Raw genomic sequence first — 70432 nt, 5'->3', positions numbered from 1 at the left:
AATGTTAGGGAGAAAAATTAAACCTACAACCTTGATAACGGTTGATTTTAAGTGTTTTTGTGTATATATTTTGGTCAATAAATCAACTCTTTCATAGTTTTTATCTTTTATCACCAAGTTTAGTGTGTTTTCATATTTTCTTGTGTTTTAATTAGTATGTGCTTGTTTTACCTCTAATATTTCTTTGAGTGTGAAATAAAAAAACAGAAAACAATTCTAGTGGAGGAAAATAAGTTGGAACTTAAGGAAGCATGATTGGACAACAAAAGATGGATTTTAAGCTAATACCCACACTAGATGCCACAAGAGACACATCTAGTACTACAAATGCATTTGCTTTTTGGTAGCCTAACCCATAAGAACTCCATGGTTAAGCGTGTTTAGCCTGGAGTAATTTGGGATGGGTGACCTTCTGGGAAGTTTTCTCGAAAAATGTGTGAGTGAGGACAAAGCACACTGGAAAGCCTTGTGTTGATGTGTGGAGGCAGTCAATAGTCCTTATAAGTTGTCGGGACGTTACAAAGGCTGTTTGTAGCTTGTAGGAACATCTTTTTCTCCTCCTTTGGGTCTCCTTCTTCTTCCATCCACATGTTTGTAAGCTTTTAGGTTCTTCATGAAAATGGAGAACCCCATCTTATTAGGATTAGTTGTAGTCTTTGAATTCTTGTGTAATTATTGAATGGTTTGATCATTGTGTAATTATTATTATTTATTTAATCTTTTATTCATTTTTTTCTTATCTTTATCTTGTTTTATTTTACTTTATTTATTTTGATTGACCGTTTTGTATAAATTGTATAAGAACTAATTTGTTAGAAATCAATTTCATATTTCTTTAAAGAAAACTTAGAATTAACTTTACTTTTTCTATTTTGTCAGCTAACTTATCAATGTTGAAGTTGTTATAGTTTAGTGATATTAATTTGATCGTATCAATGAAAACATTATTAATAAGACCAACACATTCCAAATGACTAATGATACTCAAACATCAATACTTATGTGAAGGTACAATAAATTATTAAACCATATCAAAACTATATATTATGCTAAAGGTTAATGCCACAAAATACTTAAACATCCAAATAAAACATTCCTAATGGTTATTAAAACTAAGTTTTACGCTTAAAAAATATCTTGTTCATTCTATGCGAATTTCTTCAAGTTGTCTGTTCCCAATTATTCGACACCTTAATAACTTGTAATACATAATATACATATTAATTATGTTATAATATAGCATAGGAAGCAAAGTTAAACATCAATAGCTAAAAAAACTCTTACATCGGACCATGAATCAACAATGTTAACATGAGCTATGGACAGAAAAACTTTGATCCATTAGTACACAACATAAGAACTTCCTTTATTATGTATGTATTCAAACTTCTCAAACTGTGTAAATGGACCATTTCAAGTTTAGCATAATGATTTTCTTTATGCTTTTTTTAATTTTAAAATAATTAAAAATAAATGTACAATTCAATCTTTATGTTAGATCTTAAACATGAAATTAAGGCACAATACAACTATAACATTGATACTTAAAATAATAACTTGTAAAACATTGTCGAGGGTCAAAGAATCTCAGACTCGACCAACACGTTCAACATATAACATGTAATGCACAAGAACAAATATAATTTTAAATAGATATGTAAAGAAAATTAAATTTAATTCCAAATAATCCAAAATATTAAAATAAAATTTAAAAAACTAACGGTTAGAAATTTGAGAACTTTCGTGGTTACTCCTTGGAGATCAGCAATGAAGGTAAACCAACCCTTAATGGTGCTCCAAACAACCCAAGGGAGATGGGGGCAAGCGACAACAGTAGAATGGATGGCTTTTGCGAAACCACCGTGGAGACCACCAAATGGAGGTAGAGTAACCCTAAATTGAGCCCTCAACAACTTAGGGGAGGGCAGCGAGAACAAATGAGATGGAGTTGCAACCGACGGCAGAAAGATGCCAGTGAAGGCAGAACTTTCAACAATTTAACTTAATTGACACAGAAAATAGGCCTTGGAAGTGTACGTAGGTAGTAGTTATTTGGAGCATATGGAATTTCAGGAACAAAGTGGTCTTTAAGAATGTTGGAAAGACATTCTGTCGAACACATAATAGTTTGGGCTTGGCTGTAAAACAGATTCGCAAAATCATCTTTTATATACTCTGCTTGCTCTATGTCTCCTATGGTTTGCATAACATCCTTAGCTAACTAGTCTGACAATACAAACTAAGACACAAATGGGGCATAGAAAGTTCAAAAGTCAGGAATTTTGGACCAGGAATAAATTGGTTGCAGCTCTTCAAAAGGTAGCAACTAGGTTTTTCATCTCCTCTCGTTTATGCAAAATCTTAAAAATTTAAAGGCTTAATACCGCTTTTGGTCCCTAGTTTGGGAGGTTTTATTCAATATGGTCCTACTTTTTTTCTTTTTAAATTGATCCCACTTTTTAAAAAAACTGTTCAATTGACTCCTTTTTGGTTAACACGTCAATTTTCTAACGGTGCTGGTTACAACGTCAATAAGTTCTTTCATGCATTCACCTATCCAGATATTATTTTAACAGTCCTGACATAATGTTATGTTAAGAATCATGTTATCATCGTATACAATAACGACTATAATAAACAATTTAAACTTAAATATGGGACCACTATGAACAAAAAAGACTCAATTGAACAGTTTTTTCAAAAGGTGGGATTAATTGTTATGAAAAAAAAGTAGGACCATATTGAACAAATCCTCCAAAACTAGGAACCAAAAACGGTATTAAGCCAAATTTAAATAAAAATGTATTTTAAAACTATAACATAAAAACTTATATTTATATCAGCCTTTCAGAAAAATTAAATCCTTTTATACTGTCAAATTTTATATTCAAATTTACTTAATAGTGACTGATAAAGAATGAAGAAGAGTTCGTATCACTATTTACTAAATCGAGAAAAATAACTAGAAAAACACAAATATAAGTGTTATTATTATATTCAATGATCTCGTATGTTTTAAGAGTTGAGATTTAAAATAATTTAAATATATTTTTTTTAATTTTTTGAGACATATTTTAAAGATAAAATGATAAGATTTTAAAACAAAATAATACTTCAAATATAAGAAGATTAATTCTAATGATGTCTTTTAACAAACTTATTATCATAACATTAATTTCTATTGTCATAATGAAACATTTTGTCACTGAACCTTCTATTAAAAAGTAACCAATATAATTTAAATACTTTTTTTTCCTTTTACTTTTCGAAACATCAATAAACTTATAATCGGAACAATAATATAATAACGAGGAAAAAATATATTAATTAATCATGAAAAAAAAATACTATTGTGTTTGCGTATATTAGTTTATCACATATACATATATTAAAGAAACAACTTTTTATTTTTTAAAAATGTAAAAAGTACGTAAAATTAACGTAATTTGGACGATAAAATATGGGGTTGTTGTAAAGTTACTTTGTATATGATATGCCTTTACGGGGGAGAAGGTGTGTGAAATAAATGCGTCTAGACAAAGGATGAAAAAAAATAAAATACTCACATTATAGTATAGTGAGTCCATTTCTTATTGTGCACTATAAGTCACCTGAGAAACTCACATACCAAAGTTTGAAATTTTCGTAATTATTTTTTTTCATTCTAATAACTTAACACTATTTTTTTTCCTTTTTACTAATTTTGTTGCTTTAGCTTTTTCTTTTCTCTATTTTAATTTGTTTGATCTGTGTCAAAATAAAATTACTTTAATATTAAGTGGACTTGATTTAAACACGTGATAGAAAGAATTGATTGAGGGCCAGTGTACGATGAGGAGAGTTATTAAAGTTGGTAAGGGTTATAGTGTATTTTTACGAGTGGGGTAAATTATAAAAGTGATGGAAAGAAAAATATTTTATATTTATTTAATACTATTTTATTTTTTTAATTTTTTAAAATACAAAATTTTATATTTTTATAATTATTTTATTTTTGTATTATGTGTCAATGTAAAAATATTTCGTGATAACATAACTCGTAACGAAGTAGTTTTAGTTGATGTTACCTGGTTATTAATAATATAATGATATTTAGACAATATTTTTTGACAATATTTAAACATTATTTATGTGTTATTTTGTGATTAGTTTAAAATTATTTTATAATTAATAATAATAATTACAAATACTATCATGGACCAATCATAAAATAATACGTAACTGATGTTTAAATGTTATAGAAAAATATTGTGTAACTATCTTTGTAATAATAAAAGGAAAAACTTATTTTAACAACACTTTTTTAACAACTTTTTTACAACACATACGTGGCAGTTTGTGATTGGTCTGTTTTAAATATTTTTTAAACATAAATTCAAATAGACCAATAAAATAATAACACGTGTCTCATTGTCAAAAAGTTGTCAAGAAAATATCATTGTCCATGATAAAAAAAAAAATGGTGTGCAGAGTGAGATGATGGTAGATAGAAATTGCAGAAAAGCGTTTTTATGAGAAAATGTGGGTGGTTTCATAATCTGCCACGATTCATCATCCTTAACCACTTTGGCATCTTATGTTGGGTTCCGGATAGGACCTACTTCACAGACACATGCCTGCATTCATGTCTCACTTTTACCATCGACTACTCAATAGGCTAATCATCTACTCATACATTTTTTTCTTACGTACACCCACCTACATGCAACTCATTCAATATATTACTACTTTTCCATCCTTTTTTTAATTATTTACTAAATCCTCTTCGTAGTACATACGTCCTATTCTATATACTTTCTCAGTTTTTTTTCTTATACTATTTTTAAATAATTAAGTTTCATCATATCATTCGAAACTGACTTTCAGGTTGATGAAATAATTTGGTGTCTAACTTTAGTTAGTGATACATTTTAATACAGGAGGCAACAGGTTTTATCCGCCTGCTCAATCACGTTATCTCATTTCCACTGTATTTAAACAAATATAATTTTAATCTTATAATTTAATTTTATAAAGTTTAATTAAATTTAAAATTTACTTTTGAAGAATTAATTCAGATTTTACAGAAAGATTTTAACTTTATAATTTAATCTTATTATAGTTTAAATTTGATTTTATAAAGTTGAATTAGATTATTCATTCTTAAATAATTAAATCTAGATTTTGTAAAGAGATTTAAATGATATATGTACATACCAACCAAAATTTCTTAAATAGATGGTTTGAGTTCAAAAAAAATCCATCAACATTTATCAAAATTAGTTAATTATTTATCTAAACTAAACAAGTTAATAATTAGATTTAACAAAATTAGATTTTAATTATTAATCAAAAGCTTATAAAAAAATTTATAAATACAAGTCAAATAAAATATTTTTAACCAATATATCTAATCAGTTAGAATTATTAGTGTAAAAACGCTGATTAACGTCATCCCTTTAACGTCACTTAGAGGTAAGCTCGACGTATGTTGATGACCGATGACATTTTCGTAAATAAGTTGGTCATATAGATGTCAGTTAGGAGGTGTCCCGACGTCTATAGGATTTTATTCGTCGGGGATGTCCTAACAGGTGGGTGAAAAAGTCATTTCTTTTAGACATATAGACGTCAGTTGGACAAGGCACCGATGTCTATATGGCGGAAATTAATGGCTATTCACCTACCTGTCAGACATATAGACGTCAGTTAGGACAAAGTCGACGTCTATATGTTTGCCAGGTTGGTGAATAGTCACTTTTTTCTGCCTTGTAAACGTTAGATCCCGCCAAACTGACGTCTATATGGCGGACATTAATGACTATTCACCTACCTGTCAAACCTATAGACGTCGGATGCCTCCACACTGATGTATATAATCGTATATAAACGTCAGTGGCCTTAGTAGTCGACGTCTATAAGCCCCGCAAATATTAATTTTTAAATCAGAAAGACGTCGGATTAGTGAGGTCACCAACGTCTTTTCCATTATAGACGTCAAGCTCGTGTGAAACCGACGTCTGATTTCTTGTTAAAACAGTGATTGCGAACCAGCAATTTCACACACTTCATCATCTTCCTTGACTTTTCTCTCCGTTCCATTGAGTTTATAAGTGTGTTTAATCTCTTTTGATATGATTAAACTTGCTTTTAATCCAATTAAAGTAATCTTTGATGTATTATCTTTTATTTGAATCAATTAAAATGTGTTTTTGTTGTATTTTGGTGCAGTTTTTTCTTGTGTCTTTGGGTAGCATAGTGCACCTTCTCTCTTTGCTAGTTTCCTCCTAAGAAAAACTTACGTGTTTTGGATCTCTCATGGCATTCCAACCCGAATACGAACCTGGGTCATTGCATAGAGCCATTCCCATCGCCAATGAAAAAGAAAACGATGAGAATACGGTGTCACCGTATTCTTTTTCATTGGCGGTCGGAGTGGACCTAGGCAACGACCCAGGTTTGTCTTTGAGTTGAAATGCCATGAGAAATCCAAAAGACGTAATTTTTTCTTATGAGGAAACTAGCAAGGGAAGGAGGTGCTACTACCTTACCCAAAGACACGAGAAAAACTGCATATAATCACAACACTTCATAGACGTCGGTTAATGTAATGACCGACGTTTATAATGTCCATAGACGTCGGGTAATGTAATGTTTGACGACTTTATAGACGTCAAACGTGTCACTGAACTGACGTCTAGGGTGCCCTTAGACATCAATGTTTGATGTCTTTTTAGAGGTCGAGCTTTGGCCTAAACCGACGTCTATAGCGACATCGCACCTGCAAAAATCCGACGTCTCATTAACATCACTTGTAAAGACATCAGTTCGTGAGGTGACGTTAAAAGTTCAAAATGACTGACGTCTAAAGTCCATTTTGCATTAGATAATATCTAAATAAGAAAAAAAAAACTAAAATCTGAAAAAGATTGTTTTATGTATACTCAACCCATACACCTAAAACACAAACATAAATCCTATTGTTAATCCCATGATAATGTGTTTGGTTTTTGAATATTAAGTCTCCTAAAAATAAGTTAAAGCTTTCTTAACTTTTCAGGTGTTATAATATAATTTCTTAGAACACGATAAAACATAAAGAAAAATTAACGTAAACTTATAAGTTGACGTGATTTTGATATTGGGGAAGTGTTTCATAGATATAGAAAGAAATATGTTAGATGTCTCTGAATAGATTTAAATGTTAGAGATAAGAATCATTATTGTATATATTATTTTTTATATCTAAAAATATATAGGATAAAAGATAATTATGTACAAGATTAATATAAATTTCTTATTGTAGTTAGTATGATTATATATAATATTCTAGGTTGTTGTAATTAAATATGGTATTATATTTAATATAATTGTGAAAATGGGTTACAACCCACGGGTCAATCTGGTCCATCACGGGTTCAAGACGGGTTTGGTTAAAAAAATGCATTTCTTTTATGCGGGTCAATTTTTAACTTGACTCATTTAAACACTGCTCATCCAGATTGAATTCTGGTGAGCCAGGTTGGTCCACTAATCCACCTATTTTTATATTTTTATTAATTTATTATTTTATAAAATTCTAAAAAATACCATCTGACTCATTATATGGTGGATTATATTGTACTTTTTTTTTATTATTTTGAATTGTCTTGAGTTTAATATCATTTTTGAAGTAGAATTTATTTGTATTTGAATTACAAAAAGTTTGTAATTTTTTTATTTTAAAAAATATTATAATTAAGTGAGTTAACTCGTTTAACCCATCAACCTGTGGTGGATCGAGTCGGGTTGGAATTGTTCTGGTTCGATAATAAATGAACCGGGTTGAGTTGACTTATTAATTGACTAACCTGTAATGAATCAGATTAACCGTATTTTGGCAACACTAATATTTAATGCTGTGATGTGATAGAGTATCATCATCACTCAATCATTAATTCAATGATCTATCAAGCAACCTAATTTATCATTCAAGCTACATTTGGTTGTTTGTGTGAGAAGGATGTGAAGACAAATTTTGTCTCTTTTTTGAGTGTTTAGTCCATTAAATGCTTAAAAGGGACGTTGAAACACTAATTAAATAGTACATTTAAGTAAAAAGGAGAGTGAAACATTTCTATTGTGCCTAAGGATTGCACTGCTTGCTCAAGTAACATCTTGTATTTGAAATTATCATGTTTTCTGTGATTTAATTCTTTGAAAATGTATATTAAGGAAATTGGTTAATTATATTGATTTAAGATGTGAAAATAAAATTGAATTATTTTATTGATGATTTTATCATTTGTTTTGATTTGGAAATATAATTACGTTGATTAGTGGTAATTAAAAGAAGGAATGTAGCATATGGATTATGATTGAGAAATGGATCATTAATTTTTTATTTTGTTAAAGTAATAATAACTATTTCAATTATAAAAGTTGCATCATAATAAATAAATATTTTAACTACAAAATTTCATTTAAACTTATATAATTTATTTTAATTATTAATATTTTAAATAAAAGTTAATTTAATTTAGAGACGGAGATAAAGAAAATATAAATTAGAAGTGATAAAAGACGGTGAATTAAAAGATATAAAAAAAGTAAGCCAAATGTAATACAAAACAAAAAGTTTTTTTCTTTTTTTGTATTTTCCATTGATTTCTTTTTAAGTAGTTATAAGAAGGATAAAATTATTATGACAAGTATTTAATGAAATGACATATTTATATTTAAGTTAATTTGGAATAGTTTTACGTTAATTGATAAGAATTGAATATATATATATATATATATATATATATATATATATATATATAAAATTGTTATCAATTAACATAAAATTATTCTTAATTAACTTATATATATTTATATTTATAATAACCCACCCATTTTTAAATCGACAAAACATAAATCCTTTATTTTGATTTAAGTTGAGTGATAAAAACCAGGTATTTATATTATATATCATGTATTTAGTTTTATAATTTTAAAATATGTGTGATATACATGCATTAAAAATAATATAATTTTTAAAGTTGTTAAAGTTTAACAAAAAATTATTCATTATAATTATATTTTATGTTTGAACTGTACGGATTCATTATTTAATAATTGATTATATTTTAAATTATGTTCTTAACTCACTTAGATGTTGTACGGATTCATTTTTCTGCCGTACTCTCATCGGCTCATTTGTTATCCCTTTCGCTCAATCCTTACCAATTTCCCTAACCTAAAAAAAGAAAAGAAAAGAAAGAAGTTTCAACATTTTTATTTAATTTACTTTATACTATTTTTTATTGAATTTAGTTTTAAGGAATGAAGAGAAAATAAAAAGATATAGAATATCTTTATGAACTTATTTATTTGAATATTTTTACGTTTAATTTTCCTTTTCATTTTTTTTTCTTATTGATTAGGACTTGTTGACGTGATGGTTGTGAGGGTACACGTGAGAATGATGACACAGATTATAATTGCTAACTTACTATCAACAAAATCACTGGTTAAGAGACAGATAATTCACTTTTGAAAGACACAAGCTAAACAGTAGGATATTCATAAGAATTGAAACCCAAATCTAACAAATGAAAAGTTTCTAAGTACAGAAATCAAATTTAAAATATACATTTTGTGGGATATGGAATGGAACTGTTTGATATTATTTTATAGTGAGGTGCTTTGGCGTTACTTAAACAACCCATTAACGCTGACTTGCATTGTACAGTACTTCCAAAACAATGTAAGAGAACATTGAATGATATGAATTTTTTCAATGACATTTAACCATACAAAACGTTAGACTACTATTTTGATATTTTTCTTTACTTTCTTGTGCTAGAGAAAATAGGTGAGAAAGGGAAAGACTCTCCACGGCGAGGAAAACGCAGGAGATCCTCTATGAAAACGCTAGTGTAGCTGGGAAGATGGTAAGAACTGCGAGGTCAGGGTTAATTATTATTATTATTATTGTTGTTGTTGGTAGTAGTTTGAATCTGAAAGTAATGGGTATGTATGTAAATGTTGATTCTGAAATTAATATGTAAATGTAAAGGTATGTGTGTTTGAATTTGAGGAAGGGATGGGTAGAAAGATGTGTTTGTTTTATTGTAAAATTTGGGTGGATGGATACATCCCTTTCGTATGTAGAACCAGCTAGCATAGCGAGTATGTGACAGGGACAGAAAAAGTTGCACAAAACGACAGTTACACTTGTTAGGGCCGGGAATGGTTAAAACTTGAAACGTTGGATTTGGATGTGGAGGCAGTGAGGGAAATTGAATTGTTGAGTTGAGAAGGGAAGGGAAGAAAAAGGAGAAAAACAAAAGAGGGTACAATCTGTCTCTCGTAGCTGGCGCTTTACCTCCATTATTTTTGGTTTTGGACAGACAAGGGTGTGTTTGGTTCTCTGACTACACTCACTCCTTCTCTCTTCTCAGTGTACCACACGCTGCCACTGCCCACTGCCACTATGGCCCAGCGTCAACTCTCTCCTTTTCCCCCCTACCCTTCCACCTCCTCTTTTGTCTTCCACTTTACTCTCCCACTACCACTCCTTTGAATCAAACACAATACTTTCTCATTCACAACTTCACAACAACCAACCCCTATCACTCTCTCTCTCTCTCTCTCTCTCTCTCTCTCTCTCCTTCTCTCTCTCTTCTCTCTTATTCTTGTCAAACAGACCACAATGAATAATAACATCAATAACAATACACTTTAGCCTGCCACCACACCTCTCATCACCAACAATGGGTTCAGACGCTGCTGCCACCAAACTCTCCTCTTCTGAGTCCCTCAACGGTTTGAAATTCGGCCAAAAAATCTATTTTGAGGATGTGGGTCTGGCTACTCCAGCCACTTCTCTTACTTCTGCTGCTGCTGCTGCTGGTGGTGGTGGTGGTGGTGTTACTTCTTCTTCCTCTTCCTCTTCCTCTTCTTCAAGGAAAGGAAGAGGTGGGTCTGTTCAACCAGCTCAGCCTCCAAGGTGTCAAGTTGAAGGGTGTATGGTAGATCTGAGTGATGCTAAAGCTTACTATTCTAGGCACAAGGTCTGTGGCATGCACTCTAAATCCCCTACAGTCATTGTTGCCGGCCTTCAACAAAGGTTTTGTCAACAGTGTAGCAGGTCAACCCATCTTTCATTGTTGTTATTACCTGAAACCAAAAATTCTTTCCTTTTCTTCTTCTTGTGCTCTTTTAATATTTTACTATAATAGGTGAGGTAAGATAAAGTAGGGTAGGGTGTTGTTTATTTGATTAAAAAATTTGTCCGTTATTCTAAGGTTTCGGGTGCTGTGGTGTAGGTTTGTAGGTGAGATATGTTATCCTGTTTTGTCGTTGCAATTATAGGCTTGTTATTTATTTGGTGTTGTTGGTTTAGTTCCTTAATCGTGGTTTTGCTTTTGATCAAGTTTTGGTGTGATTCTTTGTGTCCGTTCTGGAGATGTTTGTTCACTTATGATTTGGTTGATTGTGCACGGTGTACTTTGCTTTTTTCCTCTAGCCTAGCTTTAAAGTGCTTATCTGAACGGCTGTCTGATAACGCGTGTGAAATATTGTTTTCCTTTTCAGCGAATTGATTCTTGCACCCCAGGTGTGTTTGGTATTAAAAATAATAACTCGGTTTGTACGGAAAAGGTTTGAAGTGGGTGTGCAACTTGTAGTCTGAAAATCACAATGCACTACACTACTCTGCTGTTCTACCTCTAGCCTTGTGGGGTTGGGGTATGGGCCCTCTATTTTATATTCATGCGCTGTTATAATTTGTGATTACTGTTTAGTGATTGGATTTCATGTTTTGGGGGAATAATGATTTTTTTCTATTTATAGATTACTGAGAGAACCATTGAAAAAACCTATTGTTTCTCAAATATAATATATTACCAAACATGAGCAAACTGTATAGGTCCGTATCCGTGAAAAGATTAATCCAGGTATTTCAGTTTAGCGTTATGAATCAAGTGTTTTATAATTTGTTATTTGTGCTACAAGAGCAATCCCTTTTGATCTTAGTGAAGTTGGGTTGTTGGTTAAGGCTTGCATTATTATCATAATGATAGTTTTCTGCTAATTGGACTATGAGAGTGACCACAACCTTCCATTGTCTGGCCATCCATAAAGTGGGTCTTGGTAGTAGATAATGAGATTTTATATGACTTAAGCTTGATAAATTGTCTAATTGTTCATGTATTGCCTCCGATAGTCATGTATAGCTTGATAGGTTGTCTAATTCTCTGTAGTTTGACTTATCATCTCTTTATTGAGAATGAGTGTGAAATCCGAACCACACGCCTCGCTTATGTGCCTGTCTATTTTCTTTCTATCATATTTTATGATTCTAGCTATGCAAACTGTTTTTGTTATTTCTGCCATCCATTGGCTGCATCGCATTAGTCAATGAAATTGGTTTTCCTTTGCAGTATATTTTTTGGAGCAGGGATAGCTTTGGGTATATGCTCCAAGTGTAATTTTTATCTTTTTTGGTCTCACGGTTCTTCAGTGTTTCAAGAGGCTTTTCTAGGTCATAAGTCATACTTTTGATCTGTAGAATTTCGAGTGGAGAAGCAAGCTATTTTTCATAGTGAGAATAATCAGAGAATGTGAAAACAATACTCTTATAAATATGCTTAGATAAAATACGTGTTAATATCAGCGATAAAGCAAATATATTTTTGAATATGGATTTTTCTAGCATCTAAACTGACTTAAGCATTTCAAATGGGGCTATTGCTATATTGTGGTTTATTCCCTATATTTAAGATTGTTAACTTCTCTTACTGTTTCCTCTTTGGTAATAAAGAAGAGAAAGAGCGTTATTGGTCTTTTCCATAGTTTTATTTTACGAATATGTTAAAGCTGAATTCTCTGTATCATGGAACCACATGATGTTATCTGAGCAATGTTTCAAGGATTATTTTTGTAAAGCAGGTGTCAAGTAACATCTTATACTCTGCTAATATGCTATCTCATTCAGTGCAAGAAATGCTCACATGATGTGCGTCATTTCAAAATGTGAACGTGATTGCTACATCTAATGGAGAAACACCGTTCTTCTATTGTTTATACATATTATATTGCTTGTGCTCTTTACTATTTTCAATGATGACTGTATAGTCTATTAGAAATTGCGTCTTGTGGCAACAATACGTGTGGCGACAACACGATAGCATGCCATGCTAGGAAACAATAGTCTTGTCATGTTAGCATGGATGCACTTATTCATCTATCTTTGACTTAAATTGGAATAATTTATAAGTTATAGCTATAAAAACTAATATCATGTTTCATAGCCTTGCCCAGATTTCACCAGCTTCCTGAGTTTGATCAAGGAAAAAGAAGTTGCCGCAGGCGACTGGCTGGCCATAATGAACGTCGGAGAAAGCCCCCACCCAGCTCTCTCTTAACCTCTCGCTATGCCAGGCTTTCTTCATCTGCTTTTGGTTAGAAACTATCAGTAAAACATCAGTTTCACGCCTCTCAAATTTTCTATAGGGAAGGATGTGTAGTTTCAGCTTGTGCCATTCTTGGCATTACATATAAAACACATTCTAATGTTTGGCACCTTTTTTGACAGATAATAGTGGCAGAGGGGGCAACTTTCTGATGGAATTGGCTTCATATCCTAAGCTTAGTCTGAGAAATTCACTTCCAACTCCTAGATCATCCGAGCTAGGTCCTGGAAGTCAAACCTCCACACTTAGCTGGCACGGCAACTCAGAGACACCAGCTGACATTTTCTTGCAGGGTTCGGTTGGTGGGACAAGCTTTGCCGGTCCCGGTCATCCTCCAGGGGAAAGTTACACAGGTGTCACTGACTCGAGCTGTGCTCTCTCTCTTCTGTCAAGTCAAACATGGGGTTCTAGAAACACAGCACCAAGTCTTGGGTTGAATAATATGATAAATTTCAACGGGACACCCATGACACAACTTACTGCTTCATCTCATGGTGCATCACTCCATGAACTTCCAAATACCTCGTGGTGTTTCAAGGGCATTGATTCTGGTAACTGTTCGCCTGAGGTTGTCCCTGATCTAGGTCTGGGTCATATTTCACAGCCTCTGAATGGCCAGCTCCATGGTGAATTAGATCTGTCTCAACAGGGCAGGAGGCATTATATGGATTTAGAACAGTCCAGGGAATATGAATCTGCTCATTGGTCACTTTAAATGCGCCTTTTTTTGTTGTGGTTTGTAATAACAAATAGCACAAACCTGTGCCTACCTGGTTACTTACCAGACTGATATCCCTTGCTTGTTTTGGTTTGTTTAAACTGATAATCAAGGCGTGGGTGGCCTTGCTTCTTTTGTGGTACTTTCAGGCTCCAAATGAATCACCTGAGAGTGTGTTTTGTTACTGTTTTGGCAGCATAGGTATGGTATCATCTGCCATTGCTGTCTCCTCTGGAAATATTTGTGATTGGGAGGACAATCTCTTTGTTATTTGCTACTTACTCAAAGCTATTTGATATTATCTTTTGACTATTTTGAACAGTGTTGCATACATTGGTCACCTGAGAATGTTTTGCAGTGTGTTGAGTTGAATGACTTAGATAACAAGGCATGTGATTTTCAACTGGAAGGTCCCAGCGTTCATTTCAAAAGTAAAACTAAGTTTCATGTTTGATTTTCCGTTGAAGTCAATTTGTAAACTGCGTTCTGTGTCATCTTACTTTATTTTCCTTGTGTTCTGCTGCTAATCGGCTAGAATAGACACCCGCTGAAACACAATAATGCTCCGTTCACCAAAGATAAAATTGAAAATTCGAATTCAACCTAAGGTGTATTGTGATCCTTGGAATTGATGCAATACAATGGTTCTATCATGAGTCGATTATTAAATCTACTATCCGGATCGAAACCTCTTCTAATATGTGGCAAGATCTTTATCACCGCCGCTTCTATCAGAGAGATATTTTTCGAGTCACTGATTTACAAGAACTCTACAAATTGCACTCAGGTCCACTTTCCTTTACTGAACTTTACACCAAGTTGCACACCATTTGGGAAGAAATTGATAGTTTTCGTCCTGTTCCTCACTGTAAGTGTGTCATTACATCTTCTTGTGTTTCACACATTTTATTTCCTTGATTGAAAATCAATTCAATGCATACTTTAAATGTTTTTGCAGTGATAATGGAATAATAAAGTTTCTATTAAATAATTTTTCTCTTCTAAAGGAATAATTCATCGATGAACATGTATTGAGGCATAACAAAATGGTATTGTTGAACATAAGATTTGAATAATTGAGAGAAAATAAAAAGTTTTATTGCACTTAGTAAATCTGATACAACTTACTACTGCATTTATAGATGACAGTAGTTCTGAAAAGTAAAAGGGTTGGAAGCTCCTAACAAAATCTTAAAAATAAAAATCCTTACATAAATATTAATAATAATTAAGATATTACATTTCAACAACAAGCATAAACACATTTTAAATGTTGCACGAGCCTTGTTTTACCAAGCTCATTTGCCTCAATCATTTTGGCATTTTGGTGTCCTTATGCATTGTTGTATATGTTCAACCTTCTGACATGACTCATTTAAAGGTTTTTGATTATTTAGCTTTTGCTAGTACTCTTCAATCTCATAAAATCAAATTTCAACTTAGAACACGCAAAACCATTTTTTAGGATATAGGGAAGGTATAAAAGGATATGTCTATATGATCTTGAATCTCATTAAATTTTCCTTTTCTAGAAATGTAATTCTTTATGAGAATGTGTTTCCATTTATCTCTCTATTTCTCCTACCAATGTTCCTTCTCACCTCCTTTTAATATCCGATATTTCATCTACTAAGCCTTCACCTAATATCCTTGTCCTCCTTTTGTAGACATTACTTCTGCTATAGCCCTTGATCAGATTCTTCGCACATCCCTCTATCCATCTCAACCTCTTTCGCAACTCTACTTGCATTAGGCGCAAACCCTCTTATTTGGCCGATTTTCATTGCAAATTTGTGGTTGCTTCTAGTTGTTTCAAGAATTCTTCTACATGTTCTTGTGCTTATCCTTTACCTTTTGTTCTTGATCATAACCATTGCAATATCTCTTATAAAAAAAATTGTTTTTCTGTTACTTCTATTTTTGAACCTACATCTTTTACCCAAGCCTCGAAATTGGATTGTTGGCAAAAGGCTATGAATGTTGAGTTACATGCTTGGCGGCAAAAGGAAACCTATTGGTCTCTTGTTGATATTCCCAGAGGTAAGACACCTATTAGATATAAATGGGTCTTCAAGGTTAAATATCATGATGATGACACTGGTGAACAGTATAAGACCCCTTTGGTAGCTAAGGGCTACACATAATTAGAAGGTGTAGATTCTTTTAACACCTTCTCACCCGTTGCTAAGATCACTATAGTTAAAATTGTTCTCACCATTGCAACCATTAAAGGGCTCGAAAAACTTGATATGAATAATGCTTTCATGGAAAGCTTCATGAGGAGGTTTACACGGTTCCCCCTCTTAGTTTACTTCTTGTTGATTCCTCTAAAGTTTGCAAGTTGCGCAAATCTCTTTATGGCCTTAACAAGTCAGTAGACAATGACATAACATTTTATTTGTTATTCTGGAAACTATCTAGGATAACACATTAAATGCTATACATGTGTAAACATTCTAAATGCATAATGTTACTCTAAATTGACTTTGCACAAACGCTATAGTACACTTATCAAGCTAAACGTTTAGCTAATGAATGTTTAACGTTTAAATACATGTACGAATAATAATTTCTTTTCTATTGTGTCATTTTTTCTTTATCTATGTAGATCGTAAAAGATAGGTTTATTCAAAAGTTATGCATTGGTTGAGAAGAATGTTAGGAGATAGGAAGACATTATGTAAATAGTTCCTCGATGCCTTTTGTCTAACTTATCGGTACAACAACACAATATCTCCTTTTAAAGTAACATAGCACCTGATCTCATACCAAAAGGTTATACACTTATATGAAAGTCAATATTCTGAGTAACATTTTTTTAAAAAACCTATACAAAGAATATCACATGAAGAGAAGACAACAACAATAAAAAATCATTATTATTCTTACTGATTTTGATAGGGCTTGTTGCTTGAATATCTGACGCTCTATAGCTAAGTTCATAGCTTTTCTTGTCTATTCCTTGATCTCTTGAAAATCAAAAAAGCAAACTACCATTTCTTGTTCTTCCTTTAAAGTTGAATTAAAACTTTGGTCAGCCTTGTGAAATCTAATGGCTACATTATCTTTTACATGACCTTCATGTTTCCTTATATTCTACCATTGTTTAGTGTGACAACCAATTGACTATGTATCTAACTCATAATCCTATGTTTCATGAATGCTGAAATACATTGAAATCATGTTAACCTGAGAGAAAATTCAACAAAGTTTAATATGCATTCTACCTGTTTCTTTTGCTATTCAACTTGATGACATTTTCACCAAACCTCTTCATCACATATATCTTGACAATCATATTACCAAGTTAGGTCTTTAATCATCACCCAAATTAAAGAGATATTAATAGATATATTTTTTCCTTGAATATAGTTGTAATAGTTTTGTCTTTCTTTTCTTTATGCGTTCTGTTCGTTACTCTGTGTAGAGTATTATATAAATTGTTTGTAAATACCCAAATAGGAGCGCTTATGATTTTTTAAAGTGAATATTTTACATTTATGAGAATTAAGAATAGTGATGATTGAAGACATGATAAATGGCCTTTTCGTATTTTGAGAATTTCATATTCTCTATATAGTTTACGTTGAACCGGGTGAAGTGGAGGTAGCACGTGGTGACGTTGGTTGTTGGTTGTTGGGTGTCGGATGCTTTGGTGGTAGCGGTACATCCTAATCCTATGTTAATGTTCTGTTGTCAACTTTATTCCATTTTTTTCTTTCATTACTAAATTATGACTTTTACTTCCTGCACCCCATCAGATTCTCCGTTCACCCCAACAAACTATTGAAACGATTATTTTTACTCTGAAAAAGTGATTTCTGATTATATGTTCTGGAAACTTCCCAGAATCAGCTTCCCGAAAATTTTAAAACAATATTTCCGAAATAAAATTTTCAGAACATATGAAAGGTGTGTTGGAATAAATGTTTAAAAATAAGATTTTCCAAGATAACTTTCCAGAACTCATAAAATACATTTTGGAAAAAAAAAATTCAGAATACCCGTACATAAGCGTGTTTCAGACAAAATTTTCTGGAATATGTGAAATATGTTAAAAAAATATTTTTAAAATGAGTTTTTTTTTTTTTGTATTTTTTATCTTTTTCTTTCTCTTCAGCTGTGGTAGAGTGGTGGTGGTGGAAGTGGTGACAATGGTGGTGTAGTCATGAAAGATGTTAGAGTCTTTTTCTAATATTGTTATAGTGCAGTTGAAAAATATAGGGGTGCAGGATGCAATAACAGTAAATTATTTAGACATAGGTCCAGTTTACCGTTAAAGCCCAGTGGACTTTGAGTAGTATCTTTCTTCTCATTCTCCAAACTATATATTTATATATTTGTTCTCATAAATTTGAAGTAAAGAAAACTTTAGAAGCACCAATCCATGTTGCATTTCTGATTATTGTATTCCGTTAATTTTTGTGAAGAAAATTAGACAAAATTACCTAATTAAAAAAAAAAACAAGTTCAAGAGCTAACTAAAAAAAAATAGTTCTAAACTTATATTTTTTTTTCCACGGATTATTAAATTTAAAGTAATTTTATTAATGACCATTAAACTTTATTTTTTATAATAATTTAATTTTCATTTGCAAGATTTTGCTTGGATGACCAAGCATTTTTATAGAGATCGACAATGTAACTTGATTATATTTTAAAATAATAAAGTGCTGCACAAAAATTAAAGCAAATAAAAAGAAATTGAAAATATGATGAAGAAAATCCTGATGTAATATTGCAGTGGAGGGTGTTCCCAGTTTACAGTGACGAGTACCCATCTTCTCACTTCTCAATTTCTCGGAGGTAACTTCTCACTGCTAACCCCTTCTTTTTCTCTTCATCAATATCGCATCTGTGCCCCAATTTCTCTTCTCTTACTCCATTCATACCTTCTTCACACATCTGTTTAGGGTTTCAATCGGATTTCCTTTCTAAGTAGCGCACGTCCTCGATCTGAATGTATGTGTGATTCTTCGTACTCATTTTTTATGATTGTTAATAATTATTTGCATCTTTCTCTGTTGCCGATGTTTCCAATGTTATTTTCGGGTTTGGAATCCTTTTTCTTGGATCGGTTATCACCTGTCTTCCCGTAGAATTGGTTCGGCGTATTTCTGCTGGTGGTTGATTACACCACTCTTTCTTGTAATTCTGTTTTCTTATCAATGGAAAAATGGTCAGTGACATATATTCTGTGTGTGTGTATTCTGAAAGCATATGATACTTGGAAACTTAATCTCGTTTATTTGGATTAGGTTTCCTTCAAAATGTTCTTGTTAGGAGAGATTAAAACTGTCTTTCCTCTTCTGTTTAGTGGTAATTGGTCGTAGTATGAAATGCTGTGTTTATCTTTTGACATGATTAATGAGTAGTGTAAATTTTTTTGATAGTGTGTAGAGAAAATCATGGTGGACGCAGCAGAACGTAGGTACTTGGAGGATGAAGATACGCCATTCATGAAAACTATCAAGGGTGCAACAACTGGTTTGGTTGCTGGCACTATCTGGGGTACTGTGGTTGCCACCTGGTATGATGTCCCTCGTGTTGAGAGAAGTGTTGCCCTTCCGGGGCTGATTAGGACTTTCAAGATGATGGGCAACTATGGTTTGACCTTTGCTGCCATAGGAGGAGTCTACATAGGTGTAGAGCAGTTGTTGCAGAACTATAGGATGAAGAGGGATCTAGTCAATGGAGCTGTTGGCGGATTTGTTGCGGGTGCAACTATTCTGGGTTACAAAGGTAGCCCATTTTCCTTAATAAATATTTATCTTTGAGAATTTATATATTTAATATCTGGATTCTAAAATGTTTGTTATTGACCTATGGATTTGTTATTGATTTTGGAATCACGCAGAATGACTTGATCCATTTCACTCTGAAATTAGTATATTTGAACAATGTGTTTTTTTGGCTTTTTGACATGGTTATGTCATTGTGCTAGATGGCTTTTTGCACTTCTGATGTCTGGCTTAGGAAGCCAATCTATGATGTGGTCTTCTTTGGCTTCTTTGGCTTTCGAGAATTAATCTATCTGAGTGGTTTTATGTGTGTTTCTATGTGTATGGAAAGGTTATCTATGGCCAACCCTTTCTTCTTTAACCCTTTTGTTGTTCTTGTGTCATTTTAGTTTGTCACTGAAAGCTTGGTCTTTTGTTGCTCTGTGCTTTTCACTGTCACTGAAGAATCCTTATATTGGGCACTTTTTTTGTTCCAAAAAAGAAGCTACAAGTTTTTGGCTTTCATTCAATGTGCATTGTTCGTTGACTGGTTGTAGCATGATGTGTTTAGAGAGCCTAAAATGGATTTCTGTTGGATCTAGGAGAGTTTCTATGCCATGACCCATGTTATATTTTGTTGATGCTAACTTTTTGTTCTACCCGCATGTTATATTAGGAACTGAATGCTAGGCAGGAAAAAACTGACAAATGAATACGCTCAGTGTTATGAAGTTGAACATTTTGCAATAGATTAGTGGACAAGATAGAATTAAGAATGAATGCACCAGACAAAAGCTTGAGCTAGCAGCACCTACTGTAGAAAAGATGATAGAATGTTTCCTTAGGTGGTGTTAAGGAGAGTAGATCTGATGGAGGGTAATCTAGTGGCTAGAGGCCGAGGTAAACCAAGAAAAGCTGCAGGTGAAGAAATTAAGGACTGGAGGTAAATAATGTGTCTATAGATATAACGTATGATCGAACATTTTTGCATCATGTGGTATATATTGTGTAGCCAATCCCATATGTAGCATGGATTGGGGCACAAGACACTGCAAAATATAAAAAAATGTAGACACGGGGTCACAGCATAATAACTCCTTTATAATAGTAAAAGAAAAGTCGTAAAACTAAGGAGAAGCAGTGAAAAGTCAGTTATATATGGCAAGCAAAGAAGTAGAATAAAATAATTGAACTTGAGTAGCAGTAGAACGAGAAAAAAATAGATAGTTGCATGAGTCGGGAGAAAAGGGGACAAAATCATTATTTGTCTGAGGGGAATTACTGACTACTCGCCGGCGAGGAATGGTGCGTTGCACATAAGGCAGTTGTAGTATTCTTTGGTTGCAACTGATAGTAGCCGCCAGAGTCTTGGCCACTGCTACACATTTCTTCTCTTATGTGCCATACTGTTTGACACTTCTTGGTTCATTCTTAGAATTATTCTGGTTGCTTGTGAAGGTAAGGGAAAAGAAAAGAGAACATTTATCTTTATTTTTTTTTTATTTTAAAATCAAAACCCAAATGAGGGTTTCTTCCTGACGGAGATTGGGTCTGTTATTGTTGGTGTGTCTGGTAATTGGGCCTGTCTTTATTAGCATGTCCAGTGACTGGATTTTGTTGTCACTGGCATGTCCAGTGACTGGACTGCATCTGGTTTCAGGCTGTCTTCATTGGCAGGTCCAGTGACTGGACTTTGTAACTGGCGTGCCCCAATTACTGGGCTGCGTCTGGTTTCAGGGGCTGTGTCCAACACCACTTCCACGTCTGTCTGCACTGCGTTAGAACCAGTTCTGTCACACGGAAGTGCCTATTTCAAGATGTGTTGTGTCTCATGGATTGTTGTTTAGAATTGTTGAGAAATGTTAATTTTTGTGGTTAATTTCTTTTCCTGATATATGTTTTAAGCCGTGCTTTGAGTTTGTTTGGACTAACTTCTCCACAAGAGTTTCCAGGAGAAAAAATTAGTTTATCCAAAAGTCAAATTTAGCATATGCATAAGCTATTTTGTAAAAGTTCTCACATATGACTAAAATTTTTATTTTTCATCTTGTGCATGAGTTAATTTTAGCTTATGAAGAAACTCATTTTATTTTTATTTATACTATTAGTATGCATTAATGGATGCTAATTCTGCTGCTTTTTGTGTTTATATATGTCTTTCTTTATACTGTGCTACTGGTTTCTTCTGTCATTACTGTAAAGCCGCACCATTTTGTGTTAGTTTATGAATGTATTTCGCTCACTTGTATGAGTTATTTAGCTAAACATGTGCCTGAAATTTTTACTAGGAAATGTTAGTGAAGTGATTGATGGTTCTGGCTACTACACATTGTTTTGTTGGTCGCCGCTCCATTCAATTGCTGCAAACTGAAAGTATGATATATTAGGCTGATATTGGTCTTAAAATATATTGCGGAAATCCTTTACTTCAAGTTCTGACTTATTTATTACTTGTCTTGGATTAGTGGTTCCATTGTTCTGAAGGTTTTTGTAGAGAAAGAAAAGGATGGTGGTATTTTGGAATCAATAAAGTTTTGTAGTGTATAAAATCGGATAAAGAATAATTGGTGAAGGTTTTGTGAGAATTTACTATTTTATTTCTTTCAGTCTAAAAGTTTCGTATATTATAAAACATTTTCTTGAGATAAATGATTTATCTTCCGTTACCTTTCATTTCAAAACCCTCCATCCCAAGACCCAAGCATACTTATGTTAGTCTCATGTCATATCACTGTTGGCTTATACGGCAAACTTGAGTCTCTCCATTTCCTTGCCTATACACTTCATTATTAGTTGATCCTGGAATTTTTGTGCATGGAAGAGCCCATGATTTGTATCCTTATGGACATTTGCTTGTTGTCAGCTATAACGGTCTAACTTAATATGATTTCTCGTCATGAAGTCGTTGTTTAACAGTTCGGCCTTCCTTTTTAACTTTCTTAAGAAGTATTTTATGTTACCTTTCTGAATCTTATATTAATTGCGAAACCAGGATTAGCGATGTTGTAGTCTAATTAAGTCACCCGGAATCTTCTGTTTGCGTTGCAAGTTTCATGTTGTGTTCCTTCTATTGTAGGAAGGAGCATCAAAACTGCACTCTCTGCTGGATCGGCATTAGCATTCACATCTGCATATATTGATTTCGGTGGTCAAACATTAAAACATGACGAGGGGAAAGAGTATGCCGCTTACACAACAAAGAAAAGAACCAGTGGTGATGAATAATTATTAATTTATGCACTTTTATGACCGAAGACGTTTGAAATTAATAGGAAAGAGTGGATCACTCTTTTGTAGACCCCTCTGTTTGTTGAGTTGGAATTTCATACTTCGCAGTTTTTTCCATATTGTTTCTTTACGTAAGTTGCTGATGCTGAACTGGTTGAATTCCAATAAATGTTCTATTTTGAGATTCTTCCTTGAAGATAATTTTGAGATTCTCAATACAATATGACATTCGGAGATGATATTTTGGAATTTGTTGTTGAAGAGTTGTGTTTTAAATGTGTTACCTAAGAGGGATTTTAAAAAACTTTATGAGCAGAGGATACAAGTTCTTCGAAAACACTTGTTTTGTAAGAAAATGCCATATTTCTATAACGTTAATAACATGAAAAGCAATTATAAAACATGTATAAATAATATATTCAACGTAACTGCAAAACTTGTAGTAGGAATAATGTATTATGTTTTTGTAATCTTTGACAAAATTATTCTTAAAATCAAATTGAACTTATTTTTTAGTATTGGTTTGAAACGAAATTTTGATACATGGTGGATAATATGAAAGAAATGATATATTATGAAATATTTGAATAAATATGGTATATTCTGGAATTTGTATTTAATAAAGATATTTTTAATGTGTTAAGAGGTAAAATATTTTGTAATACTTTATTAATAGGTGATGTTTTCTCGTAATACCTATTTTGTACAAAAAAGAAATTGTTATATTTTAAGAATGTTCATTTTGTACTTTATTTAAGTATAACTACGGACGAGATGATGTAAACACTTGTGTTTTTTACTGAAACGTGTCCAAAGATTTTTTTTATCTACTGAAAATGTTGAGTATTGTGAATCTCAAAACTGTCTCTATGTTTCAGCTTCATGGTCTTTTCACTCCATCCAATTAAAAACGTTGAATATAGATAATTGTGGAGTGACGTTGGTTGTTGGGTGTCGTGATGCTTTGGTGAGTTGCGGTACGTCATTTGTTAAAACATGTAAATGTACTTAATAATTGTGGGGTTGCAAGAAGCAATACCCTCAATAATTTAGACACAGGTCCAGTTCCCCCTCAAAGCCCAGTGAACTTTGTCAGGCAAGCAGGCCCAATAATTCCTTTCGCGCCAAAACCAATATAACGGACTAAGCTACGTGGACCCCATCACAACAGAAACTAACCCTGCGCACAGAAACAGTTGAAGACACCATTCTCACTGTGACACTGTCACTATAGTTTCATGCAATCTTGATTCTTTTTTTCTTTTCTTCTGTTTTTCCCTCAAAATCTTCTCTTCCATTAAGTTCTGTTCCGAGTTCCATTAACCAGAAACAAATTGTATGAATGTTTGGGAACTTAGAAAGAACGAGAAAACGCAAATAAAACACATTGTTGATATTTCTGTGTCTTGTGTTTTCCGATTCTCAGGAAAATGATTCGCCACTTTCTCTCTGTGCATCTTAATCTCTTTGTATTCTCAATTTTGATTTCTCAGATCTTGGCGTTCACGCATCCAAGCGAAGGTAACTCAGATAAATAACTTTGTTCACTCCTTTTTTTGTCCAATTTTTTTTTTCTTGGAAGCATATTTGAAACATTTATTCGTTACAATCGTACTAAGCGTTTGGTTGCAACCAAAATTTTTAGACTATGTTTAAGACTTCTTGGTTTTATTGTCACTGAATTCAGTTTGATATTCTAGATTTGTAATTCTGGCTATCCTTAATAAATTCTAAAACCTAGTTTCATCCTCTACACTTATATATTCAGGTATTATTATTATTATTACTGCTACTACTATCATTATTAAATGTTATCATAATGTTTGACGGTGGACTATCTTCCTTCTCATTCTCTAAACTATATATTTGTCGTACTTTTTTTTGGATAAATAGTGTCAGCTCTGCAGGATCTATACAGGACCTTTAACTACCCACCTGTGCTCAACGGATGGAATGGTAGCGATCCTTGTGGAGAGTCTTGGACAGGAATTGCTTGTTCTGGACCATCAGTTATACAGCTGTAGTGCACAAAGTCCACTGATTATATTTTCTATTTTATTCATAGTCAATGTCACTAATAACTATCTGTAATTCTGTTTCTCTAAATGCAGAAAACTTCAAGGATTAAACCTCACAGGGTACATTGGAAGTCTGCTATATAATCTACCTAACTTGAAGCAACTGTGAGTGTTTGTACGGTATTAGGCTCTTATCAAGATATTTTATCGTCAAATCTGCTATTTGTTTATTCCCAGATTTTGTTTCTTTAGTGATGTCAGTTCAAATAACATAGAGGGCGAAATTCCATTCGGTTTACCCCCCAATATCACATATATGTAAGTCAGCTTCTCTTCACCTTGTTCCTGCAAAATTAATTCTATGCTTGTGATAAGCATGCCAGTATATATGTAGCAGAGTTGTCCTTATGATTCTGTATTTTGGAAAGAAAATAAAGCTTCCACTATTTTAACCATTTGAACCAAATATCCCAGTGGTAAAAATCTATGTCATCTGAGCTACATTGGAGTAAAATGGAATTTCGTTCGTCAGAAAGTTACCACGTTTGAAATTTACTCCTGAGGAAAATTATGTTTGATTCTGTTTTTAAACTATCTAAACCCTTTTTTCATGTTACTGGTGATCAGACACGAAATGGGTTTGAACGATTTACCTGCTGAATCATACAAAAAAAAAAAAATTAGAACTAAACTGTGAACAATTATACTGGTTTACTTGCTATATTATTGTTGATTTGATAGAGATGGTAATACAAGTAAATATGCTTAAACATTAATTAAAGTTTATTCTTCACAATTTCTCTTCTCTTAAGCATGGTAAAGTGATCCAGCTTTACTAATGACTGAAATCATTGTTATTGTATCTTGTCTTTCAGGAATTTAAGCCACAATTTACTACATGGACCAATTGGTGATGTATTTAGTGCTTTAAATAATCTCAAAGAAATGTACGTCTTCAAATAGTCAGCTTTACTAACGATTACATTCTTTTTTGTTCAAATATCATTTTATGGACTCGTAAAGGATTTTCTTTTTTCAGGGACCTTTCATACAATAATTTCTCAGGAGATCTACCATATTCATTTGGTTCCTTAAGAAACCTTGCCAGATTGTACGAAACCTTTCCTTATTTATTTTTCTAAATTTGATTTTTGTTTCATCATATACTGAAAGGCATAACTATACTTTATTAGGGTCTGCTTTTTTATCTATAGAATGGTTCTTATATGCAGGTTCCTGCAGAATAACAGATTCACTGGATCAGTCACCTACTTGGCTGAACTTCCTCTAACAGATTTGTAGGGTTATCATTCACATTTTCCCAATGTATATCTTCCGTTCTATTACTTGCTCATTTGCCTATATTGCCAGGAACATTCAAGATAATCTGTTTAGTGGCATTCTTCCGCAGCATTTTCAATCCATACTGAATTTATGGTCAGTGAAAACTATTTCAAGTGTGGTTCACCACCTCTAGTTTCTTGCATCAAATTGAAATAATGAACGCAAAACATTGAATAATCAACTCTATACCTTCACTTAGGATTGGAGACAATAAATTCCATGTGGCCGATAACTCTCCTCCTTGGACTTTTCCGCCAGATACCATGTCAATTGAGCAGAACACTAGTATCCCACCCACGACTCAGGCAAATGTCACCCAGAATTATTCTCGTCCCAGTGAGGCTCCTCCCAGAGTAAATGAGACTCATCCCAGGGTAAATGAGACTCATACCAGAGTAAGAGAGGCTCCTCCCAGAGTACATGATGCTCATCCCAATGTAAATGAGGCTCATCCCAAGGTAAATGAGGCTTCTCCCGGATTACGTGAGGCTCGTCCTAGAGTAAATGGTGATCATCCCAAGGTAAATGAGGTTCATCCCAGAGTACATGAGGCTCCTCCCAGAGTACATGAGGCTCATCCGAAGGTAAATGAGGCTCCTTCCGGAGTAAGCGAGGCTCCTCCTGGAGTAAGCGAGGCTCCTCCTGGAGTAAATGAAGCTCATCCGAGGGTAAATGAGGCTCCTGTCAAAGTAATCAAGCACAAGAAAAATAATGTAGGTCCAGGAGGAATAGCATTTATGATTGGTGGAGGAACACTAATGGCCACAGGGGTGGCTCTCTTTGTTGCAATCCTTTTGAATAAACTTCGTCTAGAGAGCCCGAACTTGAAGAGCTCAGAAAGCAGCCATGGCTCATTTCCTTCTCATCCGACCAGTGCTACCATAGGTAATTCATACCGAAATACATAGGCCGTGAGGTACTTTATATGCCATCTGTCATGGTTGCAAACTGAGGTGATCAAAGAAAATATAGAACAAATAATACAATAAAATCTTGATCTTATTGAAAATTCATTTCTAGTATGTAACAAATTCCTCTCAGGGTTAGTATACCATTCCACTTAGTATTTCTGTGAATTCGTTTGTATCGTTAATCATGCTTATTTCCCGCCCTTGGGTGATAGGGGTATCTTCTACCGCACTCGAGGAGAGCCCAAGCATTCCCCTCTTTAATTCTGCATCCTTGTTGGGTCCTGTGAGATTACTTTCCATGAACCATAACAATACCGAGGAAACATTCAGAAAAGGTTTTTCTAAAAGTGACAGATACTCTGGAAGAACGAAAATTTACACGGTAGCAGAGCTTGAGTTAGCTACTAATTGCTTCAGTGAAGCCAACATCCTAGGAGAGGGATCTCTTGGCCCTGTTTATAGAGCTAAATTTCCGGATGACAAAGTACAATCTTAATCTTTATTTTGGATACTAATTTTTTTATCACGTTCGGGTTTCAAATTGCTGCTTTCAAACTGTATAACATGCTTTTACCTTTTGTTTTGGTTGAAGATTTTGGCCGTGAAGGAGATAAACATCGCGCAAATGTCTTTGAAAGAAGAGGAAAAGCTCTTGGATGTCATTTGCACGGTTTCCCGACTGAAGCACCCCAACATCGTAGCACTCAAAGGTTACTGTTTGGATAAAGGAAAGGGTCTACTTGTTTACGATTATGTTGGAAATGTCACTCTAAACGATGCCCTTCACAGCGAGGCATGCGAACCTGTGTCATGGGTTCACCGTCTCCGGATTGCTCTAGGTGTTGCTCAGGCTCTAGAGTAAGTTCCATGTGCCAGCCAAATTTATTACTCGTTATTGTGAGAGTAGTGTCTTGGTATTGGGTCTCTGGCCTTTATGTGTCTCAACTCTTAAACCTGACGCAAATGTTTCCAGCTATTTGCACTCAGCGTTCTGCCGTCCCGTGGCCCACGGCAATTTGAAGGCTGCCAATGTTCTACTGGATGAAAATTTGATGCCTCGAGTTTGTGACTGTAGCTTGGTTATTTTGCGAACACTGACTATCAGTCAAGTTGAAAAACCGGTTAGTCATTGCTAAGGTTCTAGTTGCTGGAGTTATTCCTAAAATTCAGCAGCAGTTCATAACTCACTGATGGATGATAGTTACATTTGCTAATTCTGACGCTCACACCTTATAGCTGCTTTATCTATTGGTTGGTTTTAAGTTATCACAAAATACATTATGTTTCAAAATCAAAACCAAACGAACAGCAAATGTTTGATAATAAGAAAACGCGCTCTTATTCTTGTTCCACTGTTACTATAATTTTTTGAGGAATAATGATGGTATTTTTACAAGTTATAGTAAAGCTAAAAACAACTTAAACTTTCTAAAGCAGCTATTGCAAGTGAATCAGAAGTTTGTTAGCAATCTCAATCTTCCTAAGTATGCCCATTGGTGAATATTGGAAACAGGCTAATGAGATTGATATTGAAGAGATGGGCTACCATGCGCCTGATCATGGCCAACAAGGAACCGGCAGCAGAAAGAGAGACGTTTTTGCCTTCGGGGTGTTGCTGCTGGAACTGTTAACAGGAAAGAAACCTTTTGATAGGTACGTTTTGTTTTCTATATCTAGCTGTGTTCTACTTCTTCCGCCCACTCACCCAGCACATAGGCAGTTTAATTGAATAGTGGACCCTTTTTCCATTTTTGTTTTAACAGAGCCAGGCCGGTGGATGAGCAATATCTGGTGAAATGGGCTCCGCCCATGCTTCCTTATAGAGCGAGTTTGGAACAGTTGGTGGATCCCCGCATGAAAAGAACATTTTCGTCCAAGGCTCTTTCTCGTTATGCTGATATCATCTCCCTCTGTATACAGGTATTAACAACTTAATTTTCAAGCTAAATTTGAATTCACTCAACGTTGCATATTTGCCATTTTGGTTCTTGCATGGCAGCCTGCAAGGCAACTCCGTCCTGCAATGAGTGAAGTTATGGAGTCTCTTGAATCTTTATACCAAATGTTCGACATTGAAAAGAGCGATGTAGCAGATGGTACTGAACTCGATCCAGTTTAGACGTCTTTCCACTCAACCACCATCAGCATGTGAGTGTGATTTCTCTTGCGGCATACTTTCAATTCCAACTGGGTGACATTAACGGGCTAGAAATCTTAGGTTGATTTCTATTGTAGCATTTTTCTCTTGTAAATCTGATCAACATATTATCGCTCCGTTTGTACGGACTGCCTACATGAATTAGCTTGAGTCGCACGTCGAAACTGTAAACTCACCCAGTTTTTTCACGTTGCTTGGCATACCATAAAAGGCATCACCCTGCTAAATCTTAAAATAAAAACAGAAAAAGAAAAAAATAATAACTACAAATATGTCATTTTTTTATGTTAACAATATAAAAAAAGTTTTTTTCGTTTGTTATCTTTTACTTTTTACGTTTGAAAAATGTCTAATATTATTACAAATGTAAATGGACATTGAAGGTAAAAGCGAACATAAATTTACATATGTTATATATGTTCAGACGTAAACTTATGTATATCTTTAGTAGATGGACATAAATTTGTTCTTCAATTTTAAAAATAACAACTATTTACATTTGTTGAGATTGTAACAGACATAAATCAATTGATATTGTACTAATCAATATAAATTTACATATGTTAGACATAAATAGTTGTCGTTTTAAAAAAACTTTATAAACATTGACAATCAACCAATACCTGAAAAAAAAAATCACAAGGTTGAATATATATTAAAAATAAAACTTTTGTGATACAAAATAGATATTTTGTAATCTAAAAATTGTTCTTAGATGGTTTTAAAGTAAACCTAACTCCATTGTTAGAGGAGAAACATTATCCACTTTCTTATTTGATCTATTACCTTATGTGATATAGGTGATAGATTCTTGAATGTCCAAAAAAATGACACAACTTTGTTATGTAATTATATTAAATTCATAACATGTAAAAGGTGTTACTTTTTTCTATTTTTTTCTTATGGTGGTTCAAATGATGGTTTCATCTAACACATGATCTAATAGTCATATTTAAATGAATGATGTTGTTTTGATATGACTTTTCCACTTAACATATTTGTGTTATTCAAACTCTAATTAAATTGAAAACATATGTTAGAAGTAATATATACTAATTCGATGATACAAAACCAAACAATAAGACTTGCCTGTTTATACATGGTTGAGTATATAAAAAGAAAAGTAAAAGTAAGATTCAAATATAAAGAGAAACTTTGAGGTTTACATACTAAATCTAGGTTAGGAAAGCTAATATTTCATGTGAATATAAGATAAGTATTGAAATTGTCATATTTTGTGTTAAGGGATTTGGTGAGATATTTGAGCATGTCTCTATGAGTGGTCTTAGACATCTGAGTTTGATTTGAGGTGCGAACATGTATCAATGAGTGCTTTTAAACTTTTTAGTGTGATTTGACGAGTTTAGGTATGTCTCCATGAGTGCTCCTAGATGTCTGAGTATGATTAAACAAATGTGAGTATGTCTCCATAAGTGCTCATAGACATCTGAGCAAGTCCCCATGATTGCTACGGTTTATGCAAGTTCTTATTACTATTATGTGTTTGACAAGTCTCTATGACTATCATTGAATTGTGTGTTGTGATATATGTGATATTTATACTTCTTTGGTTGTAATCATTGTTATATTATCTTACCTTTCTGTTGGAGGTTGTGACTTTCTACCTATGATGATTATGCATATTACAAGGGAGCAAATGATAAAGCAATTATAAATGCATAACAAAGATAGACAAGTGGAGACTGAGATGAGTCTGGACTTACAATTTACAACCTATAATTTTCTTTTATTCATGTTACTCAAAATTCATATGTAATTACAATTGATTTTTTGTTTTCTCCATTTCAATGAAGGTTTTAAGCATTAAACAACTCAATTTTTTTAAGAAAAAGTCATGTTTACCAAAGGTTTAATTAGAAATAATTAATTGGTTATTTAAAACTAAATGGCTTTAAAAGTGTTAAAAAAATAGGGATGTTTCATTGATTGTTTTCATTAAAGGTATTTTATACTTATTATTGTAAAGTATAGTGTTTATGTATCTTTCACCTCTGTTGGTGTGTGAGTGTGTTATTGTTTGTGTGTTTTCTCCCCTTTTCTTCTAACTTTGAACCAAAAGAAATTTAGGAGATTTAATTAAATAGTTAAAAAAAATATATTTTAGCCCTATTTTATATTGTGTACTCTTCCTCCAAACTAATTAGCAAAAAATTTATGATTGTTTTGGTGTTTATGTATTTTCTTACAAATCATATATGATACGTCTCCAATAATCGTTATATTAATATAGTATTAAGGATGATAATTGAGCAATGCAGGACAAGATAGGGATAAATTTTGCTATCCCATATTTTTCCCTACAGAAAATATTCATCCACATCCTTGTACTTAAACCCAACACGTATGAAAATTTCGTCTCATCTTCATCCACATTGGGTAACATATATGAACCTAACCTAAACCTTCTACTGGTACACATACATCTTTTGTTACTATTTCAATATTAAAAAAATGAAATTTAAAATTTAATTTTCTTTTTAAAAAAATTACAAAAAGAAAACAAATATTGAAATTTAAAAGTATTTTAAATGTTTTTTCACTTTCATTCTTCAAATTCTATTGAAACCTTTTTTTATATACTAATAATCTAAAGAACAAAAATTAATAATTAATAATTTAAATTTAACTTAGATCTTTCATTTTTCAAAATTTCAATATATTAATATATGTTGAATGGTGATAACAAGATTAGTGAAAATTATATTAAATTATTATATTATAATAAATGAAATTTGTTTATACAATTATAATGATATAATTACACTTATGGTAATGAATTAAAAAATAAAAATAATTGTATAAAAAATATAAAAATAATATTCTACATAAAAAAATAAATAACGAATAAAAATATTAAAAAGAGATCAAAATAATCAAAATGTATCTTAGAAATAATTTAATACATAATTAAATAAAATTCTACTAAAAAACTTGTAATAATGAATATGATAAGTATTATCTTAGAGATTAAAAAAACTTTTTAGATATTAAATTATTAACCAATGATAAAATTAATTTTGTAAAACAAAAAGAGTTCTTCAAACAAACAAAAATTAAAAATAAGAAAATAAATAAAAAAATATACATTTTTTATAAAACCAAGTAGACGGTTTAGTTTCTTCTTTAGCATGTCGTATTATAATTGTTTCTATTTGATTCAGTCAGCTTAATTAGAAGCAAAATTGTTTTATTTTTTTAAAATTTTGTAAAAATTAAAAAACACGCAAAATATCACACATGTTGAGCTAAGCAAACATCAGTGTTAGCCAGCAGCAGCAAGGGTACCCGTGAAGATTTAAAATCTTCAAGGCTTTAAGATTTCACAGATATTTGACACGTGGCAGAAAATGATTGCTGATTTGAAATTTCATGGCCCACTAAATTTAACAGGTGGCATGAGTGAGTTCACCTTTGAAAGACAGCTTCAGCGGATGGATACGAGTGGCAAACGATTTTCATTTTCATACAATGGCAGGAACTGGTTTCTACACCTCCTGTCTTTCCTCTTCCAGGTATCTAATTCTTCTTAACTTGTGTTTTTGTTTAACATCTTCAAATGCTTATTTATAGTTATAGCATAACAAATTCGCAAAAAAAGTAACTTTATTTTATCTTGGGCTTTTCTTTCCTAGATTCTCTGCATGTTTAACTTTAGAATCTGCCTTTCAAGATTAACCCCATGTTGGTGAAAAACATAGTGAAGTGCAAGTTCAGTTAATGTTTGTAAAATCTATGTGGACATGGTTGTGAGGGATTAAGGTTGTTTTTTCAGCAACTTAGGGGCATGTTGGTTGGTATTGAAAACTCACAATGCAAGGGCACTGCCAGGGAAACTACCTGGAACTGGAATGAGAAGATTGGCAATAAGAGCAGAAGTTGAATTTGTGAACGCTGACAAGGCGAAGGAACTTGTAGAAGTGGATGGGTATGCTGTTCTTGACGTGAGGGACAAGAATCAATTTGAACGAGCTCACATAAAATCTTGTAGTCATGTGCCTCTTTTTATTGAAAACAAAGACAATGATCCTGGTATGGAGTTTCTCCTTCCTAAAATCTTTATGTGGGCATGTTGTTCTGCTTCAATTTTGCTACTCTTCCACTTTCGCTTTCTGTAGGTACTATTATCAAAAGGCAACTGCACAATAATTTTTCTGGGTTGTTCTTTGGGTTGCCATTCACTAAGCCAAATCCTGATTTTATACAATCTGTTAAGACCCAGTTTCCACCTGAAAGTAAACTCTTGGTTGTGTGCCAGGAAGGACTGAGGTTTGTTTATGATTTCCTACCCAATTTGACTGCAAATTATTTACACCTTCTGGTTATATTGAAAGGAAGAAGCTTGCATTGATATGTTTAGGTCCTTAACTTCACCTTTGTAGAATACAGAACCTCAACATTCATGTTTTTTTTTTTCTTTTTCGTTATATATGATTGGCTTCCAAAATTTTATAAAATCAGACTAAGGTCATTTCCTATATATACTTCAACGTTCTGCATAAATGCTTTTAGTATCAAACTTCCAAGGTCTCACCTCTCTAAGTACTTCTAAAAGAAGCTGATAGTCCATCATCTAATATTTACCTTGCAAGAAAGTGATGGTAACTTCACTTAAATTAGAGAGAGAATGATACCACAGAAAATATTATATGCATTCTTGCATTTCTATGGTGGAAATTAGGTGGATCATGTCAAAATTGAATTGTGACGCTTGAACTATTATCCTCTTAAGTATAAAAAGCTACAAATGTCAAAGTAATGATATGTGTTCAATCTAATAATTGGTATCAGAGTCAAAGTCATGAGTTTGATTTCTAGCTGAAGGAGATTGACGTCACCTAAATAATTTACTAACAAGGATAAAACCAGAAACTACAATGTATTTGTGTTTTGAGAATGCTAGGAGTTGTTCCAGTAAATAATGTTTGTCATCGCCTCAAGGACTTCTAGATGTCTACTGTGGGGACAAAATGATACATCAAATTCCTATAGATTGGCTTGAATTTAGACTGTACTTGTATTGAGTTTTAATAGTCTAACGTATGAGTTTGAGGTTTTCTTTGTTCTTTGTCAAGGTCTGCTGCAGCAGCAGATAAGTTAGAGAAAGCTGGTTATAAAAATATAGCATCCATAACATCTGGCCTTCAAACCGTAAAACCAGGTTTAGTAATTGTTTGACTTATATTTAGAAGTTAACTTATCTTCTAAGATAATCAACTAAACTATTTCTATTCTGTAGGGACATTTGAGTCTGTAGGGTCCACAGAGTTGGAGAATGCAGGCAAAGCTGGTTTGGTGACAATCCAAGGAAAAATCTCAACTGTGTTGGGAACTATTCTTGTTTGTGAGTTTTTTTCTTTTCAACAAATTTCTATTACTACTTTTTGCGCTGGTATTGATTTGTTTAAATGAAAATTTCAGGTGCGTATATATTCGTTACATTCTTCCCTGATCAAGCAGAGAAGCTATTCCAATTGGCCCCTACAGGATAAGCCTAAAAATTCCATTATAGTCTTTCCTGATTTTGTTCTTTCCCACTCTTTATGCATGTAGAGTAATAAAGGAACGTGTGATTAGAATTGAGGAACCAAAAACAAAAGATGAAATATGAACAAAGTGATGGAATAGTTAGTAGCGTGAGTATGGATACAATGGTCAAGCAATCAAATTGTTTAGTATTCTCCATTGAGAAAGGAGTATATGCCCATTTGGAATGTTAAAGATACCAGTTATTTAGAATTTACACTGCTATTGTAGTTTTCCTTTGAAGATAGTTCTTTTTCTTTTCTTTTCTTCTTTTTGTTGCCGTGTGTTGTATAAAAGAAAGGTTTATAGTGTGATTCTGATGCTTTTATCAGTGCTTCATGTTGAGTGTTAGAGTAGAAGTTGTTTACGGGAGGATTAAACTTACATTTATGTATTTGACTTTCAGTTAGTTCACATTGAATGTCATTCCAATGTGAGAAGTGGATTGAATTGAAAATTAGAAAATCAGAAATGGAGGGAATTAAAGGAGGAAACGAGGGTTGTTGTGTAGATCGTGTGAACTCTGAGATTTACTATTAGCAGCAACATCATGTGTTAGAAAAGAAGAAAGAATGAAATATTGTATTTCTTATTGAATCATAAGGAGAGAGTACAATTGATATATATAATAATTTAGAGCAATATAAAAAAGAAATATAAGTATAAAAATATATGAACATAAATGCACAGATATGAACAGAGAATAAAATAATTCCAATATCATGCTCCTTATTTACTTGTTCTAAATTGCTTCTATCTTTCTTATGCTCTTGGGAGATCTTATTAACCTTTGAATCTTCCACAACATTGTCTCTAATCCCAGCACCACCATTCTTGGGAATAAAAATCTGTTTTTGCGAGACGCTTGTATTCCAAAGACTAGAACTTGAATTCATAGAATTCCTTTCCCAGATGAATTTCCTTCCAAGAAACCAAGAACCTTGAAGATTTTGAGATTTTGGAACAAAACTCAGAGTGTGTCAAAGGCTTGTCTCCTTTGTTCAGAACAATTCTACCATGCAAGTGATGCTCGCAATTTTCAAGACCCGCTACATAATCATCATTGACTTGAACAGTAACAATTTCCTCTTTCACACAAAACTTGCACAAAAAGTTTTCTTGGGGCCATTCCAAACATTTTTGGTGTTGCATGAACATGACCCACATCCACAACAGATCCTGAGGGTATGACAAAACTCATCGTAGTTACAACCAAAAACCTGCTTTCTTAGAGACAAAACACCAAATACCTCACCGGCATAGGTAACCAAAAAAAGAAAAACAAGAAAAGAGTGAAGAAAACTAAAGCTATTGTGATTATTTACCCCATGGAAGGTAGCTTTGTGACATCTGTTTAGGTATAATTTACATATAAAAAGATCATAACTATTTCAATATAGAAAAATACTAGGCCTTACTCGAAAGTTCACAAGGCTAATTACAGAACTAACTCATTCATGTATCAGGTTATAAAAACACATTTTTTTATATATAATTAAGTGATTAAGGCTTAAAAATGGTTTATTATGTTTTAACTATGGCCAAGTCGACATTATTCATTAACTTAATCCAAATCTAACTCGAAAAGTATAAATAGGAATGAACTTAAGAGATGTGTATTTTTCTTTATAAATATTTTCATTTTTATAATTTTCATCATTTGTTATTGACTTGATTGTTAAATTATCTCATGTAAATACTTTTTATTTATTATAAAGATAAAAACACCACAACATATAAAACACACAAAATAGACATAGAGACAAAATACTTCACAAACAAGTACAACAAACAACTACACATTCATTAAATTTGTATCAATAATTAAAAGGGACTTTATTTACTCCATGCAAATTTATAGGTAAATTTTATAAAAAATTTTGTTATTGAAGAAAATAGAAAATAATGGTAAATTAAAAAAGTAGAATTTAAAAAAAAAAATAGTGAAATTCAAAACAATTTGTTAAAAATGAGAAGAAATATATATAAAAAAAAAAAAACATCATAAAAATTCAATATAAATACTTAATTACATTAGAACTTCTCTCACATTTTTAATATCATATTTCTCAATCCGTTATCAATTATGGTGGGTTTATTTCTCTTTTCATATTTCTTTTTGCTTTTTATTATTTTGTTTACACTTATTTTTTTTAAAATAATAAATGAATAAATAAAAACATTCCCAATAAAGTAAATAATTATATTTATATTTTAAAATTGAATAATTTTAAAAAGTAAACTTCCAATCTACTTTTTTTTTTCTATTTTCTCTTTTTTCTCATTCAAATAATCTTTCTTCCATTCACTCTCTGACTCTTATGTTCCTTCATTCCCTCCCCGTCAAACATTCATAAAGAAATGAAGAAGTAGCTATCATCATATTATTCTAACATCTCCAACTTTTAAAATAAATAATTTGAATTATATTGAAAGACTCTGTTAACACATTTGAATGTTGACTCTTTTTAATGTAAAGATATAACAATAGTGAAATTTTTTAAAGAAGAAACTATAATGAGATGCGTGATTCGTATTAAATTAAAAAATCAATCAATACATGCGTGTATAAGTATTTAATGAGGTCAATCCGCAGCAAAATTTTACATATTGAATATCAGGTTTACATGTGATTAACTATTTCGGTTGATTAATTCTTGATAAAAGTAACTATTGTACAATAATGACGAAGAAAATTGGATAAGCATCTTTAGTAAATAATAATATTTGTCACTTTAAAGCATACACAATTCAATTAATTATGTCTATAATCTATTTTTCCTTTACTTTAATGAAAAAAGAAATAACAAGATGGATTATTTAGAAGTTTCCAACCATTGCTCGCCATCTATAAAAGTAATATTGAGGAAAGCAGAAGCTTGTGTTTCATTTAATTTCTGTACGTAAGGTGCCCTCAAGTTTGTGTTAGCACCTGACCCTGAGCAGTTATATTCTCCATAGAAGATAGTCCTGCATGCATGCATGCACGTGTTAGTGTATATACAACATAGGATAAACCTTAAACATTGTTGAAGAGAAGAGACTCACTGGTCTCTAGAAGGGTCGTTGAAATCATTCCAACCTTCGGGAGCAATGATATCAGACATTGATGTGAAGGCAAAGACAACACGAGAATAAGGTCTCCATGCTCGACCCAACCAGATTCTACCGTTTCCTCCAACTGTACTGTTCACAAATGCAAACCCTGTGTTTTCATCACCTGAAACTCTACCATGAGCTGTAACAGCGCCATTTATGCTCCTTTGTCCCACCGGTACAGGGTTCGCTATAGAAACTATTTCGCAGTTCTGTACATACTTTTTCTCAGTGTTTGTAAATTGCAAGTAAAATCACAATGGTAAGAGTAGTAATTGAGATAAAGATACCCTACCACGTAGAGGGACCTTGCATTGCCGAATATGAAGTCAATGGAGCCTTGAATATAGCAATCTTTGAAGTAATGGCGACCCTTATCATCATGAAGGGTGTCCTGTGCTCCAAAGAATCCACAGCCTTTAAATTCAGATTGATCTCCAGATACTCTAATGGCTACTGCTTGTGCCCCTACAGCTCCAGGACTTGGCATTGGTGCTAAATTCTGTTTCAAGTATACAATGTTTCTGGTGTCAGTGACAGTGTATTATGTAATTTATATTTTCTTTCTTTTAGACATATAAGTAAAAGTTATTCACCATGAAGCTTATGTTCTTAGCAATGAAATTGGAGGCGAAAACTTGTACAGAGCCACTGTAAAACGTTCCATTCGCGGATAATGCGGTGTCATTCCATGCAATTGCAGTTGAAGTATAGCCTTGTCCTTGAAATGTAATGTTGGGTTTTGTTTTTGGCACCATAACCTTCTCACTGTCCAAAAATAAATGGCATCATAGATGAAGTTAAGATTATCTTAAAAATAATTATTTTCAAGGAAATATATGTTCTACTGACGTTCAACTACATAACGAGATTTTATCAAACTTTTCAGAGAATCTTAGAAAATCTGGAAAAAAAGAATTCAAACATGTGTGGAGTGGAGTGATTCAAGCCCAATGAAAGAAAACAAGGAAAGCTTAAAAAGGAGGTTTGTTGATGATGATGATGAGGATCAACTTACTAGTACATGCCACTGTTTATCCATATTATGGTTCTTTTGACACTAAAATCTGGAACTGCATTCACGGCTGCTTGTACTGTTGTGAAATTACAACACCCTTTTCGATCAACACAGAGATACGAAGTGTTACTGGTATCTGGAGGTGGAATTCCTGGTGGAAAATCATCACAAATAGAATCGGTGTTCCCACTATCAGGGTGTTTCTTGTGATGTCTTTGGAAATTCCCTGATAAAGGTTTTCCCAAGTATGCAGATGAAGGTGACAAGGCATTTATGAGATACTGTGGAATTGGATTTATGAGATACAAAGATGAAAAAACTGCTGCCAGAGCAACCAAAAGAGATAGAAGGTTGCTTTGGGGACCCATTTTCTAATTTTGAATGCAGAAGAGGGTGTGAAAAGGGATGAGGCTGGAAAGTTGGAAATCTGTATATATATGATAATAAAAATATGTCAAAAATGCACTTGAAGGGAAAGGTTTAATGGCATGTCTTTCAATCTACCCCATCCTCATTCTTTCTTGGGGAAGTTTCCAACTTTCACCAAACTTTTTAGCTGGTTGGTTTGTCTTCAACCTTTTTTATGACATTGCAGACCAATTAAGACAGTCTTTATTTCAGCTCATCAAATATATTTTATGAAATAAGATCAAGGTTATTGCCTATATATATGAATGATTTTCATACTTGAATGTTGTTATGCATCAGTGTCTCATGCCTGAGTACTTGTACAAAATAAGTTATATTTCATCATCCAAGATTTTAAAAGCATTCCACGTACAAGAATTTCAGATATAGAGTACAGCTAGAGCAAAGATTATATGCATTAGGTTTTAAGAGTGTAGTTTAGAATGAGAAAATGGAGCTGCAGTTGAACTCAATTAGCTGAATGGAAGGGAATTTAAATATGTAATAAACTGAATGTAAGTTTTGGCCTCAGGGTGATTTAAAAAAAGAACATATTCTGCTTCTGAGACTAGGCTGAGTTTACCTGAATAATTTACCAACAATGACAAACATTATGCATGTTTGAAATTGAAATTTGTAATTGTTTTGACTTAAGTAGATACGGAGTCAACACAGTGTTCTGCATAAATAATTAAGAATGTTAAAAATTTGACTTTAGCAAATTATGTTAGCTATCACCTCAAGGACTTCTAGATGCCTTGCATGTACGGACAAAAGATGCATAAAATTCTTACATATATATGCATTGACTTGAATTTCCGCTGCACTTGCATTAGGTGTTGTTAATATAGCCTAATCTAGTTGAGAATTTCCTTTTTCACTTTCAAGGTCTACAGAATCAGAAAATAAGTTAGAGGAAGCTGGTTTATATATGTAGCATGGGTAACTTTTCTCCTTCAAACTGCAGAACCACGTTTTGTAATTCTTTAGGAACATTGATTCTGTTGAGTCACGGAGTCGAAGAATGTGGGCAAAGCTGGTTTGGTGACAATCCCAGGAAATCTTTTATTGTAGTCTCTACTGATTTTGTTGTGTGTAGCATGAATAAGGAATGTGTGATTAAAATTGAGGACCAACAAAACAATGGAAAAACAAATCTATTTAACCCAATGGTAGTATTATCCATTAAGCAAGGTGTGTGCTCATTTACGAGGTTGTTTCGAATATACGTTACTAGGTTGCCTTCATCTCTACTTACTCTACTGCTCTAGCTTCCTTTGAAGATAGTTTTTTTTCCTGGATTCCTTCTTGTATTATAGAAAGTTGCACTATGATTCGCATAATCATGCTCTGATAGTGAGGTGTACTGCGCTTCATGTTAACATATTTTGTAACGAAAGTTGAATGTTACAGCTATCTAACACATAATTCTAATTATTTGATACTCACGCTATTTTAATTACTTCAACTTTTAAAACAATTAAATTGCAATATTTAACTAAATGAATGATTTTGTCAACGTATATGAACCTTCCCTCTGCAAAGTGAGTTATTCAATGTAAAATTGTAAAAATTGAATCTCATTATAATATTATATTATTGATTTTTCAAGTATGATTTTTTTTACTTAGAAGTTCAAATTGGTATTGACTTAGATTACGTCTATGGATAGAAACTGAAAAGGCGTGAATGGGATTAGAACGAATTGAATAATACATTCTATTGAACAATCTGGTGATAGTTTGCAACCGTTTATTGTATCTCATCCTCACCATTTCACTTATCAGATACTCACAGGATAAAAGAGCACAGCTTGATTTGAAATTACATGCAAAGTAGACGTGGTTTTCTTATTCAATTCAGCCGTTGCCTATGCTGTCGAGACATACTGGTGTTACATTACAATCAAGGGGTGAAAGATATCTGAGGATCACTTCGATCCCGTACGCCAACTTCTACCAAGCTGTCACTTCGAGATCAACTTAAACAAGAATAGTTCTGTACAATGACAGCAACTGAGGGACGGGCCCTTATCCAACCTGATCAGCCCACGAATCTCAAATCCACCATTGTTATTACTACGAGTAATTCATAAACGTCAACACAGTTAACTCAAAAGAGAGCACTCACCAGAAATTCACGGGATGTTTAATTAAATAGAACAGCTCGAAGTTGGAAGACATGCAAAGCAGTACACTAGATGTTGACATATGGAATTTTTCACAAAAGGCCATTAATTTAGGCTAACAAAATATTACAGTAATTATTTTCACAAACAAAAAATATTACAATCAGATTAGAAACTGCATTCTTCATTCGATAGTGTGCCCCTCTGATGTTACGGCATAAATAGGTGGGCACTCTAATTCACTTAATCTGATCTCAGCTACCCGTGCAGCCAATAGAATTGGCGAGAGGAATTGAAGAGGAAGTTCAAAAAGGAAGCCAGAAACCTCGTTCCTGTACCATCATTAATGCTAATTGACTCATTGCACTATCTGGCAAGATCAATCGCCTTGTAGACAATAAAGCTGACGAATGTTTCCAGAAGCTGCCACAATAGAAAACAAATATATTACATTATCTGCGTAGCTGCCTCATGCAAATTTCTGAAACCTTTGTTGGGCTATAAATATGAATGCATGTATGCTTAAATCACTAAATCAGGTAGGTGATTGTTGCTGGATCTGCTTAAATGGAAGCAGGTATTACTTCAGAAAGAGAAAAATCAAACCCATTAAAAGCCACGTTACATGACGAAACATTGACCGTGAATAATTGAATATAAGATAGCATAGTCGCTTGATTAAAACTTAACGGATATAATCATTCACCGGTGCCATTAAATTGTGTTTTGTCCAATGCAGAGGAAGAACACCAAAAGGCCAATGCTATTAAAAAAATGGAAAATTCTGTGGTACCACTGCCCAATTGCAGCAATATTGATTGTTCCCTAACTATTAAATGAAACTCACTATTTAATTCAGTGGTCATTTGTAGAAGGTTTCATAATAAAACGTATCAGTGAAATCTCCAGAAAACACATACCAGAGAAATCATAAGCCTGGTAGAGAACTAGACAAAGGTTCAACTTCAAGGACTTTCAAAAAAATTTGCTTAAATGGGAACACTGTTCATTGTAAAGGTAAAAGTCACGTGTTGGAATAAAACACAACAATAAAAAAGACAGACGATTACCATATAACCAGTCCTTGAAGTACACATGGAGTGCAGTTGACAACTCTCGTTTGCGACTTTCTTCTAAAGATGCTTCCCTTATCAGTTGCCTTATCTCCCCTAAATTTTTGTGCTGCAGAGAAGATACAACTTCATTCAAATGAAAACATATTTCACATAAAATAGAGCACTTTACAGTTTGATTGCTATAAAATTTGGAAATCCAATCGATATATTAGTCAATTGACACTACCCATACATTTTTATGCTGAGATGCCTTGTAAGCATCTGGTAGCGTGAATGGATTGCCTTCTGCAGACCCAGTGGAGTCTCCTCCAAGCCAGCTCGGAATCTGTGTGCCAAAAGCATGGACCAAAAACAAAGCATATGACTAAATAAAGAAGATATATGAACCTTGAAGATTCTTCATACCAAAAAAGATCAGAAACAAGATACCAGCCACTAAATGTGACACAATTTAAAAATAAAAATATTAATTTTCCCTGTCAGTGTAAAAATAACGTCCTTACCACAAAACTAGTGAACTGATCAGGGTCCACCTGGGTAGCACACTCAGCTTGAACATCAGAGCCACCTGCTGGATGAGATAACGAATCATGAGGATCGACCATGCCCAATGGAAGAGGTTCATCCCATCGGTTCACTGTAGGAACAATTCCAACTTCATTCATATGCTCCCCCAATTGGGAGTAAAAAGTATTATAGGGAGCCACCTGTTAATAGTGAAAGGAAGTTCTTATGGAATGAATCCAGGGGAGTAGGGTGAGGATAAATTATAAGCTAGCAAAACTATAAGAAGCAAAAGTGTGAGCAGAAAAAGTAGACCTTTTGTAACAGACCAATTTTTCGTAATAGATTTTGTAAGATAAACTCCAATGCTTGCTCTTGCAAAGAATCAAATATACTAATCTGGTAAGACTGTTATAAGATTATCCATTTCATTACTTAAAGCTTAATTACTGAATTAACCTTTTGATCTATTTATCTGCTTTAATTAGCAACACCTTATAAATAAGGTATTGGTAGGAGACACTGGTATAAATTATAACTATAATCTCTCTATAACCAAGAATTAAGAGCATTTGCAGTGCTCGGTTATAAAGCAACATATGATATATAAAAATCAATCAATTTTAATCTTATATATGTGCCTCCCAAATGAGACCTACCTAAACAATATTCCAAAATTTTAAAGTAGCATTCAAATGTAAAAAACACAGAATGGCAATGCAACAGCTTCATATATCAAGCAACAGCTAATGAAGAAGCTCACCTGCAGCTTATGGTTATCACCAAGCATAAGTGGTTGCTGATTCACTCCCAAGAAGAAAATACATTCACGGCAATTAGCAATACAAATACGTTTTGCTGCTACAATTACATGAACACGCTCACAGTGTTCTACTCTCACAGCCTGTCAAGGAAAAAACGGTGGAGATCAACTTCCTTCCTGCTACTTCAAGTACCAGCTATGCTCATGGTCGTGGTAAGCATAAGATTGGTAAAATGTTTCTCAGTTACCAAGTCTTTCCAAACATAGACAACTCACATATGCATAGGCAATGGTTTTTTCAATACAAGTAAATAATTTCATCGCCTCTTTTAAAGCACATTCAATTGAAAGTACTTCATAGAAAGGTTTATGCGATGCTTGAAAATCAGATTAATGTACATACATAAAAGCGGGCAAACATCAGTAATCACCATCCCATATACCTGGAAGTGCTTCACCAAGCACAGATTCACTGAAGTGAAACCAACTGAGAATAATACTCCTTCCAAACATCTTGTAATGAAGAAACAGTGACAAAAGAAAGTTTGCATTTAAATAAGTTTAGGCAACAATAATCATCCACTCACTCAACAAAGTTGAAGTCTATACTTTTTTACATTTAATTTATCTGATTTAATGCTACATTTGCATCTTTTCACTCTATCCTTTCTATTATATTACCTAAAATAACCTTGACAATATGTGGTTATAGAATTCCTTGGGAATTGATGATATTCAAGCTCACATTGGAAAGAAATACCTAGGTTCAATTTGAATAAACCTTTCTACAAAACACTAGTAGGTAAAGAAAATAAAACAAACTGAATAGGTAAAAAGAATAAATTATAGTTATAGTTTGGTTCAAGCAGTTATATTTACGAACTATTCAGTTTTTAAAAATTAAATTAAAATAACAATTTTGTTCCATTAGTTTTTTAAAACAAAATAATTTTATTTATGCAACTCAGTTTAGCATTAATTTAGTTCAGTTCAATATTTTTTTTAACAGTCCTATATGAGAGCCGATGCAAAGGTTAACTTATAAAATAAGTTTGATTTTATTTTTCTTTGATTCATATTATTTTCTCCTCCATTAAGTACTTTATTGGGAGGTTTATCCAAATTAGCTCCTAAGAGAATGAACCAATTCCATTTCCCTAGTCCAAACACATTCCCAATTTCTAGATGCATAGAAATTGCTACCTTGCCAACTGCTCCAAGAACTATTGTTGCATCCGAACATCCATAGACAGTGGCGTATCTCACTGGTGCTAGGATGTAGATGGCAGACTCGTGGCAATTAAGAACCTGAAATGATCAAACATAATTCTTATTAGCATTGCTATGGTGAAAAATTCAAGATATCTCAGTTTCCAAAACTGTATGAAGTAATATGCATAAGCAGACTGAATGAGAGCAGAAAAAAATTAGCACTCAACCTAAACTTCAAATATCAGCTATCCAGACATTTCTATTCAAGGAAAATTGTCACAAAAAAGCTTAAACTGCCTGTATGGATGTTCAAATTTTAACTCATCCTGAACTAACAATCAAACCCAATACAAACTGATCAGCAAGCATTGATTATTTTATGCCGTTTTCTCAAATAAGTTTATATTACCAATATCAATATGCATGTAAAGGTTTATATGAGTCAAGATAAATAAAGGAGACTGTATTTAAGGGTACTTGAGAGCTTGAATACTCCTCTCATATTTATATAGATAGAATCATGATACAATGTGTACAGACAATATCAAAGATCAATCATAGATACTTAGGTACAAAGATAGGTATGGCTCAGAGGTACATATAGCATTTCCCAAAACAACTGCGTACTTCCTACCTATATTTAATACCTATTCTGACAAAATGATTAAAAATTAAAAATGTCTCACTCTAAAGCTTTTCAGTGTAGGCCCATTTGACCTACAATCTGTCTCTTATTTAGTTTGAAAGGACTTTGAAAATTTTATTTGTCAAAACGCAATTGTAATGATTAATCAATTAAAAGAAAATATAATTTTTAAAAACATGAAAAGAGAAATGGAATTGTATAGAAACAAAGGAAATGGACAATTTTATTGAACTGAGGATATGAGGAAAATAACTCCTTCAAGGTTTCTCTTTCCTTACAAACTTTCAACTTCTTTAATGGCTTATTCTGAGTTCTCCTCTTCTTCCCCTTATTTATCTAATTAATCCACTCTAACTAACTACTCAACCTGCACTAACTAATTTTTCCTTCCCTTTCTTCTACTGTAAAACCAGTGCAGCATTTAGAAAACAAGGTACAGGTCTTTAATGCATGTTAACAACCAGATCCACACAGAATATGGAAACAATGATGTCCAACACTGGTAGTTCCAAATATACATACACATAATGTTCAGATATTAATCACACTAGCAGTTCCAAATTTCAAACTTTCAGACAGAAAATTATGGGAATTCTGCTAACTGAATTTGAAAGACTTGCTAATCAAGAGATTGGACTCATACTTTCGGAATTCTCAATAGTCTACTACAAATGCCCTAATGAGCATCATGCCTGAACTCATGTTCCATAGCGTGCTTGTGAGATCACTTATGCCTATGCAAGGAGAGAGCACCGCTAAGGGAAAGTTCAATCATTGAGAAGGTCAGACACAAGAAACCCGAACTGCCTAAAAGGTAACTACTTTGTTGTCTTTCTTCTTTCCTCAACCAGTGAAAGACCTCACTATCTATTGGATTTGGTCTATTTGGCAACTAGATCGGACTACTAGCATGTCGAGAGTCCTGTGAGGATGGTCTTCCAAGAGAATGGACCAATTCAAGATGTGACAAATAGTTAGTGAAGAAAGTTACGAGTTCTATTCTACAACTTGCTTCCAAAGGTGAGAAAGCCTGTTTCTCTGAGCTAGGACACATGCCCGGAAAAGTATCTGCGGTCTTTGATGCCAAACCGACATCCCTATATGGAATAGGATTTTCTTGGAAGGGACTGACTAACCACACACTCTCCTAGTCAAGCAAACCTTTTTCTTTCCTTTGACTTGCAAATGATTCCTTGCGAATAAATAAGGATAGACTATAGTGCTATTGCTAGAGGAGACTTTGCTAGGCTTGCTAATTCGATCATTGTCGAATATGGTAGCTATTGGGTCTCCCCATCTCTCCTAAACTTCCCCTGTCTTCAGCCTGAGTTGTATGAGGTAGAAACTTGCCCCGTGTATGGTTTGGAGCCTGAGCCTCAGTCCATAATGGTGTGGCTTAGGTCAACTAACACAGAAGATACACTTCACTCAAAAATTTCCCTAGGGTTCCAAACTTAGTATAGGAAAGGAGCGTTGTTGTTTCCGAGGTCTCGATCATTTACATGGACCCACTTCTCATTCCATTTGTGGGAATTTGATGATCTATAAACCGTCCCTAACGAATGATCGCCTCATGTTTGAGCATGATGAATCACTTCGTGCCGACCTGTTGCCAATAAACTTTTCGGCCTCGTGAGAATGGAAAACTAGAGAATTTTCTATATTAGTTGATGAAGTTGCATTGGAATTGAGAAAGTTTCGTTGAATTTAAAATTGCATTAATAAAATAAAGGTTTAATAGCCTTTTTAGTCCCTAGTTTTGGTTGTTGTTCTCAAAAAGGTCCCTGATTAAAAAAAAAGTCAATTTAGTCCCTTATTAATAAATATTGTGTAAATATAGTCCTTCCGTTAAATTCTTACCAACGGTGTTAAATATTTTTCTCTCTCTTTTACTTTTCTTCTATTTTTCTGTGCAACAATTTTTTTGGAGGATTTTGATAGGTTTTTCTCTCTCTCTTCTAGTTCTCTTCTTCTGCGCTCCAACAAGGACCTGTAGGACTCCATGGCTTCCTTATCCCTATCCTTTTTGATGAACCACTCCATGAAAGTGGAGTTTACAACCCCGTACACCAGGCAGCACTCCTTAAGCTCGTCGAAGAGCTCATTGGCCTTCTCCAAATTCTCCAGTTTGAGAAAACCTGAAATGAGGTTGTTGTAGACGGGGAAATCTGCGTCGTGGCCCTTATTGAGCATCTCACGCAGGAGGTCGACGGCTTCGAAAATTCGACCAGCTTGGATCAATCCTTTGGTGAGATGGCGATAGGTGACGGGGGAGGGACTAAAAGGAACGTTGGCGATGACGTGGCAATAGACAACATGGAAGAGGGCAATAGCCTCATACATGGCAGCGATGATAGCGTTACAGGTGAAAACGGTGGGCCGTGTCAAAGAGAACATCGCGTGTCGGGCGATGACGGACACTGCCTCGAGGTCGCTTGCGCGGATGAGGGACTGTACACGGTTGTGAAGGCTCAACCGGGGGCCCACGAGCGCCGAAGTGGAGTCTGGGAGGCGAGGACCGTTAGGGTCGCGCGGAGGGCCCTGCTGTGGCAGAGGACGAATAACATTCAGGGGAGGCTAGATGCGCAGCCACCGCTTCCATCGGTGGTGCTGGGCCGCAGCTTCTTCGGCCGCAGCCGCATTACCGTAGTCAATTGTCTTCAACTCTTCATGAAACCCTTAATGCCCAAAACGTTATCTCGTTCAACACCACACTTAAGTTTATGAATACGTATGTTTTGTTATTTTTTCCCCAGAAACCACAGGTAAAAGTCATTATTTTAGGATGATTCTTGTTGAAAAGTTTCACTGCTTTTATGTTCTCTCTTAAATGAATCAAGATTTGAATTCAAGACTTTGCTAGAAAGCAGAATAAACCACGAACAGTCTTGAATACATTGAGTCAAATCGAAATGGTACAAGTAGTGGAGCTGAGTATAGCTTGCTCATGGGCATAATGTTTACCAAAAATAAACATGTAAAAAAAATTATGTGTCTGGTCCCAAAGAGATTTCTTGGAGAGAGAAGAAAAGTAAAGGAGAGAGAAGAAGAAAAGTAAAAGAAAGAGAAAAACCTACCAAAATCCTACAAAAACCTGCAGGTGCACAAAAAAATGGAAGAAAAGTAAAAGAGAGAGAAATATATTTAACGGCGTTTGTACATATTTAACGGAAGGGACTAGGATGACACAATATTTATTAAAGAGGGACCAAATTGATTCTCTTTTTTAAATAGGGACCTTTTGGAGAACAACAAACAAAAATAGAGACTAAAAAGGCTATTAAACCTAAAATAAAAGAAGTCTTCAACCCTCTTAATCAATATAGGCTAGATCAAACTAAGGAGAGAGACGGTTGAGTTCGAAAGTGAAAGCAAAGATATAGGCTAAAATGCCCAGTGAGAATACTGACATGGGTAAGGAGAAATCCGAATGACTAGTGGCCATAACTCATTAAGCAATCTTAACCTTTTTCGCTTAGCCTTTCCTAGCGGAGATATAGGCTAAAATGCCCAGTGAGAAAACTAACATGGGTAAGGAGAAATTTGAATGACTGGTGGCCACACATTAAGAAATTTTTAAACCGTTTCACTTAGCCCTTCCTCTTTTTTACCATTACGAAATGCAGCATCTTGTAACTTTTTACTTGCACGGATTTCAACTTAGGACAGGAAGAGGTTTCTTGCCCTGGAGAAACTTGGCACGTCATCAATAGCATAGGATCCAAACAGTAAGTGGTGTTCAAATAGCCATTGTAGGGATCACCTCTACTACTAGCTCTTCTTACTAGATTATGTTGCTTCTTCATAGTTCTCTTGAACATGATTCTCTCGTAAGCAATCCTAAAAGGAGTTAGGAAGCCAAGATCTTATCTGAGTAGTTATGGTAGCCAATGAATGCTTGTCTGGTATAGAATACGCTCAAGTAGTCGAATAGCTATCTTTGGATTGCCTTTGGATAGCTTCCCACAGCTCCTTTGGTATTGAATGAGCTCAAGTAGTTGAGTAGCTAAAGGCTTTGGTTGCCTTAGACTAAAGTTCTTAATCATACCCAAAATCAAGCACCAGTGATTTTATTACATTAAGTTAGAGCTAAATAGCTATTCATTCAGAATAATATGTTTATTTGGAAATGTTATGCAATTGCACTTATAAGTAGTTATATATGTAAAAACTAAAATGAAGAGTTGAAATCTTACATAGGATCAATAGCTTCAATGATATATCAAAAATTAAAATCAAATTACAAGCAAAATGCACTTAAAAAAAAAAAAACATGTGAAAAGAAGTGTAAGACAAACCTTCACTGAAGAACCTTTTATGTCAGATGCATTCTTTGTATATGATGATTTAGATATCCCTTCAATGAAACTAGCACCTCTATTACTAGTTGAAACCTTAACTGACACAGTACTTGCATCAGTCATGGCAACATCCTGATCAGAGGCACTAGATGGGCCATTTTCCTTAGAAGAAGTTCGTTCAGAAATATATTCCAAAGTAGCCACTATGTTCTGCAGAAGCCAATCATGAACTTGTGCAGCAGGAACAGGAACAGCAGGCATGTCAGGGTCTGAGTTTGCAAAAAAAGGAGAACATTGACTAAAAGAATTTCCTTCCAATCCCTTATCACCAAACTGAAATAGAAACCCAAGATGCTCGAATCTATCCATTGTTAAAACCTACCACATAAGCAATAAAATAATAGAAGTAAGAACTACAAGAAAAACATGTGTAAATTTTAATCAATGAAAACATAAATCATTCACAAAATTCCTCATACTATAACAGCAAATAAATGCTATTAGCCTGAAATTCTAGCTCACTAACAAAGGGGTGACAGTCTATGAGGCTCCAAACTAGTGGGATCTGGAAGGTATAGGCAACATTATTTCAGAATGCAGAGAAACTATTTCCAGGACTTGGGGCAGTAACCTTTACTACTGTACTAAGCCTGTGTTAAAGTTGAATTCAGTAGATTTCAAAAAAAGTTCAAAGCTGACTCAATATACTATTCCCCAAATGAAAAGGTCATCGTATGATTAACTATTCGATATACTGGTATGTGGAGCCTGAGTCAAAGAAAGAATATATTCTCAAATTAATACCACATAAGGATGCAGACATGGCAAACAAGCCACTTGCCTTTTTTATCCCCCAAGTCAAAAGAAAAGGCTGATTGTCCGTAAAAATTAAAACTTCTTGTTACGTTACTCTCTCTAGGCATCCATAAATTAACAGATGGATTTCACTAATTATTAGTGCAAACTGTCAGCTCACACATCGATAACTCATAAAACCGAAGCTCTCACAGCAGATCACAACCCCAGGCTCATTCTCACCAACAAATACATCACTGGTAACTTGTTTGTGACCCACAAATAAAACATGAATTATGCAAGAGAATTTTGACCAAATGTAGTAGCAATTGCATGATGTTCTTACTCTTAAATGTAAACCACCATGACCCCAATTAAATCAAATTAGAATCAGAACGGGACATACAATAGAATCATGTTTTTGCTCTCCGTAATGCAAAGCTAGTGAAAAGTCATAAAATCAGAGTATAAAAGGGTATCTATCTGCACAACTTAACAGCTAATGTCTAACTGTAAGCACATAGAATTTGGATGAAATGCATGCAAAATGAGTAAAGAATAGACCACTATGACTAAGCGAAAAACAAATAACATCATTTAACTGGAGCTAAAGATTTGGGAGAGACAGCTGTACGCCAAAAAAACATACAACCAACGATGCAAAATAACTTCCATGACACTGGACTTGGTCACTTTCAGGTTAGTACGCAACCTCAACAGGAATGGACCCATATGCTAAGTCTGGTATTGGGAACGTAAGAAATAATGAAGTGCAGCTAAAATCAGCAACAAAGGTAGCATACAGTAAATTAACAAACCAGAGACTCTTCGCCTTCTCCCTCTACAGGCTCTGCTAAAAGAGACATTATGTTAGCCAAGTGTTTTTGCAGATACGACAATTGATGTGCCTCTTCATCGGCCTGAGAAGGCATAAAACGCCGACTGTTGCTGCGTACAAGCTGCAAAAGATTCACCGAATAAACAAAAGAATCACTCAAAACGAAATAGACATAGCTTAATGACGAAGTAAAATATAAATGGAATCATAATGAACAAAAAAGTACCAGATAACAACCATAAATCCAGAGTTTAAAATATGAAAGTAGCCAAGAGAAATCAATGAAATATTATAGGAATTATGCAATGCATTGGTCCAGAACAGCACCTCCATGCCTGATAACGCTAAATAACATCAAATTACGCCACAGAAATTTGAAACGATGATTAACCTGAAGCGGCGAGAGAGCGGACAAGTAGCCATCGAAGGCGGAAGTAGAAGGCCAGACATCGGCGATTGCGGCGGAATCCTTGTGCGTCCGCGGGAGGAGTCTCTTGTAGGATTGAATGTAGAGAAACAATACCAGATCATGCACGTCGACGCCGACGGAATCGATTTCTCCGAACTTGGCGGTGGTGAGAGGTTCGGAGTCGGAGTGCAGAATCGAGGCGAGGGTGTCGAGGACGAGCCTGGCGTGCTCAATGGAGATCTGAAGTGAGTCGGAGATGGCCACCGAGTCGACTCGCTGGTTGGAGGATAACTGTAGAAGCTTCTGTTTCAACGGAATTAGGGTTTGCGCGGGGTCGGAGAAGATGAGTCGTGGGATTGGCAAGAGACCGTGCTCGAAGGGCTCGCGCCTTGGGTGAATCACAGTGCTTGGGTCCCTCGCCAATGAAGATGAGGTGGATGGCTCCGTTGGTTCCGTCATGGCAAGTCAGAGAGAAAAAAACATGGGAAAACGAGACAGTGAGAGAGAGAAAGAGTTGCAGATCTTTGATTCGGGCACAAGTAGAGGGAGAAGAGAGATGCGGGAGCGTTCTGGTGGGGTTTACCTCACGGTCGTGTGGTTACGTGGCGTAGTATGATTGGCCTCCTCTGAACAGTGGCAATTGGTAAAATTTTAAGGTGACATTTAAAGGCATTTGTACTGGGAGCTGAGTACTTACTCACTCCTATCTCTCTTGTAATTTCTGTTCTGGCACGGAATTTTTCATTCAGGTACAAACACCGAGAGCGAGGACTGTAAGGAGAACCTCCGTGATTGCTGCTACTACTACATTTTGCATTTTTCATGTTTTATTAAATGCTTTTTTTTCTCTTCTACTTTTCCTGCTTCGTTAAATAGTTATGAATTACAAAGCAGTATTAAATCTAGCTTGGAGAGTATCTTTGGTTATGCAAATATTAAATCTAGTTTTGCTTCTCTCATAGATCTTCATCTTCTTATCTTGAGAATCCACGTCATAAAGCCAAATTATACTGTATAAATGGATAAATTTCAATAAAATTGAATTAGACATAAGTACTTCTTCCTTAATACGATATTAAAATTATAAAAGTTTACCCTCGTCAAAAGTTATAGTTTATTCTCGTCAAGATTTAAATTTAGATTTCGTGTTACATGTTATTAGATCTTTCTCAATTTTTATGCTCGAATTTAATGAAATTGAATTAAACATAAATTACACTACCTTAATATGGTTAATTTATGAATAAAGATATTCATCCAACAGAACACATTTAGCATACTTTGATATTAGGTTATGTTAGGAACATATTCATCAAATTATTTTAGTTACTCAGACTTTAAAACAAATAATTCCTTAACACATGGGTAATTGAACAAGTAGGCAGTTAATAAATTATATTATATTCATTACATTTTTAAATATATATTTCTCAATAACGAAAGCTCTTTTGACGTACAAGCCCTTTTTTTTTTTAAGAAAACCAAATTGGACATAGTTGCATGGTTAAGGAACATTTCACGATCAAGCTAGCCGTTATTAGGATATTAGGTATGACGACTAAATTGCGAGGAACCACTCAACTACAACAACCAACGTCAGCAAAGCTGCCAGACAATATCACCCAATCCTACCGACCATTTACATCTTTCATAGCAGTATCCACCGTAAGAAAACGACTCCAGTACTCCGACTCATTTTTTTCTTTTAAATAGAAGCTACACCCAATGACTTGAATTCGTAAAGCGATAGAACCCAACAGAATTCTCAAGTAAACAAAAACCGAAGTTGGGAGATTAATAGTGCACTAGATGTTCGCCGCTGGAATTTTCAGAAACGCGCCATTAATTTAGGCTAACAATATTACAGTAAATTATTTTCACAAACAAAAAAATATTACAATCAGATTAGCAACTGTATTTTCATCGATTCTACGCACCGCTGATGCCACGGCATAAATAGGGGTCACTCTAATTCACCTCGTCTGAACTCAGCTACCTATGCCGCCAATAGAATTGGCAAGGGGAATAGAAGAGGAAGTGCAAAAAGGAAACCAGAAACATCGTTCCTGTACCATTAACTGTGCCATTCCATTGTCTGACAAAGATCAATCGCCTTGTAGAAAATAAAGCTGACGAATGTTTCCGGAAGCTACAAAAAAAAAAAAGAGAAAAAGTTATTGCCATTATCCGCTTAACCTGCTCTAGAAAATAATTAGAACAACCAGCTCTGTACCAGACTTCTCGTATAATATATTGTTCATCAGTTGTCTTGTGACTGAAACCTCTATTTAGAAGTTTGATTCCTTTAAATTCTTAAAGCAGATTTTAACTCAAGGGAAAGGTTTGATTCACCTTACTTTCTACATTCATTTTATTTTCTCCTTCTGGTACATGTAGAAAAAGCCCACTTACATTGGGCCTAAAAGGCAAAAACTGATAGTTACCATATAACCAGTCCCTGAAGTAGACATGGAGAGCAGATGACAATTCTCGTTTGCGACTTTCTTCTAAAGGTGCTTCTCGTAAGAGCTGCCTTATCTCCTCTAAATTTTTTTGCTGCAAAAATAAAAGTCATTCAGAATTAAACATATTTCACATCAGTAAAAAGAAAACACTTGATTGGAAGTCCAATAGTTCGTATACTCGTCAATTAACAGCATGCATACATTTTTATTCTGAGATGCCTTATAAGCATCCGGTAACGTGAATGGGTTGCCTTTTGTAGCCCCAGTGGACTCTCCTCCAAACCAGTTGGGAATCTGCATGAGAACAATGCGGAAAGAGTAAAATCACGACTAAATAAAGATTAAAGAAATGCACCTTAAACACTGCTCATACCTGAAAATTTACAAATCATACACACAATATCAATGTTTCCACATAGCAACCCGTTCCATAAACATTAAAGCAGGATAGAGTTTAGAAGGGTAGCCGCTATTTTGAATTAATTTACTCTATAAATATAAATTATTAATAATGATAAAAATTACTCAAAATTTATAATGTTCATAATTAAAAATAATATGCCACAGGTGTCTTAACTCTTGAACAAAACATACAAATACAAACAAATTCAAATAAATGTTTCCTAGCTAAAAATTATCAATTATCATCAAGTCTTTTATCATTATCGCTATTAATACATCTCTATATTTCAATTTTGGATATTAAAATCCCAAAATCACCCTAATGTCTTCCATCAGAGGAATTCTTTTGGAATCAACACAAAGTTTCGCTATAGTGCTTGCTATGGCTGTTGTTAAGCCCACTATTGGCCGCGGAACAGCAGCCACTGTAGCAGGTAGGGGCCGCTCGCACTACTTAATACCTTGGATGATATATTATCTAATGGCAAACATATGAATTTCCATTAAAAGATCACCCACACAAAAAACTCTAAACTTGCCATACAAGTCAGTAATAAAGAAACATTCATACCACAAAATAAGTGAACTGATCTGGGTCCACCCGCATAGCAGACTCAGCTTGAACATCAGAGACACCAGCTGGATGAGACAATGAATCATGCGGATCAACCATGCCCAATGCAAGAGGCTCATCCCATCGGTTAACTGTGGGCACAATTCCAACTTCGTCCATATGCTCCTCCAATTGGGAATAAAAAGTATTATAGGGAGCCACCTGTTAACATTATAAGGAAGAAGATTTCAAACAAGGAATTCAGCAGAGAAAAGTGAGAATTATAAGAAAAATATGCATACATTGTAAGAACAAAAAAGCTAGTAGTGTCACTAGAAGCATAAATGTGGTCAGAAAAACGACTTCAGTAAGATGTAACTTAGAGACCGTATGGTTTTTCTAATTAAACGACTGCAGTAAGATGTTACTTAGAGATCATATTGTTTTTCTAATTAAAGAATAATTGAGTAGTCTGTTACTAGATTTTGAAGACAAACTAAAAAGGCTTGTTCTTGCAAAGCACCAAATATACTGATCTAGGATGACTTTTAGGGGTTTGTCCATTTCGTAACTTAGCTTTCTCATGGCTATTGGGCTAACTTTTTTGTTTCTTTCTCAACTACACTTTATAACTATGAATGTGCTGCGTTTTAAAAATTAATAGTCAACACATTAGAATTAAAAATTGCAAATAATACCAGTACAGCAAAAAAGTACGACCCCTAAACAAGCTCAAAGTAAACCTATTTACAGTCTAACTATTTTATCCACTCGAGGATCAGTCACACACTTTAATAGCTAGAGAAACTTTCTATCCACTCATGTATCACGATGTCACGATTCAAAAGTACTAGGCTGATAGTAATTTCATAAATAGCCGCCCAATATTATGCAGTGATTTCATTAACTCCTTTCTGCACATTTGAGGAAAAAAAATGTAGTGACAAAGAAGGCTAGATGACATCCCAATGATTAAAAATACCAAGATATTGCCGCTTGACACTAACCCTGTAAAGGTAAACTACATAAGCAGCGATACAAAAGTAATCAAAGAGCTTTAAGTTACAATTTCTCTCTATCTATCTCTCTGTTTGTATGTGTATATAGAGAGAAAGACTCAAATGAAATTAAATATGAGGAGCAAAGGTATAAAACAAATTATTTAAATTAATAATTAAGATTAGTATATTCATTTTCATTCTCTTTTTTCATATAAGATATTTATTGAGTCACAGTCAAAAAGCATTTTCTCTATCTCAAACAAGAATTATATCATTCAACACAAGTGTATTCACCTCAAAAGAACTTGCAATGTTTTACGTTTCTTTTTGTTAGAATAATTATTAAGTTTACCTATGATTAGTATAGGTAGTAGAGCCTAAAGTAGGGGGTTGTGTGTTGGTTTATCTATAATGATTGTTCCTAGCGTCTAGGACAGGGTCTTTTAAGCCCTCAAGAATATTTCTTATCAATCTTTAATCTCAAGTCTTTTTACTACAATCAAATAACGACCTTCCAAAAAAAATGAGACGCATTATTTTTTAATATTATAAATATTTTCAAATGACTTGTCAAGTTGTTCAAAATATTGAACATATTTCATACTGTCCCTGAAGTGTTGAACTTAGACTCCAAGTGTATTGAGGTGTTGGCACGGAACAAGTATTTGAGCTAATTTGCAAAAGAAAATAAGTAGGCAGCTAGTGAGGAGTGCCAAATATGTGTTGTATACTGTCAGAGACATGTCGAACACTACATCTCAACGAAGAGTACCATGTTCTGTAGGTACCAACCTATATCGTGCAAAATTATACCAATTAAGCCACAAAGAACATCACAATTCAATCTTTTTAATTTTTCAGTAGAAGCACTTCATGATGCCTTAACATAGCATCAAAATCTATAGGTTCATTTTCACTAAAAATGCAACAGTAAATGAAGAAGCTCACCTGCAGTTTGTGGTTATCACCAACAATAAGAGGTTGCTGGTTCACTCCCAAAAAGAAAACACATTCTCGACAATTAGCAATACAAATGTGTTTTGCTGTTACGATTACATGAACTCTTTCACAATGTTCTACTCTGACAGCCTGGCAAACAAAAATACGAACCCAGAAAGATCAATTTTTTTTCTGCAAATTAAGCATCAGCTATTCTACTAGTAGGCAGAAAATCAGTAAAACGCCTCTCCTCCCATTACCAAGTCGTACCAAAAAGAATTAAAAATGATGAGTAAATAGTTCAATTGTATCTTTGAAGTAGTAAAATGCAGTAAAGTGAATCCAAAAGGATAAATCCGCATAAATAAAAATATAATTGCCACCTAAAAGTACCTTGTTGAAAGGTGTTATATTAAATGATGACAATTATGGCCCGTCCGATTCTCCATAAACACTTCCATGGGAGAAAAATAAGAAAGAAAAATGAAACGAGCTCCTCCACAGGTAACATTAGCTTATGCATGTGTTACAAATAAGATTCTGAAGAAGCTGAAGGAAAATAACTCATACTCATAGAGCATATACCACAAATCCACCATAAAAGTATGGCAGATGGCATTGTGGCCTATGGCAGATGTGTGAGGCTATAACACGCACAAAACACATAATAACATAAACTGCAGACTCTAACTTGAAAGAAGAAAGAAAAAACTTACGATAATAAAACAATAAACTAAAAATAGCATATTCAATAAACTTTGAAGACAACGACACAAGATTCAACAGTTCACTGAAAAGTAAAAGAAATCAAGTTCATGTAACAACAAAAGAATAAAAATAAATGAGCATAAGAGAACTAGACTACAAGGGGAGAGAATGCAGTAAGGTGGAGCACTAGAGCCAAAGAAAGACGGAGAAGAATCAATTGAACCAAAAGGAGGTGAGTCACTGGAGAAGCTGGCCAGAAAATGGAAGAGAAAAGGGACAGAAACACAGAAAGAAACCAATAATGGAGAGATGGATAGGTAGCCAGAATATGGGTTGCTGCCAGGAGGAGATGATGTCAATGCCTTCATAAAATACACATGGAAGAAGATAGACTCAAAAGACACAACATAGGAGTGATCATACACACTGCTGGATGGCTAAACAAGTATTTTACTGCTTTAGGGTTTCAAACAACTTTTGGTGATGGGTAATACCATGAAAATAGTTGGGTCAGTTCCACCCATTTCTGGGTGAAGGTTTCTCATTTCTGTCAAAAACCACATTTGGCACCACGGACATTGCAGGCATCATGGCCTGCCATAACAAAATGGTCATGCCATAGCCTTTGTATGGGAGATATCAATTCTCCACCCCTACATACTGCCATTGCGCCATCATGCCCAACATTTAACAACAATGCACTGTGGTACAAAAACAAATTTCATAATTTTTCATTCCTTACATATGTACAGAATCATTATGCTCCCTTCACAAGCAGGACACAAAGCTACTAAGTATTACCTTGCCTACTGCTCCCAGAACTATTGTTGCATCTGAACACCCATAGACAGTAGCATATCTCAAAGGTGCTAAGATGTATATGGCAGACTCGTGGCAATTTAGAACCTGAATGATCAAATAGAATTTCCATTAGCATACTACATATTGTTATCAACAACAATCTAAACTGACCTCTCAATTTCCGAACACACGTGAACTAAGATACATAAGATGGTGATTCAAGCAGGAAAAACATATATTCACTCAAACAATACCATATCATAAGATGGTGGCATGTCTTATTTTAAGGAACTAAATTTTTGAAAAGTTTGGTAGAGATGCTCAAAAATTACCTCAGCATGAAAAACCAAATCCTCTTTTCAAATATGGCTAGAACAACCAATATCAATCAAAGTTGTTAAATAGCCGCTATAGTGGTGATATAGCTCAATTGCATAGCAGCATCTCTCTCATCCACAATTTTAAATCCATCTTCTTTTACAACCTCTGTCATTGTTGTGGTTACAGCAAGCATCCTCTTGTCATCTTTTGCGAGTACCCAACCAAATGAAATTTAGGGGGGAACTTGTTTTAGGTTATATAATTGTAATACTAGAGTTGAGAAATAAAAGAGACTATATATTGAGAGAGTTTGAGAGAGCTTAAACACTACTCTCATATGTTTTCCTATTTATATTGATAGAGTTTTGATACAATGAGTATAGGAGAGAGTAAGATCAACCTAGATCCTTAGGTACAAGGATAGGTACAGCATATAGCAAATTTCCTATACAACTACTTTCTACCTATATTTAATATCTATACTAACACTCTCCTCAAGTTGGAACATACAAATTGTAAATACCAAACTTGCAACAAGTAAAGTTAACACATCTACAAGTTGATCATCGGATCTGACAAACTCAATACAAAATTCCTTAGATAGCAAGTTTTCCCCAACAAAGTGAGAATTAATTTGTGTTTAGTCCTCCCATGGAACACTAGAAGCACTATGAAGAGCAACTTCATTACCACAATGCATTTTCATTTGTTGAATCTCACAAAAAGTTAAGTTCTCGAAGGAATTGTTTTACCCATAAAAGTTCACAACAAATAGACGTCATTGTCTTATATTCAGATTTAGAAGAAATAATATTTCCTATAAGGAAAACACTATCTTGTAGTACAACATTTGTTGGTAGGGAAGCCTACCCAGTTAGCATTACAATACTCATAGATTTGGGTATTTCCTTTATCTTCATACAGCATACCTTGTCCTAGAGCTTTTTTGAGGTATCTTAGGATATTGATAACAGTATTCCGATGGTCAAAAGATGAACTAACTAACAACACCAACTACAAAAGACAGACCAAAGTCAAGTAATAGTAAGATAATGTTTCCAACCAGCCTTCTATCTCTTTTCAGATCAGAGAAAGACTCTTCTTGTGTTATTTTCTTATTTAGGTCCATAGAGCTATCCATTGGTCTACAATCAATCATTTTTGTCTCTTTTAGGATATCAAGAGCATATTTCCCTTGAATGATTACAACACCTTTTGACTAAGCTACTTCAATACCCAAGAAGTATTTGTGGCTTCCAAGATCCTTGGTTTGAAAATGTTTACACAAATGCTCATTTAGCTGAGATATTCAAGTTACAACAGACACATTTTCCAGGGAAGGCATGATAATAAAAGACTAAATGATCTACTGCACTACATTTCAGTCCAAAGGTTTGAACAATTTAGCTAAATTTTCCAAATCAAGCAAATGGTGATTGCATGAGACCATATAAAGAGTGGCACAACTTACAAACTAAACCATACTTCCCCTAATCAACAAACCCAAGATGTTACTCCATGTAGACTTTCCTCTAGATCTTTGTGAAGAAAAGTACTTTTAATATCCAATTGATGAAGTGGTCAATGATGAATAGTTGTCATGACATAGAAAAGACAAAAAGTAGTCATTTTGGCCATAAAAGAAAAAAGTATCACTATAATCAAAGACACAGATCTGATTGTATCCTCTGGCAACTAAGCATGCTTTGAGGCAATCAACTTCACCATTGGGACCAACTTCAAAGACATAAACCCATCAATATTCACCTTCTTTCCAGGTGGAAGGGGAACTAACTTTCATGTGTTATTTTGGTTAAGGGTCTATATCTCTTCAATCATGGCTTGTTGTCTTCCAGGTTGATCAAGTGTTTCATTCAAATTTATAGGAATATTAATAGATGATATAAAAGAACAATAGAAAGGTTAGTGTTTCATTCAAATTTATAGGAATATTAATAGATGATATAAAAGAACAATAGAAAGGAGACAACCTGTGATAGCTAAGAAAATTATAAATTGGATATTGATTATGGATAGAACAAGTACCTTTTAGAAGGACAGTGGGCCAAACAAAATCATGATTACTTGGAATTTTGGTATTGAGTGACAATTGAGAAGAACCTAATGAAGAGGATTCACCTTAGAGCATTGGAATAGTTATTTGGCTCCTACATTGGTAGGTAATAATAGGTGACGGTAGTTCATAAAGAGTTTGAAAATGGTTGGGATTGTCGAGCAGGAGGAACACCAAACTCAACTAATGGTATAAGAAGGACCTGTTGGATAGAAGAAATATCTTAGACAAACTAAGAGAAGAAAGGAGTATGCCCAAAGAAGGTGACATAGCAGACATGTAATACTTTTTTATTTCAGGAGATAATAATAATACCCTTTTTGAAAAAGAGAATAGCCCAGAAAGCACATTTAACGCAGGATTTTCAGCTATAACCTTTGCTAACTATTTTTCTCATTACTTTCTCTACATGTGTCCAATGGAGCTTATTCTTTTTCCATTGGATTCAAGACTCAAAGAGATTTAATTTAGTACAAGAACATAATTTTTGGAGTTCTAAGCTAGACACAGTTTAATTTGGAAAATCATAGACGTTTACAAGGATTGGCTGTCAGCATCGTTTTAATTTTTATTGTATGTAGGGGTAATTTTGTAATATCCTAGGGTGTATTTTTCTTTCTCTCAAACTTCTATTGTGGGCTGAACATGGAATGGCCCAAAAAGAAAGAAATTAGGTTAATTTGGTGCTTTTGGAAGGTGAGACAGCAGCCATAAGGAGGGAGGCAGGCAGGCAGAACACGCTTCACTGGTTTTTGTTTTTCACGTTTTTCTCTGCTTTTGGGGTTTGGTGTTTTGTAACCATTGGAGTTCCATGGGTACTCACTTTCAAATTTTCTTTGCAATGGAGTATGGTCGATTCTTATCATTCCCTTAATTTCTATGCATTTCCATGCGTCTGTGCACTAGCTTTCAATTTCCAGTTCTGCTTTATTTTCATTTCCTTTACTGTTCATACTTTTCTGGCTTTGCTTTTTTAATTTCCATGCACTTCTACCAATTGGTTTTCTAAGCATTTTCTACCAATTAGAATTTCATTTCCAGCTATTTCTACCGATTAGAATGTATCTCTGCATTTGTTTCATTTCAATTCAGTGTTACACATTTACGTTGTCCCTTGTTTTGCATTTTCATTCACGTTACTGCACTATTAATTTGTACTTGCATTTTATTTTATAGTTTTGCTTTGTTGTCACAAGTTTACGTTTCTAAACAACTTCTATTAATGCACCTATGTCTTTGTGTTTCCTTACTCAGTTTCTTGCATTTCACTTTCAGTTTTTAGATTACACTTTGCGTTCTATTGTTCATTTACTTTTCATTGTTTCAATCCCCCAATTCTTGTTTTGTTGAGAAAGAAATTACTCAATGAACTCAACTGAAATCTATTCCTTGGATTGATACCTAGGTTGACCTCTAGACTACATTATTTAAGGGGGAATTGGTAATACAAGCATTTCACCCTTTCTACTGTTTAAAAACCAATGCAATAATAATAATAATAATAATAATAATAATAATAATAATAATAATAATAATAATACAAAGTACAAACAAATCTTTCATGCATACAGAGAGTGGAAATACGATAGGATTCAGATTAGCTTTGGTTCAAATTAGAATAGGCAGAAGAGGGAAAAGGTAGAAAGGAGAAACAGTGAAAGAATTTTGTTAATTCTACAAACATGAACAAGGAGCCTGTAGTGCCACCTCAAAAAGTTCGTCCTTAAAACAGAAAGTTTAAGTTACAACAAAATAAACTTCCTTTGCCTTCACAGCTGTACCCATCTCCCTATTTAAATACATGCCCTAACTGTCTGTTTAACTAACCTGAGCAGCCCACAAACTCCAGTGTTTCCTCCACCTAGTATAAACCTTCCAAACCTAATTCTCTAGCTGGCGCTCATGCCTAACATATTGCATCAAGCATTTAGAATAATGTTCAAATCGTGAACCTAAATCTATATGCAGATAGCTTGTTCAGACATAAACAGACAAACCCTGGCAGTTTCAAATTGCAAATGTTCAGAAAATTGTGTGGTCCCAAAAGACAAGTTTTAGTCATGTTTTATTTCATCAAGTTGGAAAACTATGAGCTAAATAGCTATATAGAAGCAAATGTCCATCTAGAGTATGCTGGAATAAACAATACTTACTGTACTTAAGAAATAGTAGATTTGTGTGCTCAAGAAATTGCATATTCAAGTACACAAGTTATTTTACTCATGTATCTAGGAAGTTACACCTGTTAACACTTTAGCCTAGAAAATAGCCCACTTAGACTATTAAGAGTGTGTGTGAGAGAGTGTGCAAGCTCGTGTGTGTATTAAGCATAAAAACCAACTAAATGAGAATGTTTTTTCGCTCAGAAATTCTCCCTAAAATATTCTCTTCATTATTTTGTAATTTCATCTTAAATTTCTTCTACAGAATATTTTCTTCATCTTACCCACTACACTTATTAGCATCCCTATATGAAAACATAATATGAAGGGTTAAATACCTATTTAGGATAAATAGCTTCAATGATATATCAAAATAATCCAAAATGTGAGTAACATTATACTTGAAAAACAGATAAATATATGAATATATGTATTAGAAACAAACCTTAACATTAGAACCTTTAATGTCAGGTGCATGCTTCATATATGATGATTTGGAAATCCCTTCAATGAAACTTGCACCTCTGGTACTGGTTGAGACCTTATTAACTGAGGCACTGGATGCATCAGTCATAGCAACATCGTGATCAGAAGGAGAAGCTGGCCCATTTTCCTTAGAAGAAGTCCGTTCAGAAATATATTCCAAAGCAGCAACAATATTTTGTTGAAGCCAATCATGAACTTGAGCAGCAGGAACAGGAACAGCAGGCATGTCAGGGTCTGAATTTGCAAAAAAGGGAGAAAATTGACTGAAAGAATTTCCTTCAGATCCCTTGTCACCAAACTGAATTAGAAATCCAAGGTGCTCAAAACTATCCATGGTTAAAACCTATCAATTAAGAAAAACAATATCAAGATAACAAACTAAAAAGACACAAATTTGATTCAATAAAAAATAAATTGCTGTAATGAAACATTTAATCAAAGACAAGTTAAAAAAGGTTCAAAAATTCCTATATCTTTCCATCCAGTAACAAACTAGATGATCTTAGGCTACAGAGTCAATTATACTAGGGAGGGAAAAACTTAGAAATGCACCACTTCCTAAAACTACCATGCCCTAATTAAAAGGTGGTAGCATTTAACCATGTGATAATCAATGCCTCGGCAAGCAAAAAGAAATTGAATGTTGCTGTCACTCTAAATCTAGCATATCCTTTAATTGTTATGATTAATAATTGCTAATGACAGCCAAACACACGAGGATATATACATTGCCACATGCATATACAATAAGAAGTGCACAGAAGTGAGGGGACTGGCATTAAAATCAAGAGAAGTTGGCTTTGCATTAACTAGAAAGAGAAGATGCTGGCATCCTAATAAAATTAAACTATAAGTTGTGCCGATAAGAAACAAGAACAAAGAAATGGCCAGCAACCAGCTCGCCGGTTTATCCATCACCTCAACAAATAAATAAAAAACGGTTGCTTTTTTGTCTGTAGAGATTGAGCAATCATGTATAATGAATAGACCAATTCAATTTCACTCATTATTAGTACAAATTGTCAGTCAGCATATCCCTAACTCAGTGGACCAAAACTCAATTAGAAGATCACAACCCTGGGCAACTCTAGAAGACAAAAACAAGTCAATGATAGATTTGTATCTATATGAGTCATAAAAAATAGTATGGATCGCATGCAAGAATTTCAACCAACATAGAGGAACTTGCATAATATTCTTATCTTACATGAAACCCTGCATGGCCTAATAAATCAAACAAAAGTGAGACAACTACCGAATCGGTTTTTCTGCTCCCCATGAGGATATTGCAATGCTCACAATATATCACAAAAACAGAGTAACTAGTTGCAATCATACAGGATGGTGGCACAGGAGGGAGGGTACCTATCGGCTACAAAATTCTTAGTAGCTGATGTCTTCAGAGTATATGCTCCAAATATCAAGTTCAGGGTTCACACAAAATTAATAGCAATGAGAAAACAATGTAGTAATATGATTATGTAAATAATAAATAATATCATTCTACAGGAGCTAAGCAACAGTTGGTCACAAGAACAAGCATAAAACAAGTGATGCTACTTTCAATGGCATTCAAGAATATCTCTTTTCTTGGTTTGCAAGGAAAATAGTCAACAACACTATTTGAATTACAAGAATATATCCCACAGATGAAAATAAAATAAAAACAAAACAAAGGAGAATAAACACACAATGCAATTATAAACCAAGTATTGAATTAAGAAAATCAGAAATAATGAATAGCATTCAAAATCAGCAACAACCAATAATAAGCAAATTAACAAACCAGAGATTCTTCGCCTTCTCCATCCACAGGCTCTGCTAGAAGAGACAGAATGTTAGCCAAGTGTTTTTGCAGATATGACAATTGATGCGCCTCTTCATCAGTCTGCGATGGCAAAAACCGCCTACTGTTGCTGCGAACAAGCTGCAAAACACATAACATCAGAATCAACACATTGTGTACCAAATCAACGACCCAATAACTCGACAAAATTATCAGCAGCTTAATACAGTAGTCAAAGAGAAATTAATCATAAAGAACGAAACAGCCGCGAACACCTGCTAACAAAACCAATCCAAGGCTTCAAATGTGAGAGTCACCACCATAAAATTAACCCTACATTATGGTAACTAAACAAGGAATTGGTCCGGAACAGTACCGTCTTATCTAATAGCGCTTAATAACAAATCGAATTACCTCACAGAAAAGGGAAGAATCGAAGGAAAACGTAGAATTCACCTGAAGCGGCGAGAGGGCGGACAAGTAGCCATCGAAGGCGGAAGTGGAAGGCCAGACATCGGCGACGGCAGCGGAGTCCTTGTGCGTCCGCGGGAGGAGCCTCTTGTAGGATTGAATGTAGAGAAACAGTACCAGATCATGCACGTCGACGCCAACGGAATCGGCTTCGCCGAGCTTTGCGGCGACAAGAGGTTCGGAGTCGGAGGGCAGAATCGAGGCGAGCGTATCGAGGACGAGTCTGGCGTGCTCAACGGAGATCTGCAATGCCTCTGAGATGGCCGCCGAGCCCACTCGATGGTTTGAGGATAACTCTAGAAGCTTCCGCTTCAACGGAATTAGGGTTTGCGCGGGGTCGGAGAAGATGAGGCGTGGGATTGGCAAGAGGCCGTGCTCAAAGGGCTCCCGCCTTGGGTGAATCACGGTGCTAGAGTCCCTCGCCAACGAAGAAGACGTGCATGGCTCCGTTGGTTCCGTCATGGCAACGCAGAGAAAAAATTCATGCAAGAGAGAGGGAGAGAGAGGGAGGGGGAGAGTTGCAGATCTTTGAATCGGGAGGAAGTAGAGGGAGAAGAGAGAGATGCGGGTGCGTTCTGGTGGGGTTCACCGCATGGTGTGTCGATACGTGGCGCCTTCTTATTGGTTCAGCAACACTTACCATTTGAAGAAGCTTTGCCCTTTTACTCTGAAATGGCATTGATGCAATTGTACTTTGACGCATCCCATCTTACATGTGTTTTTCATTAATAGATGTGTTTTCAATTTTATCCACACTGCTTTTTTCATTAATAATAACTCATTCAACAATGTATGGAAGAAAAGTGTTCCTGATATAACTTTTCTTGTGATTAAACTCTATTGAAATTATGCACTTAATAAATGTTTATTGAATAAGTTAAGGAATTTACAAATCGTTTAATCTACAGCAATATAAAAGTAGTTGCTTTGTTTGTAACATAATGAAATTAATGAAAAAATGAAACATGTTAAAACTTATTAGTAAAAAAAAAAATTAATTCATGAGAATGTTAAAAAATTAAAAAAAAAATGATTTTAATAATCATGCATTCTTTCTTATTCTCGTCTATTATTCAAAATAAATTTTATTTTTTAAAAAAAATAATTTTTCAAATCAATCACTTATGTTTTTAGCTTTATCTAATGAACTATTTATTTCGCTATTTAAATTTTACCTAATTTATATACTATATTTGAGTAAGACATTTCGATAAGAACAAATAATGATCAGGCATAATTGATAGGGATAATAAGATATAAGAGACATTAATAAAACTCTAAACAACTTAACAAAGGTAATATGTAGGCAACAGAGGCCCAACTAGGTAAAATTCTTTGAAACCACTGCAAATAACATTGTTCATAAGGTAACTACGATATATTCATTCTAGTATTTATTGTTGTCTTATGCATATACCTGACTTGAGCGTCTAAGTGTCTTTGCAGGCACCACCCTTACTCTGATGTCAAAGATACATCTATCGCATACATCTCAAATAGTTTGGTTGTTGAAGGTGAATATCTCGATATGGAAATAGTGCTCAAAAGTACCTTTATAAGATCTTTATAAGATATGTCAATGCAATAAAAAACTGAATTACATACCGTCAAAATCCGTATAAAAGACCCAAAACCCATATATAATACATGGTTATATACGGATTACATACGGCCAAAAATTCGTATATAATACTGTCGTAGCTAGGCTTATATACGGATATATCCGTATATAAGTTAAAAAATTATTCATAATGAGTATATATTTCCCTATATAATTCCATTGTTTCTTGTATGTATATTTTGGTCTTGTATGTATATTTTGGTCTTGTAAGAACGTTTGGCGCCTATCGTGGAATCAAAGTATATCCTAACAAGAAAAATTCACAGCATCTGTAATAACCTTTAAATTAAAAGTAAAATTTTTAATTATATTAAAATAATAGAATTTCAGTTTTAGAAAAAAATAAAACTCAAACAGAAACGTGCATTTCTTTTTCTCTCCTTCAAACATCTCTCTAACCGTGCCTTCTCCAAAACCCATTCTTCTCTCTAGATTTCCCCTCCATTGAGCCACTGGATTCCCATTCCGTAAACGTCTAGACGATCTTGGCATCACGGCTCCAATTTTCACCGATTGCATTTGCGATTTCATAGGGTAAGCAACTTTCCTCTTTTTGAACCTTGATCATGTAGCAAGTTCTGTTGTATGTGGTTCACTTGTGATTTTTACTCAAAATCTTGACCATGATCTTATTTTAGAGACTAATTCCTATCACCATTTGGTGAAATATAGGTGTCTTTAGGTTTCTTTTCTAAGAACAGACACTATGCATTCATCTTTAGGCATTTATTGTTCACTTGAGAGGTAAGGGAAGTTGGACTCTTTGGTTTTGTGTAGAATGAAATGTGCATGAACTAAATGTGTGTTTATAAATATGACTGTTTGCCTGAGAGATTTGATGTGAATTGTTGTGACTGATGATTTTTATGTGGAGGTGTTAATTTAGAACCAAGGGTATGTTTCTGGTCTGTGAGCTTTGTGCTGATGCATGTATGAGATAGGAACTAATAAGAGTGTGTATTTGATTGTTGGAATTTAGTGGTAAGAGTATAAGTTCAAGTTATACATTTTATTAGTAAAATAGTCAAGTTAATGATAATAGGGGAGTCAAATTTAGGGAACTAGAATGGTGATTTTTAGAATTAGAGGTTACGGTCTGGCCTAGGCAATTGTAGTCTTTTAGTTAAGTCAAATGTGACCTATTAGCAACATCGAAGTGGTCTGAAACACTTCCAAATTGGTAAATCCGAAATTGAGTCTTTTGGTAACTAAAATTGAAATTTTTTACTCTAATCTGATGTACAACTACTAGGAATTGAGGTTAGGATGAGTGATAAACACTTAGACAAGTTAAATTCATCATATAGATCAAGTTAAGAGTACTAGAAGTTCATCAAAGTGGTTAGAATTGGTATGGGAGGGTAGAATTGCTTCATTATGCAGGTTTTAGGGTGTTGCAGATTATGCAGAGTCGCTTAGCGCACTCTGTGTGCTCTGCGAGGGGTTTCTGTCAGGAAAAATTCGCACAGCGCCCCGCAGGTTGTGCGCTGAGCGAATTTTCTACGACAGATTGAGTGTTTTTGATGTTTTTGACATTTTGAAAGTTCCGGACGTCCGTTTTAGACGTTCTTTAGGTCGCTCTGGGGGTTTTTGACCTTCTAGAGCCATTGGTGAGAGTTTCAAAGTCATTTTCTTTGTCTAAGTTTGAGTTCACTAGGTTTTGTGTTATTTAGTGGTTCTTCTAGAACTATTATTGTCTGTTAATGTATATTGAACGGTTTCATGCGATTTTGATGACTAGTTGGGTTGTTTGTGATCTTTTAAAGTATAAAAATATTATATATATATATATATATATATATATATATATATATATATATATATATATATNATATATATATATATATATATATATATATATATATATATATATATATTTGTATGAAATGTAAAAGTGAAATATGATAAATTGAATGCTTTTGAGATTGTTTTGAAGAATTATTGAGTTCCATATGATGTGATTTGGAAAGTTAAGTGGATCTCTTGGTGAGATTTCAGTAGTGTTTGGAATGAACATAGGTAAGCTCAGCCTTAGGGGTGATCCTAACACTCTAATGACTCATTCAATCTCACTTAGAGAAGAATTTGTCATGTGGTGAGAGTAGTAGGAGGTCCTAGTCTTGGGTGCTTCTAGTATGACCCCAAGGCGAGTGATAACGGACTTACACTTGTGTGTGTGGTAGGATTCAACCCATGGCAATGGCTTTGCAAAGCAGTAGATGCCACCACAAGTGCACAACCCGCCATAGCTCGATGTTCATTCTAAGTCCGGACGAGTCTTATTTAGTTGTGGTCTGTTGCAACGTGCTAAGTACTTGTATGCTTAATTCTGATTGTATATTTAGATTTAAAAATTATATTAGTATGTATGCCTTTGAGAATATAG

General features: G+C 34.1%; 7 protein-coding genes across 10 annotated transcripts; 4 read left to right on the top strand and 3 right to left on the bottom strand.

Moving 5' to 3' along the window:
* The first annotated feature begins 10058 nt into the window (after positions 1 to 10058).
* Positions 10059 to 14484, top strand: LOC106757849 (squamosa promoter-binding-like protein 9). The gene is made up of 3 exons (XM_014640680.2): positions 10059 to 11095; positions 13270 to 13409; positions 13544 to 14484. The coding sequence occupies exons 1-3, from the start codon at positions 10719 to 10721 to the stop codon at positions 14134 to 14136; spliced, it is 1110 nt and encodes a 369-aa protein (XP_014496166.1). The 5' UTR covers positions 10059 to 10718; the 3' UTR covers positions 14137 to 14484.
* A 4304-nt stretch (positions 14485 to 18788) lies between these two features.
* LOC106756741 (outer envelope pore protein 16-3, chloroplastic/mitochondrial) lies at positions 18789 to 23326 on the top strand. Of its 2 annotated transcripts, XM_014639295.2 has the most exons (4): positions 18853 to 18945; positions 19053 to 19101; positions 19533 to 19881; positions 22936 to 23326. In XM_014639295.2, the coding sequence occupies exons 3-4, from the start codon at positions 19548 to 19550 to the stop codon at positions 23082 to 23084; spliced, it is 483 nt and encodes a 160-aa protein (XP_014494781.1). In that variant the 5' UTR covers positions 18853 to 18945; positions 19053 to 19101; positions 19533 to 19547; the 3' UTR covers positions 23085 to 23326. The 2 variants fall into 2 exon arrangements, with proteins under 2 accessions (XP_014494782.1, XP_014494781.1); XM_014639296.2 differs by lacking the exon at positions 19053 to 19101 and having other exon boundaries at positions 18789 to 18945.
* Positions 23327 to 23765: 439 nt separating this feature from the next.
* LOC106757519 (protein STRUBBELIG-RECEPTOR FAMILY 2) lies at positions 23766 to 29734 on the top strand. Of its 2 annotated transcripts, none has more exons than XM_022779043.1 (15): positions 23766 to 24608; positions 24981 to 25107; positions 25199 to 25270; positions 25358 to 25423; positions 25981 to 26052; positions 26145 to 26216; positions 26338 to 26403; positions 26477 to 26542; positions 26649 to 27334; positions 27696 to 27844; positions 27953 to 28218; positions 28334 to 28481; positions 28874 to 29013; positions 29124 to 29280; positions 29360 to 29734. In XM_022779043.1, exons 1-15 carry the CDS (start codon positions 24518 to 24520, stop codon positions 29477 to 29479), a joined length of 2298 nt encoding a protein of 765 aa, XP_022634764.1. In that variant the 5' UTR covers positions 23766 to 24517; the 3' UTR covers positions 29480 to 29734. The 2 variants fall into 2 exon arrangements, with proteins under 2 accessions (XP_022634764.1, XP_022634763.1); XM_022779042.1 differs by having other exon boundaries at positions 23767 to 24608; positions 27573 to 27844.
* Positions 29735 to 32941: 3207 nt separating this feature from the next.
* Positions 32942 to 35374, top strand: LOC106756782 (rhodanese-like domain-containing protein 9, chloroplastic). Its single transcript, XM_014639361.2, has 6 exons — positions 32942 to 33051; positions 33312 to 33568; positions 33655 to 33805; positions 34612 to 34697; positions 34776 to 34880; positions 34958 to 35374. The coding sequence occupies exons 1-6, from the start codon at positions 33008 to 33010 to the stop codon at positions 35026 to 35028; spliced, it is 714 nt and encodes a 237-aa protein (XP_014494847.1). The 5' UTR covers positions 32942 to 33007; the 3' UTR covers positions 35029 to 35374.
* A 2398-nt stretch (positions 35375 to 37772) lies between these two features.
* LOC106757397 (probable pectinesterase 8) lies at positions 37773 to 39590 on the bottom strand. 2 transcript variants are annotated; one of them, XM_014640061.2, is made up of 5 exons: positions 39177 to 39589; positions 38755 to 38926; positions 38454 to 38660; positions 38111 to 38370; positions 37773 to 38032 (listed from the first exon to the last, which is right to left on the bottom strand). In XM_014640061.2, exons 1-5 carry the CDS (start codon positions 39542 to 39544, stop codon positions 37879 to 37881), a joined length of 1161 nt encoding a protein of 386 aa, XP_014495547.1. In that variant the 5' UTR covers positions 39545 to 39589; the 3' UTR covers positions 37773 to 37878. The 2 variants fall into 2 exon arrangements, with proteins under 2 accessions (XP_014495547.1, XP_022634663.1); XM_022778942.1 differs by having other exon boundaries at positions 37873 to 38032; positions 38145 to 38370; positions 39177 to 39590.
* A 2120-nt stretch (positions 39591 to 41710) lies between these two features.
* LOC106757566 (TBCC domain-containing protein 1) lies at positions 41711 to 53001 on the bottom strand. Its single transcript, XM_014640248.2, has 9 exons — positions 52239 to 53001; positions 51828 to 51968; positions 50212 to 50592; positions 45259 to 45363; positions 44056 to 44196; positions 43292 to 43495; positions 43021 to 43113; positions 42783 to 42894; positions 41711 to 42135 (listed from the first exon to the last, which is right to left on the bottom strand). The coding sequence occupies exons 1-9, from the start codon at positions 52713 to 52715 to the stop codon at positions 42092 to 42094; spliced, it is 1698 nt and encodes a 565-aa protein (XP_014495734.1). The 5' UTR covers positions 52716 to 53001; the 3' UTR covers positions 41711 to 42091.
* A 1017-nt stretch (positions 53002 to 54018) lies between these two features.
* Positions 54019 to 67082, bottom strand: LOC106757565 (TBCC domain-containing protein 1). The gene is made up of 9 exons (XM_014640247.2): positions 66411 to 67082; positions 65955 to 66095; positions 64128 to 64511; positions 59126 to 59230; positions 57626 to 57766; positions 55695 to 55898; positions 54923 to 55015; positions 54701 to 54812; positions 54019 to 54405 (listed from the first exon to the last, which is right to left on the bottom strand). The coding sequence occupies exons 1-9, from the start codon at positions 66885 to 66887 to the stop codon at positions 54362 to 54364; spliced, it is 1701 nt and encodes a 566-aa protein (XP_014495733.1). The 5' UTR covers positions 66888 to 67082; the 3' UTR covers positions 54019 to 54361.
* Positions 67083 to 70432: the final 3350 nt, after the last annotated feature.

Source organism: Vigna radiata, chromosome 3 (assembly GCF_000741045.1).
Source record: "Vigna radiata var. radiata cultivar VC1973A chromosome 3, Vradiata_ver6, whole genome shotgun sequence".
In the NCBI taxonomy this organism is placed as follows: domain Eukaryota; kingdom Viridiplantae; phylum Streptophyta; class Magnoliopsida; order Fabales; family Fabaceae; genus Vigna; species Vigna radiata.
This window is presented reverse-complemented; position numbering and strand designations above follow the sequence as displayed.

What these genes read in the sequence shown, in the direction of transcription:
- LOC106757849 (XM_014640680.2), top strand. Translation starts at nt 10,719, where the DNA reads ATGGGTTCAGACGCTGCTGCCACCAAACTCTCCTCTTCTGAGTCCCTC. An exon ending in TTTTGTCAACAGTGTAGCAG is followed by an intron (nt 11,096 to 13,269) that starts GTCAACCCATCT and finishes AGCCTTGCCCAG; the next exon opens with ATTTCACCAGCTTCCTGAGT. An exon ending in GCTTTCTTCATCTGCTTTTG is followed by an intron (nt 13,410 to 13,543) that starts GTTAGAAACTAT and finishes CTTTTTTGACAG; the next exon opens with ATAATAGTGGCAGAGGGGGC.
- LOC106756741 (XM_014639296.2), top strand. Translation starts at nt 19,548, where the DNA reads ATGGTGGACGCAGCAGAACGTAGGTACTTGGAGGATGAAGATACGCCA. An exon ending in AACTATTCTGGGTTACAAAG is followed by an intron (nt 19,882 to 22,935) that starts GTAGCCCATTTT and finishes CTTCTATTGTAG; the next exon opens with GAAGGAGCATCAAAACTGCA.
- LOC106757519 (XM_022779042.1), top strand. Translation starts at nt 24,518, where the DNA reads ATGATTCGCCACTTTCTCTCTGTGCATCTTAATCTCTTTGTATTCTCA. An exon ending in GGACCATCAGTTATACAGCT is followed by an intron (nt 25,108 to 25,198) that starts GTAGTGCACAAA and finishes CTCTAAATGCAG; the next exon opens with AAAACTTCAAGGATTAAACC. An exon ending in TCAGTCAAGTTGAAAAACCG is followed by an intron (nt 28,482 to 28,873) that starts GTTAGTCATTGC and finishes TATTGGAAACAG; the next exon opens with GCTAATGAGATTGATATTGA.
- LOC106756782 (XM_014639361.2), top strand. Translation starts at nt 33,008, where the DNA reads ATGGCAGGAACTGGTTTCTACACCTCCTGTCTTTCCTCTTCCAG. An exon ending in TCCTGTCTTTCCTCTTCCAG is followed by an intron (nt 33,052 to 33,311) that starts GTATCTAATTCT and finishes TTGTTTTTTCAG; the next exon opens with CAACTTAGGGGCATGTTGGT. An exon ending in GTTGGGAACTATTCTTGTTT is followed by an intron (nt 34,881 to 34,957) that starts GTGAGTTTTTTT and finishes TGAAAATTTCAG; the next exon opens with GTGCGTATATATTCGTTACA.
- LOC106757397 (XM_014640061.2), bottom strand. Translation starts at nt 39,544, where the DNA reads ATGGGTCCCCAAAGCAACCTTCTATCTCTTTTGGTTGCTCTGGCAGCA. An exon ending in ATAAACAGTGGCATGTACTA is followed by an intron (nt 38,927 to 39,176) that starts GTAAGTTGATCC and finishes ATTTTTGGACAG; the next exon opens with TGAGAAGGTTATGGTGCCAA. An exon ending in ATGCAAGGTCCCTCTACGTG is followed by an intron (nt 38,371 to 38,453) that starts GTAGGGTATCTT and finishes AAGTATGTACAG; the next exon opens with AACTGCGAAATAGTTTCTAT.
- LOC106757566 (XM_014640248.2), bottom strand. Translation starts at nt 52,715, where the DNA reads ATGACGGAACCAACGGAGCCATCCACCTCATCTTCATTGGCGAGGGAC. An exon ending in GTGATAACCATAAGCTGCAG is followed by an intron (nt 43,496 to 44,055) that starts GTGAGCTTCTTC and finishes CACTATTAACAG; the next exon opens with GTGGCTCCCTATAATACTTT. An exon ending in CTTCAAGGACTGGTTATATG is followed by an intron (nt 42,136 to 42,782) that starts GTAATCGTCTGT and finishes CTATTGTGGCAG; the next exon opens with CTTCTGGAAACATTCGTCAG.
- LOC106757565 (XM_014640247.2), bottom strand. Translation starts at nt 66,887, where the DNA reads ATGACGGAACCAACGGAGCCATGCACGTCTTCTTCGTTGGCGAGGGAC. An exon ending in GAGAAGGCGAAGAATCTCTG is followed by an intron (nt 64,512 to 65,954) that starts GTTTGTTAATTT and finishes CTTAATTGATAG; the next exon opens with GTTTTAACCATGGATAGTTT. An exon ending in TTCTGGGAGCAGTAGGCAAG is followed by an intron (nt 57,767 to 59,125) that starts GTAATACTTAGT and finishes TTTGTTTGCCAG; the next exon opens with GCTGTCAGAGTAGAACATTG.